Consider the following 72,089-nt stretch of genomic DNA (forward strand, 5'->3'; position numbering starts at 1 on the left):
TTTTAATTGGTTAATAATATTGAAACCAATTGAAGTAGCTTTCATTAGATGCATAGAAAACATAAAGGACGAATTGGACATTCAACTTTTAAAGCATAAAGCGGTAGAAATTTTACAGATGTCGGTTAAATATCAAAAATACTCCAAATTTTCTCTTATATGTCCCATGATTGGTGCCGTTAACATATAGGTTCTCCTTTTTTCATAATTTGCAAAACAAAAACATTTTTTTTCCTAAAAAGTGAAACCTATATACCTAGAATATATTAAAATTCATTTACTTACTGGAAAACGTTTTTTTCCGTTATTTCGTTAAAAAATACCGTTATTTCGATAGGACCGCACAGCTATTCTTCCCTCTTAAGCTGTTTTCTTAATAACTATACAGTACTTATTGTTAAACGTCAACTCAAACAGTTACCTCCTTTAGTCCGGTCGCCCAGTGCCTCAAACTAGTAAACAACAACCAATATCAAACGAAAATCTACCTAATTATCTACGTAACACTATAATTTATCCATTGACAAACTTTACCAACATAATTGCAACCAGTTACACCCTTATTTCCTAAGAAACATGGTTGAGTATAGTTTAAACAAGTGAATAGATAAAATGGTTCAATTGATAAACTTTACCAACATACTTGCATTCAATCACACTCTTATTGCTAACATTATAAAGTTGATTGTAGCTTGATGGAGAGGTTAGAGAAAGAAGTTTTGTGATAATAATAATGCGTGGTGCGTAGCGACAGCGAGCTGGCGACAGCGCGCAGCGCGATGGCATAGAATATGGACGTGAACATGACAAAGTTTTCTGCCTACGCCAGTGGTTATACTGAGGGCCTACCGCGAACAACGTTCGAAGTGTTGCCTCTCTGTCACACTTGTAAATTCGTACTTAAGTGTGATAGGTAGGGAGGCAACTCTGGTTATTTAGTTCTTCACATTGGATGCGGATCCACACCCTGGTGTGGGGCATTGCTCTATAGTTGCATAGCGCTGTCTCGTTCACACACAAGAGCGCTGTGTGATTCCGCATCTGTTAGATAACCAGCATAATATATCAATTTATAACTTAAGTAATATTTTAACTACTACCGAATATTACAAGTGTTGCAAAGAAAATATTGAAAAATAGTTGTTACAAGTAGTTTTTATTGATATAAACATATAGAAAGCATACTTTTTCAATTAAGAAAACTTGTTTTTTCCAGTTCTTATAACACTGCTTAACGAATTATCACATGAAATTAAAAAGTAGAGAAAACGCTAAAAAACATTTTGAAAAAAGAATTAACTAGAGTGCATAGGCTCTTTAGTTTTATTGATTAATTATTTAATTATTTTTCAGGTGTAAGTATCAGCATGGGAGTTAAGGATATACGGATCTTCTTAAAGGTAATAAAATTAAATATCGCATATCGGACACTCAAGTCACAGTCACAGTCACTCTTTCGTTCAATCACCAACTTTTCTGCATTTTACGCTCTAGTGTGTTCTTGTAATCATTCACTTCAATCTTCAATTCTCCTTTCGACACCCAATAATATTATAAATATAATATCATAGATAGGTGATATAAATAAGGCTTCTTATACAAAAAATACTCTTATTTTACCATAATGTAATTTGTAGTGTTTAGTTTTATACTCAAAATATATTTTACTCTATCATAGGTAATGAATGATATCATAGGTAATGATGATATATTTTGAGTATAGAGTAAAATATATTTTTATAATATGTATGCTAGTTTTAAGGTATTTTTCTATGGGCCACTAGTTGCCTGAAATAAAGATTTTCATGAATTAATTTATACAATCATTTCATTTCATTCATTATGTATGATAGAGTCACGCAACATAGGCACAGTGGTTGCCGATTTGCGGAAAAATGCCCAGCATAACTAACTACCTATGAATGAATCTGTTTTTGTTGATTACTTTTCGCATAACATTCACCTTTTTTACACTCGTTGTTACATCTACACCATTTCTACCTATTCCCACATCTGCGCGGCCCGCGCTCCGTGTTAGCCACGGCTCACACCGCGCGCGATGGCAACGTCGCTATATCTCGCATCGCGCAGTATCGCGCCGCCTTCGCTTTGGTTCGCTCGCCACCATGTCGAAGATCTACAGAGAAAAACTCATCGACGAAGTGAAAAAATATCCGGTTCTGTATGACACTAGGCATGAGAACCATAGAGATATTGATGTGAGAGATCGCTGTTGGGCAGAGATATCGGAACGGTTGGGAGAGAACAGTGAGTTTTAAACCTAATTTGCTTTACTTTAGAGTTCCTATTCGTATGTCCTTAAGTAAAAGTATCGGAGTGCTTGAGGATGAACAGTTGATTTTGAACGGTAATCACATAGTATTAAAGTTCAAGTTTAATTGTAGTGTTTAGACTCGCTTCGTTGCGCGTTAACTGTGCTCAGTGCGAATTTGTTAGCTCATTTAATTTTAAGTTTTATATAGTTCTAATTGAGTTGAGATTTGACTGAAGGGCTGTAGTGAACAAGCGTGGTTAGAACCAATGTGTTTTTGAGTTTCGAGTTTTATGGCGTTGATTGTAAGGTTGAAAGTTGTGTAACGAGTAAATACCGGTTTGATCGGAGCTATTATGCATCAGCTGTTCTAGTGCCAAGGTTATGATACAGATCGAATACGAAAACGAGAGATAGGTATAATATTGCTAATTCGAGATCTAAAAAACCTCGGCTACAATATCGGATTTCTAGGTACCTATTTGACATTCATTAGGAACAGCTAGGGAACAGTTTTGGGCGTAAGTAACTTTTGTTTCTTGTTGCACAATATCGGTACCTTCTACTACATATTATAAAGACAACATTGAAATGAAAAATGAAATGATTAGAATGTATCTAACCGTTAATTCAACAGTCATCAGATATATAATTGGTACTTTGCCAATTAATAAACATATTTGGGTCATTCTACTTTTTTTCTAGGTTTTTGCGATTTCAAAGAATCTTGAAATTTTAATATTCGTAACGTATCTAATGCGTTTTAACTTACGCTAGCAACTAAAACATGATAAACGCAGAATATTTGACCCTTGACTTTTTTTTTATAGCCTGGAGTATGCATACATACAACTACGTTACCGTCCCTGCCCTTTTACTTATAATGAATGAATGAATGAATGAATATTTATTGCATGTCACATGACAACTGTGTTACTTATAAAATAAATAGATAAAATATATTTTTTACCTTGGTTCCAAGGTTTCGTTAGTGCGGCATTAAAATGTGCTTTATATTGATATACAATTAAAAAAAATATAAATCAAAAACTTGCTACTGGGGACAAAAAAACCTGCAGAAAGTAGAATGACCCATTTTTATATAAAATTAATAAACATATTTTTGCCCTTTTATCTTGACTGTCAAATGTCACCTTCAAGAAAAGAGCGTACTCCCAACATAAATGCCGGTCACGCACTTACAACTCTGGCGTTGCGAGTGTCCATGGGCGGCGGTAATCGCTTACCATCAGGTGATCCGTCTGCTGGTTTGCCTCCTATATCCTTCCTTGACAAACTTTCATCTTCATCAACTTAATGATTCACACTTGGTATAATTATGTATGTATTAATATATATGTATGTTTATTTGTATTAAGTATATGTGTAAGTTTATCTATATATAGTTTATATTCATATATAGTCTCGGTTACAAATTCATTTACTATAAAAGACACTGCACCTACTTAATCTTTCTGGTTTAACCCATTGGTTGACTGGTAGAGAATGCCTTAAGGCATTAAGTCCGCCATTTGTACCTTCATGTATTGTGCAATAAAGATTAAATAAATAAATAAATATATCTTAACCCTTAATTTGACGGTGTCCGGTGTGGCGGTCAACTCATTTGAAAAAATATGACAGGTTTTCGTGAAAATATTTAGTATATTTTCACATGGCAATCGATTTTTGTATTTCTGCGAAAGGGTAGAAAAATATAGTTGAAGTACCCTCAATGTCATTATATTAGTTAATCTGTAAGATGGCATCGCCTCGTACGTCAGTTGTTTTTACCAAGGTATATATGCGTTTATCTCTGTTATTTTGCAAAAGTTTCAAGTCAATTTGAATCAAAATAATAATCTTTGTTATATAATTGAAAGGAACTACTGTTATAAAATTGCATTTTATTACTTTGTCATTCTCTAAACGGCCGCAAAACCATCAAGAAAGAAAAAAGTTGTGTTTAAGTTTCACATGACTTTAGTTAAACTTATGCTTGTTCAGTTTCAAATTGATGGTCGTTTACAGGCGAGATTCTAAAGCGAGAATGGAAAATCCTCCGCGACTCTCTTCGACAGTCCCTCAAGAAATGTAAACAAGGAGTCACTACCAAAGCGGGCACACCGTGCAAGAAGTGGCGGTTTCAGAACCGCATGTCCTTCGTGCTACCGTACATGACCATCCGAAGGTAATATGTAAATAATAAATAATAATAAGTATCTCAAGAAATGTAAACAAGGAGTTACTACCAAAGCGGGCACACCGTGCAAGAAGTGGCGGTTTCAGAACCGCATGTCCTTCGTGCTACCGTACATGAACCTCCGAAGGTAATATGTAAATAATAATAAGTATCTCAAGAAATGTAAACAAGGAGTTACTACTAAAGCGGGCACACCGTGCAAGGAGTGGCGGTTTCAGAACCGCATGTCCTTCGTGCTACCGTACATGACCATCCGAAGGTAATATGTAAATAATAATAAGTATCTCAAGAAATGTAAACAAGGAGTTACTACCAAAGCGGGCACACCGTGCAAGAAGTGGCGGTTTCAGAACCGCATGTCCTTCGTGCTACCGTACATGACCATCCGAAGGTAATATGTAAATAATAAATAATAATAAGTATCTCAAGAAATGTAAACAAGGAGTTACTACCAAAGCGGGCACACCGTGCAAGAAGTGGCAGTTTCAGAACCGCATGTCCTTCGTGCTACCGTACATGACCATCCGAAGGTAATACATGTAAAAACTTATATTACTTATTATGCGTATACGTAGCGTAAAAGATTGGCATGTTGGCTACGCACCCATGTTGCCTAGCCAAGATGCCAATCGTTTGCGTATATTAGTGCGATAGAGAGACATACTGTTTCGTTGTCGTAACGTAATCGATTGGCATGTTGGCTATGCACCCATGGTGCCTAGCCAAAATGCCAATCATTTGCGTATATTAGTGCGTTAGAGAGTCATATAGTATAAGTAAGTATCTCAAGAAATGTAAACAAGGACTCACTACTCAAGCGAGCACACCGTGTAAGAAGTGGAGGTTTCCGAACATCATCTTTTTCGTTTGGAAAGTTTCTGGATGAGATTGGCTCAGGACCGGGATAAGTGGCGTACTAGAAGAGAGGCCTATGCTCAGCAGTGGGCGATAAAATGCTGACATCAGCCCGCGTAGCCAAAGTGCCAATCGTTAACGCTCCGTAGCGTAGCGTAGTCATCTCTCTCTATTATTCTTCCATAATAGTGCGACAGTGACAGTTGCGTTTCGTTCGCTACGGAGGCATGTTGGCTACGCGGGCAGGAGTTAAAACGAAATTACATATTATATGCACTAAGCAGCATGACTAATGTGGCGAGTATTTAGAGCGAAGCGTTCGAAGACTGAGCGGGCAGCATATTAAACCTAAGGAATCTGCCCGACTACCAGCGAAATATCGACTAGCAATCGATTATTTCCTCGCGTGCACGTGTATGTTGATTCCGAATGAAATAGAGAAGACTTATTTTGTTCTTTGCTGGCTGTTCAGTGCTAAACATATTTTTTTTAAAGATAAAACACCCACAAAAATGCGCGTACACCGCTTTTTGCAGAAGACGCCTAAAGTTTTTGTAATAACAATTTCAGCCAACCAAATGTTAATGAGAAATCGCAGTATCTTTTGTATTTAATTTTATATTACTTTCTGCTCTGAAAAATAGCTTGATTCTTTCTCTATTTCCACCGACGCTTTTAATATCTGTAACATTTCAGAACGCAAAGACGAGTAAAAGACGTAAAGATCGACGAAACAGAAAAGGACATACAATCAGAAGCAGAGTCGGAAGCCTGGGACACTGGCTACGGCGACCAGGATTCCTTGGAGCTGTTCTTCGCCAGCGTCTGCCAGAGCACCAAGAGACTGCCTAAAACTTATCAGAATCAGGTTCGTTCTTATACCAATTGTCTATAAACGGCCACTTTGGATGAATAAGTACTAAAATTTCATTGTCTTTATTTGTCCTTTTCAAAATAGCTTATTCATAAATGCTTAAATATGAAATGGTTTCTTTCTTGAATTGGTCCAATACATTTACGGATTGTTGGATAATATTGGATTCATGTAGTTAACCCGAGTTTTAGGTACTAAGACGATACCACGTCTACTCGTATTTGAGGTTTAAGCACTTTGAAAATAAGGTGTTTTACGTAATAAAAATTAGGGATTCCATCTTGAGAACTAGAAGTTTTGGTAAATGGGCAATTTAATCGAAATTAAAGTGAAGAGTAACCAAAGCAAAGGGCCTTCTAGTCGGTATTAGAGCGTGAACCTGGAGCTGCTGGATATGGCGACTTCCTAGTCAAGGAATCCTTCCTTGGAACTGTTCTTTGCTACCAAGAGCCTACCTGAAACTTATCGATGCGTCCTTTTACTAATCATGTCTGTTTAAGCTAGAGTCAGACCAAGATAAGTTGGCAGTGGTTTCGACAGCCCAGGCAGTGGAAGTATTATTTTAAACGTCAAACTTCTATGGAATTATGATGTTTACTTAACCCTTTCATAGGCGGGGTTATCAAACTCGTTGCCAACTAAGCTTGGTCTGACTGTCTGACACTTTATTTTTGAGTATAATTACAGTGAGACACCTCACTCGGTTCTCGTATGTTTCTCTTATCTTATTGAATGGTTTAATTATACAGGATTTTGACTCTTGGAGACCCAAAACATCTCATAAATTTCGAAGGATAATTTATCAATCATCCTTGGGATCCGTTTTTTTTTTGTAGTCCGACATTTTTGCATTTTTATGCTTGTATATACCATGTTGAAGTGCCCTTGTGGCCTCTTTGCTGAATAAATGTTGAAGTTTGAAGTTTAGTGGAAAGGCATAAAAAGAACGATTATTAATTTATGACACTGTCACGCAGGTAAAACGGCAAGTCCTCGACGTACTGCTCAGGATAGAAGACGAAGCCGAAGGTTTGGACACCAAGACTGCTCTCAACAGGAACTTTTAACTGGTCAGCTTGGTTCTGACCAACTAGCGTCTATTGAGCGCCGGCGTGTAGTCAGTACTATGGAAAATGGCGTCGCTGCGCAGTTGCGCCAGAGTGGCGTCGAGCAGCAGTCATAGAGTTGACTAGATAGATCGCGAGCTAGGAAACGATTTCCATGACCAATCGCCTCCCGGGCGAAAACTCGTATAGTGGGAACGGCTATGTATGATGAACCCACGTGGACGTCAGTTGCCGCTCTGTTGGTGGGTTGAGGAATGGCAGCCACCGAAACACGTAAAAAGAAATTGTCATCGCCTCCCGTATGATACTTAGTCAGATGATAGTTCAGATGCTATTGTTAGTTAAAAATTTTATATCGCTGCGGTAATAACGTCAGCTGGTCGCATGAACATGTAAATAATAAGTGCTTTACCTTTTTATAATAGCAATAAAAAATCATGAAACTTTGCATGTAGCATTTCATCAGGTGAAACGCCCGAAACGTCATAACGGATTACGCAATTTACACATTACGCATACTTGGGGACATAAAGTAGTAAGGAGCGTATTTTTTACATGTTCATTTTACAGCTGACGGTCTTTCCACTGCGATACAACTGCTGACGGTTTTTCATTTAAAACAGCATCTAAACTATCTAAACATCTGACCTATCTAAGTATCAGCCGGGAGGCGATGACTGACGAAATAGACTCCTGGGCCGCGGTCTAAGACGCCGACGCTCGGCAGACGCTAGTGTGGGGTGGCTCCAAGTGACCAACTCTCTACGCGGCTATCACACTTATCGGGATTGGGGTTATTCCTACTAATTAGGTACCACCAATTTGTTGCAAGTGGTAACTACTGAGAAACAACATCCCACTTACCATTAAAGCAACTTGATGGCAACTACTGGGATTTTATTTTCTTCGTTGCTACCACTAGGTAACTAGAGGCAATATCAGTCATCGCCTCCCGGTTGATACTTTTTCATATGATGGTATAGATGCTATCATGAATTTAAAAAATAGTCAGCCGGTTCTATCGCGCTGGAAAATCAGTCAGCTGGTCACGTAAACATGTAAAAAAATTGTTTTACAGTCATCGCCTCCCAATAGGTACTTTGTCAGTTTAGATGATATTATGAATAAAAAAATTGTCAGCCGGTTGTATAGCGGTGGAAAGACCGTCAGCTGACGGTTTTTTAAATACAGATCTGTTCTTGGCTCGCGGTCTATTAGCGAAAGCGTTAAGACGAAAGTGGACCCGCGCAAAATAGGGGTGGGAGGGTAGGGTCGGCAACGCGCATGTAACTCCTCTGGAGTTGCAGGCGTACATAGGCTACGGATACTGCTTACCATCACGCGGGCCGTATGCTTGATTGCCACCGACGTACAACACAACTAGTTTTAAGTAATTTGTTATCACAATTATACATTTACTTATTTATTACACTTTTATTTCATTATTGCCCAGTAGCTTAAATTCCATATTTTACGACCAGGATAGACGTATAACAAGACATCTAACAGGAAATAATATGGAAGCCAGTAAGCACCGAGCGGCAGATGAGCCGTCTGGCCTTAAACCGGAGATCTTGATTTAATTCGAACTACCAGGTAAACCCTCGAATAAGAATTGTGTCATTGTCACATATTCAATACAAGTACATAAGAAACTATAACAAAGTTACATAACAGAAAAAAAATAAAAACAATAATAATTTATACAAATCAAACAAAGGATTCCAGTCTCAGCGTGTGCTGGGCCGAGATGCTCGGCGCTGGTTTTCAGACCGGTCCCCATTGACTTATTACTACGTAAAGAAGGGCCTTACAAGCATTACGAATGGGGCCAACACATTAGAGACAAATCGCGTTGTGCGACGAATGCGAGCCCATCGTGCAGTGATTGCAAAACTCATTCGCCTTTTGTACAACTTTTATTATGCAAAAAAGTTTAAATAAATAAATGTTTGAATAATATATGTAGTTTATTTCTCATTGTTTGTAGATTATATTTACCTAAATTAATTTATATACTTTACACTTGTGGTTTTGTACTGGCCTATAACTTTATTTCTAGCCACTGAATCGCTATCTGAAGGTTGTCTGGAAGTGATCGCTTTTTAGCGATAAGTCCGCCTGTTGTTACCTACCCACTTATCTCCTGTCTTTGTTTGTAACATGTATTTTTCGTTGTTGTGCACAATCAAGTATTTTATTATATTTATAATTCTGAGTATTCTGGGAATACTAGCTTAATGGGACGGGCCAAAGCCAAGTGCACCCTTTGTTACGTTTAGGATGTATGATAAATAAAAAAAAAATAAAAAAAGAAAAAAAAAAAAAAAAATGATAAATAATGAACTGGATAATTCCACGAGACTGTAACGCCAGTTACCAATTCTTTCGTCTGTTCTTACATTAATTAAGCAAATTTAAGTGTCTATATGTCTGGCGTAGCCCTACAGGATATCTGGATACTTAAATTTGCTTAATTTACACACGAAAGAATAGGGTTGTTTCCATCTACAAATCTCAGGGCAGAATTGTATCCCAATAAATTCTTTTGGATTATAAGAACATGTTAAACTACTTTTAGGGGACCTGTAATGACCATATTTTTGTAAATATTGGATTTAAAATATCTTTTGGCACACGTCACGTGACCAAACTCGAAACGTCTTTGAAGATTCTGATGACGTCACAACTCTCGGACTGACACTGTTGACAGTTACGCGATAAACAACAAATGACAAATGTCAGTTGACAGTTCGTATCTTCTACGTGTGTATGTAGTTGTGTCAAACCGTAAACGGTGACGTCACACAATTTTCAAAGAGCGTTTTGGGCGCGAAAGCATCTGCCAAAATATATTTTGTTAATTTAACATATTTAAAGCCGTATTAGTATAAAAGTTGAATTTTAGGGTAACTTTTAGTTAATATAGAACGTAATACAAGCGTTTCGAAAAACTGGAAACAACCCTATTGGTAATTGATGTTACAGTGTCATGGAATTACCCAACTAAGGTTTCGATTTTGAGGACATGCAGACGATTGAATGGGTACCTAATGGTAAGTTTGTATTAACTGTGACTGTTTGCAGTTGTGAATTAGGGAGTTGTATAATCACTGTGTAAGAATGTTCCGACTATCCTAAAGTATTTAGAATTGCAACCTTCTACATTACAACATAAGAAGAAATATTTTTATTTATATGAACGGGCCTATCTTTACTTTTGAAATCTTAGTCGGTCCTAGACTATGACGGCCGGAGGACTCACGTATTATGAAGTTGAATAAACGTTGGACATGTTTCGATCCGTTTTTAGAATCTTCAACTGGAGCATTTTGACTTGACGTCGCGGCTTGTATCTTTACATCTTATATTTTAAGAGAGGTATGGGCATTGTGAATGTCATCTCGCTTTGTGTGGTAGGGCACAGCACAGCGGATGTCATTCCAGATCTAGAGCAGAGCCCAACTGGGGAAGTACCTCCACCTTACAGAAAACCGCAGCCAAATAACACTAGACCCTACTCATAGTGTTGTGTTCCTGCCGGTGAGTAAGGTTGCCAGAGCTCAACGAGGGTGGGAGGGGGTTAGGGTCGGCAACGTGGAGTTGCAGGCGTACATAGGCTACGGATACTGCTTACCATCAGGCGGGCCGTATGCTTGTTTGCCACCGACGTAGTATTAAAAAAAAAAAAAAAACATCGTCGCACGCACACTTAAAAGCCCCGACTGACGCACTGAGAAACGGGTCGAGATTTTGTTTGAGTGTGCGTGCGGCGACGCGTAGATACTATGGCGCACACATACAAGCCGCGCGCGATGCGTTTGTATGAAGATAACCTACTTCCCCACTCTTTGTACTATGACTGGAGCACCAACTGCGCTCATTGTACTATGACTGGAGCACCAACTGCGCTCATTGTACTATGACTGGAGCACCAACTGCGCTCATTGTACTATGACTGGAGCACCAACTGCACTCATTGTACTATGACTGGAGCACCAACTGCGCTCATTGTACTATGACTGGAGCACCAACTGCGCTCATTGTACTATGACTGGAGCACCAACTGCGCTCAACACGTCGCGCGCTCGATCAGTAGAGACGGTGCAGACGCAGATCCTCAGTGGAGCGATGCCGTGGGTTTACCTGATAGTCCGAATCATACAAACCTTAGTTACGCTCTTATTTTAAAACGACTAGCTAGATTGTTCTGAAACTTTGTACTTACAATAGGCTAAGGTATATCTAGGGCTGTAATTAGTTTATGTAGCCTCAGATACCATAGTTAAGAAACTACAGCGAATTTAATTTTTCATGCATAACTTGTTTTTGGTCTATTTCGTTTGTTATAAAGGATCTATATAAACTAATTACAGGTATAGATATACCTTATGACATTGTACGTGCAAAGTTTTATTTCAGTCCAACACGTAGTTTTAAAATGAGAACGAAACTCCGTCTTGTAATTCGGCCGACCTTGCTGCGGACTCTTAAAGCCACCGCCTGTCTTTCGGTGCTTACTGACTAGTTAACTTTCATATTATTATCCTGTTTGTGCAACTTGCCACTCATGGGCTGATATTTTCAAATCGAAATCGAAAGTGCTCTTCTCTCTGTTCCCCATCTTCTGATTGTTGTTGTTGGAGTTTGTTGTCGGACTGCCCATCTTCCGATTGTTGTTGTTGAAGTTCGTTGTCGGACCGCCCATCTTCCGATTGTTATTGTTGGAGTTTGTTGTCGGACCGCCCATCTTCCGATTGTTGTTGTTGGAGTTTGTTATCGGACCGCCCATCTTCCGATTGTTGTTGGTGTTCGTCGTCTGAATGTCCATCTTCCGATGGTTGTTGTTAGAGTTCGTTGTCGGACCGCCCATCTTCCGATTGTTTTTGTTGGAGTTTGTTATCGAACCGCCCATCTTCCGATTGTTGTTGGTGTTCATTGTCGGACTGCTCATCTTCCGATTGTTGTTGATGGAGTTTGTTATCGGACTGCCCATCTTCCGATTGTTGCTGTTGGAGCTCGTTGTCGGACTCCTCATCCACCAGTTGCGTCTCTTCTGCGCCCCGGACTCTGGCTCTATATTTGAACTCGTAGCAGTTTGTTCATCAGTACTCTTACTCAAATCTGGAGCTGGGGTTTCTAGTCCTTCAGTTCCTAGTGGGACTCGTTCTCGTATGTAGTCTATCTGTTACGTCATATCAATAATGTTAAAAAAATAGTTTCACTGTAAACAGAAATGAATGCAATATATATTGAAAAAGTCACTAAGCCATCCGGTACCGAGTTTCCGAGGCTGAATTCGAACCTGTCTACTTTCGCAGCTGAGGCCATAACTTCTATGCCACCCGGTCGTGATAAGATAAAGATGAAGAAAAGCGAACTGCGTCCACCTTGTACTCATCTAGCTAATTAAAAAAAGTGTATCCGCTCAATAGGTCCTAAGATATACCATGTGATGTGCATAGAGATCAAAGTGCGACTAGTAACAAATGTCTCATGAATAAACTTAAGGCTAAGCTTATGTCTGAGGCGTGCACTCCTGAACTGGTTCACAATCCCAAACTAAAAATATTATTATTATTTTAAGTAGGTACTGTAAACAGCGAAAGCTATAAATACCAATTAAAAGAAATTGGAATAATAATTGTATACGTTTTACCTAATTATAATAGACTGATGTTATATTATGTAAAGCTATAAATATGAAATTGTGATTGACATGTAAAACTATGTTTTATAAAGGAATAAATGAATGAATTATTCAAGTAGGCATATTACAATGCGCTTATGAACGTCAAATAAAGCTACACCGGCTCTAACCCTACACCTCTGACCCGAGTAGATTTAAATCCCCCCCTCAATTGGAGGACGGTATCCCAATATGGACCGGCAAGAAACTCGGCGGGAAACATTTTTTCAAAACATTACAGCTTATAATTAACATGCATTAAATAAGAAAAAATACAATTTTGATTACTATGTGGCGACATTTGTTCCAATTCGATGACTAAGTGGATGTGGAGAAGATCGTCTGTCAGATAAGACCGTCTATAAGTTACTTTCATTACTTGTAACTCTTGCGTTTGTAAACACTCTGCGTTTGTTATACACATACGAGAGTTCTTGAACTGTATTGATTTCCCCAACCAAAAAGTCTGCCGGTCTTCTCCACATTGACCTGTAATACATATGTCGGCGGCCGATTGTAAAATCAGGCAGATCGTAATGTTCCTGTTCCCGTTTTGATGGCAGCAACAGATGCTGAGAAATGGTGCATCTAGATTGCCTAGTTTTATTTATATATTTTGTAATTTATGAGCTGTTTGTGTTGTTATTTTCTATCTTACCATGTGTGTTTTGAATTATAATTTTTGAAGATAAGATTAGATATCATTTATTGCATAATTATAGGTGTAAATGTTATAATTGATATTTTGGTACTATCGATATAATTTGCCTGTCAGGCGTATAATATAATTTTACTTAAATCTAACTATTTGCAATGATTGTATTTGCCATATTTTTTCTTTTTAGCTATGTTTTACATCAAAAAAATATATTATTAAGCTGTAGAGAAATCTATATTGAAAGAGTCATTTATATTGTAAGGCATTTTCTTTTTCAGTACTTGTATTAAAGATTTTTTAAACGCCTTTACATCCTGATCTTTAATTGAGTCAGGCAATCTATTAAATAATTCAGCAGCCATTACATATAAGCTTTTATTATAATAGACGGTTTTTACAGGAATTTTTGGGAGTATCTCATATTTATTTTGATTATTTCGGGGCATGTTTTTTTCTATTTTTTTTTAAATTTCTTTTACAAATATGCACGTTCCAATATAAACATAGAGGGGAGTGTTGAGATATCAAGTTTATTGAATAAAGGCTTGCAACTATCAGTATGTCTTGCTCTTGCAATAGATCGAACACATTTCTTTTGTAGAATATACACATCATTTTTATTACATGAATTTCCCCAGTGCAGTAAACCATATCTCAAGATAGATGATACTTGGCCATGATACGCACAGAGCGCAGTATTTTGGGAAGACATAGTAGAGATTTTCCTAAGAGTATAAACATATTAACTTAGTTTTTACAAAGATTATTTGTATGTGATTTCCAGCTTCCATGACAGTCTAACGTCAGTCCAAGAAAGTTGATTTCTGTTACTTCTTGTAATGGGAGATCCTCATATGTTAGTACAATCTCTTTTTGCTTTGACTGTGGCAGGTAGAACTACATACATTTTGTTTTACTTAAGTTAAATATTAGGCTCCGGCTTACGTGAGCGAATAACTCGCGAACGCGAAGCGGCGCGGGTGAATTCAATCTTTTGATACCTATGGAAGTGTCCTACGTGGGCGATCCCGTTGTGAACGCGAATGCCGTTGGGCCGTCGCGCCGCGCCGCATCGCGAGTTATTCGCTCACGTAAGCCGCTGCGTTGGTTGATTCATATTAAACCATTTCATAACATTTGTTTAACGCCAAGTTTAGTATATCTTGATAGGTATCGCTGTCGTTTCCTGTAACTAAGACAGCAGTATCATCAGCAAATAGAACAGTACGATTGTTAGTTACTTTAGGCAAGTCATCGATAAATAATAAAAACAATAGAGGCCCCAATATACATATTTCCATACATTTAACTCACATGGGTATAAAAACAAAGTGGTTAAACTGAGATGATTTTAACCATTTATTCTATAGCGGTATGGGACGCATGGCAGCCTTACGAATAGATAGGTAGAAGAGGTTCGTTAGGCTGCTTCAGATGCCTGATATCCAAAGGGCAAATTTTACAGAAATAGAACCGACTCAGGGAACTAGACAAAGATTTTGACGTTCCACAATATGCCTAGGAATTTCACGATCTGTCTGATCTTATAATCGGCCACCGACACAGGCAATCCTTTAAAGTCTGTGACCATACTCTAAAGAAAAATTATGTGATAAAATAATTTGAATTGTCCCCTAGTGTTTAATTAACTTTGCCACATTCACAACTTGTCCGAACTTCCCCTTACGAACCAGGTAAGTGATGTCTATGTTCCTCTTGACCAGTTGCCAGTAAAATTGAAGGCGCTGGGAGCGAGTCAACATCGTCTTTTCTAATTCTGGATTGGTTCGCCTGTAAAACGAGTAGTGTTGAAGTGTGAAAGCAAAAAAACCGGGCAAGTTTGAGTCGGACTCGCCCACCGAGGGTTCCGTACTTTTTAGTATTTGTTGTTATAGCGGCAACAGAAATACATCATCTGTGAAAATTTCAACTATCACGGTCCATGAGATACGGCCTGGTGACAGACGGACGGACGAACGGACAGCGGAATCTTAGTAATAGGGTCCCGTTTTACCCTTTGGGTACGGAACCCTAAAAAGGTGACCAAGGCGTCTAGTGCCAAAGATATGACATAAAATTCATAGGAAAATCTAGAAATAAAAGGTGGTACATTTAGAGAAATGCTCACCTGCGTTCTATTGTTTTTATAATGGCCCTATTGGACCCAGTCTGTTCCATCTTCTGAAAGATAACCTCTAAATAACACGTTCTATCTATAGAATTATGTAAGCCGCCATATGTCACGCTTACCTGCGTTCTATCGTCTTTATGATGGCGCTGCCATCTACCACCTTCTGTTCCATCTATAGAATGATGTAACCCGCCATATGTCACGCTTACCTGCGTTCTATCGTCTTTATGATGGCGCTGCCATCTACCACCTTCTGTTCCATCTATAGAATGATGTAAGCCGCCATATGGCACGTTTACCTGCGTTCTATCATTATGATGTTGCTGCCATCGGGCCCCGTCCGTCTGTTCTATCTAAAGAAAGATCTAAGTCACCAAATGTTTTACCTGCGTTCTATTGTTTTTATAATGGCCCTATTGGACCCAGTCTGTTCTATCTTCTGAAAGATAACCTCTAAATAACACGTTCTATCTATAGAATTATGTAAGCCGCCATATGTCACGCTTACCTGCGTTCTATCGTCTTTATGATGGCGCTGCCATCTACCACATTCTGTTCCATCTATAGAATGATGTAAGCCGCCATATGGCACGTTTACCTGCGTTCTATCATTATGATGTTGCTGCCATCGGCCACTGTCCGTCTGTTCTATCTAAAGAATGATCTAAGTCGCCAAATGTTATACCTGCGTTTTATCTCGTTCTATCTGATAGAACTGCCATGGACCGTCTGTTCCATCTTCTGAACGATGTCACGCTGACCTTTGTGGTGCTTCTTCTCGCATGGTTACTCTAAACTAGTACTACTACAACAACCGAGGCACTTGCAGGTACTCTGACCTAACCAGTCCTTTACGATGCGTCCTCTTTGACGGCCTCAACCCAAGTGAACGAGCCTGTCCAACATTTACCGTGTCCCCACCACTTACTAAAACTACCGTGTTGCAGTATAATGTTATTTTCCCAACTACCCCTGTATTAATCGGGGTAACATAATAATGTTGTCACGGTATAATTATTATTTAACTGCTATCTTAAATGTAAACATAAATAAATCATGAGACCTGTAATGTATCATTTTTAAAATAGACCTTGCTTCTGACACTGCTTGCTCCATCTGGAGAAAGATGAACGCCATACGGTACTGGGGCTTTGTTTCAAACGCCTTAAACACTGGTTCCACTGGCCAGATCAACTCCTAGAAATAAATATATATGTTTTGATGAGCGAAGGTCTCCGATTCAGCTTGGACAGAAATGCTTTCGTACGTCCGGTTGTCCATATCACTTTTTTTTTATACCACGCCGGTGGCAAACAAGCATACGGCCCGCCTTATGGTAAGCAGTCACCGTAGCCTATGGACGCCTGTAAATCATGAGGGGTTACATGTGCGTTGCCGACCCTTTAAAAACCTGTACACTCGATTTTTGAAGAACCCCATGCTGTATACCCTCGGGAAAACCTCGGCAGGGAGCTCATTCCACAGCCGGAGCGTACGCGGGAGGAAATTCCTCTTAAACCGCACATTGCGCGACCATTTAGGCTCAAGTGTATGAGGATGAACACCCTACCGACGGCGAGCGGTGCGGTGATAGAAAGTGGCCGTTGGCATCATGCCAAACAATTCTTCAGAGAAGCGGTAGAACACACACAAGGAGGCATAGTCTCTCCTTAGACTTAAAGGTTCAATGCCGCTTGTGAGTTTTGAATCGTCGACTATTCGTACAGCGCGCCTTTGGACTGAGTCGAAGGGTCCTAGCTGGCATGCAGGTGCTCCTGTGACAGTAATACTCCATATGAGATCTGACTTGCGATTTATATAGCAGCAGTCTTTGCCCCGGAGTAAAGTATCGCCTCGCTTTAACACTCCGAGTTTTTTTGGATGATATGATAGCGCCAAGGCTCGGAACCAGTTTATTCTTCATACAAAAAATACCGGTATTATTAAGTTCTTTTTCGTTCTTTGGTTTATTATTTCATTTTTAATGGGACTATCTAATAATGCGAAGTTGTTGCCTAAATACATGATCCAGTCCTACGTAAAGAGTATAAAATAATTAAAAATATTGGGCTATTTTGGGATTTAAAAATAAACCGGTTCCGAGCCCTGGATAGCGCAGCCTTCCCTTCCAGGTGGCTACGGAATTGGACGCCACTGGAGATGTCGTCACTGATGAATTTTGTTGGTAAAATGTACATGTTATTAAATTTACTAATACCCCCAGCTTATATTGTGACAGAAGGGCAACTATGAAACCCTACATTGATGATGATGGCCCGATATGCGGTTAGCCGGTTTTTTATTACCTGTGTTGCGTACATAGATTGTTCCATTAAAGCACATGCTTTGGATTTTATATTGTCATTCCGTATTTCTATTGGTGACTTTTCCACTTTTATCTTTGCTTTTGTTTTCTGGAAACTCAAAAATCTATTTTAAATGCGTTTGTTCACGACATACAAATGTTAAGAATAGCTTTGCGATCCTAACGAAATAACGGTACTTTTCTATGAAATTCCATTTCGAGAGAAAACAGTTTCCATTAACTAAATCTTAACAAATGCCATTGATTTTGATGATCGCTTCAGCATAATATATATGTATACAAGTTTCACTTTGTTGATTTTTTTTTGTTTTGCAAATTTTGAATAGAATCAGGCGTTACTTTGCGGAAATCCATACTAATTATAATAAAAAATATTACTCTGCTAATCCGCGAAGAGATAACGTGCTAGTCAATCAATGCTAACCCGTTATACTTACTTGCGTATTTTTTCATGCAAACTAAATACGCAAATACATATAACAACCCAACACCAAAAGTACAAAATGTATGCATGCAGTTGTCGGACGTCAGACCGTCAACATCTCCAGCATCTCCTGAGAATGCCTCGTAGAGAGGCGAAACACGTGTCGAGTTTTGTACTTTTGGTGGTGGGTTGTTATATTTATTTGCGTACCTATCTATTTTTGCGGTGGGAGGGTGGGAAAATTAATTGCAAGTAAGTATGTATAACGGGTTAGCACTGATTGACTAGCACGTTAACTTTTCGCGGATTAGCAAAGTAATATTTTTTGTTTTAATTTGCAAATTTTGAAAAAAAAGCAAGTTCACTTTTTTCATTGTATCAATAACATTTAAAAAAATCATGGAAAATGGAAAATATTTTTCATCACACTTACTAGAAAAAGATCTTATTTCATGCAGGTGTACTGAAGGACAAAGACCTATTTTGTTCCCACGGGAGTTATGGATTGTGTTATAATTCCCTAGGGAGTTAAAGCTTTTTTTTAAATTATGTAACTTATTCACACAAACCAAGTAGCATAAATCTAATATAATGACGCCTTCAGGATGCTGTTGGGACTGCCTCATTGCTGCAGCGCTCCAGGGATGTTCGCCGCGGAACGAACTGATGACTTCTATGCCATCAGGCGTAAGCAATGGCGTCTCTGTTGTGCCGGGTGCGGGGCAGCCACAACAGCATACTCAAGGTGACAGGGTGGATTATACCTTCCTAAAATGTTGGGTTCAATTAGTTGTAAATAAGTAATGTAGTAGTTAAGTTACTAACGTAGCCATAAGCCATACAATAGGGTTGTATCCATCTACAAATCTTAGGGCAGAATTGTATCCCAATAAATTCTTTTGGATTATAAGAACATGTTAAACTACTTTTAGGGGACCTGTAATGACCATATTTTTGTAAATATTGGATTTAAAATATCTTTTGGCACACGTCACGTGACCAAACTCGAAACGTCTTTGAAGATTAGGATGACGTCACAACTCGCGGATTGACACTGTTGACAGTTAGGCGATAAACAACAAATAACAAATGTCAGTTGACAGTTCGTATCTTCTACGTGTGTATGTAGTTATGTGTCAAACCGTAAACTGTGACGTCACACAATTTTCAAAGAGCGTTTTGGGCGCGAAAGCATCTGTCAAAATATATTTTGTTAATTTAACATATTTAAAGCCGTTTTTAGTATAAAAGTTGAATTTTAGGGCACCTTTTAGTTAATATAAAACGTAATACAAGCGTTTCAAAAAATTGGAAACAACCCTATTATATGGATAAAAATTTATCTGAAATGAAGAATTCATAATAAATGAGTTATACTTTTAAATACTGACGTTTATAATTTAATATTTTCGGTTATGTTTAAAATTATGCTATTTGATTAATTTAACAGCAGTTTAAAATATTTTTACACAATTTAAAATTGTGGCTGAATGCCGAATAGGTCTGTGCCTTCGATGCCTTACTTGTCAAGAATTACAAAATGGCGGACGAATGTTTGATATGTCACCGTATTTAAGAATTATTTCGTTTAAAATTTAGTTTTTTCTTCGTAAGTGTGATGAAAAACATTGTGTGTAACTCCGGGGGTAAGAATATTGCAAATTAGGGTCTTTAATTTCCTTCAGTCTGCGGCTGTCGGGAATTACCACCCTCGTATCCAAAATTTCACTTACCCCACCTCGTTGCACAATGTACTATTACAGTACATATGGTGCTACTTAACCGCATTAGTGGGAAAATTAGCATATTACGTTACTGTGTCGAACATTTAAAGGGCCATATGTACTGTAAAACGTTGTACGATACATGTGCGAATAGGTAATTCGCAACTCGTGTCGATTTAAAACACTCCCTTCAGTCGTGTTTAAATTTATCATCACTCGTTTCGAATTTCCTATTTTTCGCACTTGTATCGTAATGTACTATTGTTTTACAAGGGCGCAAAGTTGTTGTTTAACCGCTCGTGCTAATATTTATTGGTTTCAAGGCACAGAGGTTACACAAACTTTGCCTCCGTGTGAAATACAAAAAATTTCACCTCACCAACCCAAGGAAAATAATAAACTACGAAATACCAAAAAAATCAAATCCAAATGAACGTAATAAAAATGAATATAATCATCATTTAAAAGTCAATTCTACCAGCTAACACAAGGAAACAACTTAAAATTTGCATTTGATTACTTTGCCCCACGTGTGGATAAAATGCAACTTTCTCATTAGTCTTTGAACAATCAGGACGGCCTTTACCAGTTGGTGTGGCGAAAAAACATTTTCTCTCTTTGTATTAACTATCATGTGTTATAATTCCCTCTTAAATACGGTTTTGTTTGAATCAAAGGTTTCCTTTGGCATAATCAATCTTTGTATTCCTATAATAGGCGGAGAGCTGGTAGACATTTTAGAGTAGGTATTTGAGGCAAGCTGAAAAATTACCTGTTACATCTCACACCCAGAGTTTTGAGGTGTGAGATGGGAGGTTGAATCAAACTACTTGCTCGGAGTAAAGACATAAGTAACAGCTTATAATAATATAATAGGGTAGTATACACTCAAGTATACATGTGAAAAGGTAAGGCGTAGCTCACACTAGGGGAGAGGGATCGCCTCGGCTACGTCTGAAGTTAACTGTTTAAGTATAGGTACTAAATTAAGTTTGGTATTATTTTCGACTAAATCAGATATATAGACCATGCCAATTTTGCCAAATTTCACCTTCAGCTGTCATTAATCCCCCATACAAACTTCCACCCCCATGTTTACCCCTTGAGGGAAGATTTCTGGGATAAAAACTACTCATATCTTATGTTCTCCCCCGGGATTCAAAATATATATATACCTATCATCAACTAAATCGTTGGGTTAGTATCACGGGGTCTAATTAGCAACTCGTCTATAGGGCTACTCGTCTAAGTCGCAGCTGGTCTACATCACCTTCGTCTAAATATCAATTGGTCTAAAAAGCAGCTGGTCTACAATTTTCTAAGTAGCATCTCGTCTAAATAGCAATTGGTCTAAAAAGCAGCTGGTCTACTCTTTCTAAGTAGCAAGCATCTCGTCTGAGTTGCAATATTATTAGTCTTTCTGATCAACTTTTATTAAAGGAGCAAACCTGCCAACCCTGAAATCTCATTAAAAAAATTACCTGCTTCATACATTTCGTCCGATCAGAAGTCGACATTTTGTATGGGGGGTCCAATATTTTTTTCAGATTTCAGGTAGGCCATACTGATCAACTTTTGTTATGGCACTAAGCCTGAAATCTGAAAAAAATATTGGACCCCCCCATACAAAATGCGACAAAGAGATGATGATGTTATTTTCAAGGCGATAAAGATGATGTTGCGATATTTGTCACCCACCTCCACAGCTCCGAAATATCTGATGGCGACTGTACCAGGTGATCAGGTAGGTACTGATCAACTTTTGTTATGGCACTAAGCCTGAAATCTGAAAAAAATATTGGACCCCCCATACAAAATGTCGACTTCTGATCGGACGAAATGTATGAAGCAGGTAATTTTTTTAATGAGATTTCAGGGTTGGCAGGTTTGCTCCTTTAATAAAAGTTGATCAGAAAGACTAATAATATTGCAACTCAGACGAGATGCTTGCTACTTAGAAAGAGTAGACCAGCTGCTTTTTAGACCAATTGCTATTTAGACGAGATGCTACTTAGAAAATTGTAGACCAGCTGCTTTTTAGACCAATTGATATTTAGACGAAGGTGATGTAGACCAGCTGCGACTTAGACGAGTAGCCCTATAGACGAGTTGCTAATTAGACCCCGTGATACTAACCCAATCGTTGGGTTTGTGTGGTTTAAGCGTGAAGCGTGTTTTTTTTATATAATTAAATTAAATTATCATTTTTTTCGACCATCTGGGATCATACAACAAATACAACAACATAATACATAATAACAAAATGTATGCAAAATGTACAGGTGCTTGTTTTTTTTCATTGATTATGTGTGTATAAATATATAATGTGACGAGATTCCCTGTATTAAAAAAAAGGTAACAAAATGTGTTAGTTAATTAATATAATTGATTAAATCAAAATTAGATATAACAAATTGCCAAAATTACATGTTCATGTTAGTACCTACTAACGTACTGTTTTTTTACCTGCTCCTCGAGAAACATAACATTGCTTCCTTGGCGCTAGCTAGCCGTGCGCTCGCATTACCAGTGCAAGCGAGGTCTTCGAGATCTTTGTTTCGGATCGCAGTGTCACAAGTTAAGCTGGTTTGAGAGCGTTTAGTCGCCTATTTTAGACGCACCAATAGAGATCAGACAGCTATTCTGTTAGAATTCTGTATTAGTTCATAATGAATCTTATTCCGTGCTCAATAGAGTAGTAATTCAATAAACGCTACCTATGCGGCTTGACCATTTTTTCATAGTGGCACGCGCCTTTGCGGTTTTTAAACAATAGATAAGACGATAATCCGTAGAAGCTCACGGAGGAAAATAGAAACTATACCGAACTATTTGGCCACTTTGACTGCTACGAAGTATTTGACGCTGATTGTACATAGGTGCAATGTTCCTATTTTACTTCGGAACGGTGTCAATTAATATGTTGAATTCGGCATCCCCGATTTATACGAAAACAATACCAAACTTGACCTAGTATTATTTATTTATTCATTAATAATATTATAATTCTGTCTGAATATTTACTATATCTAATACTTAATCTAACATGCGTTAATTCTACTAGAGTAAAATATAAATTACGCAATGTCATACAAAATATTAACGAATTAATTAAAATTGACACTTTTCAGTAAAATGTTTGTTAATATTTGTTTTTGTTGGGCGACCAACCGGCCGTCGACCGATCGGGCGCCCCAGGTACCGCTGGTGTGATCGTCGAGGCGGACTTGCGTCGGCTCAATGCCAATTCATGGCAGGAAACCGTGCTGGATCGGGACAGGTGGCAAGCCAAAGCAGTTAGTTAGTTCAGTAAAATATTTAACAAACAAAAAAACAATCAAATCAATCAATTTTCTTCAATGGAATAAAAGCACCCCCGCAACAATAGGGCTCTTAATCTGTTTTTATAAATATTCAGGCTAGTAATGTTCTTCCACTCACCAGGATGTTTGTTGTACAGTTGTACACCCTGGTAGTGTGCGCAATGACGCACTACTTCTAAGTTCGACTGTAATTTACAATGTAGGAATTTCCTTCTGGTATTCTCCCTCATTTGTCTGACTTCAGAGGTCTCGTATTCGCCTAGACTTTTAACCAGGCCAGTTAGGAGCAACAGGATGTACAAACACGGACCTGTTAGTATTCCCGTCTTTTTGAAATGCTCTTTGCAAGCCTCAGGTTGTGAAATTCGGACTATGGTCCTTATCGCTGGCTATTGAATTACAAAGGCTTTATATATATTATAGTGATATCTCCCTATGTCTCCCCATAATTCCCCAAAATAATTATAAGTCATATTTCCCCAAAATTTTACACTGTAGCGAAGCTTTGATTCAACTAATGCGTGATAAACCATCTTTAGATGCTTACGATCAACTACGTCCCGTAAATTACTAGTAACTTATGTTGATATCAAGATATAGTTGATAGCTAAGGACCAATCCGACCAAAGGAAATCTTTTGTTCTCAAAACCATGTATTTTATGTGGTACAATGTACCTACTTCAGAAGTTCGTTTATTTCTTAAGTAAGAACTTTGTTTTTTTTTATTACTAGGAATGTAGGTACAGTCAGCGTCAAATACTTCGTAGCAGTCAAAGTCTCCAAATAGTTCGGTACACCATATATTTAGTATGGTGTACCGAACTATTTGGCCACTTTGACTGCTACGAAGTATTTGACGCTGACTGTACATATCTGGTAGGTGCGTATAGATATACCTAGTCTCTTAATCTTGATCTACACTGAATTATACTAAAAACATTATAAAAAAAACTTACCTTGTTCTGCCTTAGGTTTTTCTTACTTTTTTCAGTTGTAAGGTGTGTCTCCTCAATACCTAAATCTAGAGTTGATAATGCCAAGGGAACATCTGCAAAAAAACATTTTATATGACTATTAAATAAAAAAATAGAAAAAAAACTCCTACGCTATATGTTAACGGCACCAATCATGGGACATTTAAGAGAACATTTTGAGTATTTTTGATATTTCACCGACACCTGTAAAATTTCTACCGCTTTACGCTTAGTTGAATGTCGTCCTTTATGTTATCTATGTATTTAATGAAAGTTACTGCAATTGGTTTCAATATTATTAACCAATTAAAACTGTGGTTTTTTGTTCCAGTCATGTGATGTATTGCGCCATTAATTTTCAAACGAACAAATATCAATGAAAAATTAAACTTAAGCAGGTCTTTGGCTCTTGTTTATGGTAAAATGTTGCCAGCGATTAAAAATTTATGGTAAATGTAAATACTTGTTCTACAGGATTTGTCTATACCATCCCATTACTGGTGCTTGTTCCATTATAGGGGTGTTTATTATATGCCAAAAAAAAAGAATTCTGAGAACCACCGCAAGGATACTCGCTTCCACCTAAAAAAAACCGGATAAGTGCGAGTCGGACTCGACCACTGAGGGTCCCGTACAATTTTTTTTTTTTTTCATTTTAACATTGTTTATTTACAATAGCAACCGAACCGAAGACGCTATTTAAATGTAATGTTCTTGTTTAAAATTCTTAAAGGAGCGATAAAATGCCCGAATCTATTAGAATTAGTCACTTTCAGTTGTCCGCACCACCCCCTACGTCCTAGATCTCTATTTTATATCAGCTTTGCCCGCAAGAATTACTCTCGGCATACTTTTTTCAGACGAGTCCCTAGTTATTATAAATATAATGTTTGTGGAGACCGGTCTGTTTAAGCTTACACGGGGTACAGGTTATGTTAAAGTATGTAACTTTACTTTTGAGTGACATTAACGTGAGACACTTCATTCGGTTCTTGTCTATTTTAATTTTTTTGTCTTTTAATTATTTATATAAGAATTCAAGCCTTGGCGACCCTCTACATCTCTAAGGATAATTTAATATATATTTTTATATTTTATCTCTGACACTTAGAGACTTATACATCTCTAAAGAATTTTAGTATTTTATGGTTTTATTTTTTTATCATAGTTTTTTTTGTGTAATTTGACATTTAGAGACAGTATACATCTCTAATAAAGTATTTATTATTTCATAGATTCGATATTTGTAATTGTTTTTTTATTTTATTTATTATTTGTAAAAATGGACATGTAAAAGTGCCCCTGTGGCCTGTTTGCTGAATAAATGTTTGATATTTGATATTTGATATAAATAAATATTATAGGACATTATTACACAAATTGACTAAGTCCCACAGTAAGCTCAATAAGGCTTGTGTTGAGAGTACTTAGACAACGATATATATAATATATAAATATTTATAAATACTTAAATACATAGAAAACACCCATGACTCAGGAACAAATATCCATGCTCATCACACGAATAAATGCCCTTACCAAGATTTGAACCCGGGACCGTCAGCTTCGTAGGTAGGGTCACTACCCACTCGGCCAAAACCGGTCGTCAAGATTCATTTCATTATAATAAGTACCTACTTGATATTGATCCTTTTCACACTTCATTGTCTAGTCTCAAAATGATACTTAAACGTAAATAATTTTAGTTCAAGTATTTCAAATAATTAAATATAATACAATGTATAAATGTAACTTTCCGGTTGTCATAATAACTACCGGATATTAGTAATAAAAAAAAATACAACCTATCCGATAATTAATGAAACAGACATAGTAGTAATAAATAACTATACAATAACGAACAATGAAAACGGTCCACTCTAATTGCCATACAAAGAGAACCAGCTGCAATGTCCCTGAGTGGACATTAATATGTCGAAATGTATTGTTATAATAAGTAGTAACTAAAGGAGTTAACGTTTAACTAACATATATTTTTAGACTTTTTTTTTATGTCAAGTTTTCGAAAAAATTATATTATGACATCACTGTCGACTGCAATACACCCTAGTTTCCTTTTTGGGTCATAAGGTCATATGGCAGTCGCTTCCGCAAAAACTAGTGCCTTCCCCAAGCGGACCGCAAGCTCTCATAAGCCCTGGAAAATAACCAGGACAACGCGAGGAAGATGATGATGATGTCTGAACAAACCCTCAAAATTTCTTGATTTTCAATTTATTTTTATGAGGTAATAAAAATAAAATTAAACTTACAAATAAGGAGTAAGATGATCATGTTCATGTTGAAACTCTATAAAACTGCAAGAAACCGCTTAAACAGCTAATATTAAATCCAATCAATGTAATTTTCAGCAGGATGTAGTTATCAATGTACACTTACTGAAATAGCTAATAAAATACCTTTATCACTAAACTCGTGTTGAAAATATTATAATATACAATTTGACAAGCAAATAGGCCACGGGGCACTTATACAGGTCAAATTTTACAACCATAAAAAGAACAAAATACAATTACAAATATGGAGTCAATAAAATATTAGATACTTTATTAGAGATGTATACAGTCTCTAAATGTCGAATTACACAAAAAAAACTACGTTAAAAAAACTAAAATTCTAAAAATCTTTAGAGATGTTAAAATCTCTAAGTGTCAGAGATAAAATATAATATAAAATAAAACCGTGTGTCGGGCCATGCTCAGAGTAGGGTTCCGTAGTTACTCTTCCGTCACAATAAGCTAACCTGGAGCTTAAGTATAGTAGATATATATAGTATAGAGTTTCTATTCCTATTTATATAGATTGTTAACCAAGGGATGAAACGGTACCTTTCACCTGAGTTAAACAAATAGGCTGCATAATCAGCACCTAATTAAAGTTACAGACTTACTTGCAATCGGAGACTTTGCATGTCGAAAGATAAATATCGCATAGCGAAAAACATTTAGATTGCTATATAGATGAATTAAACACATATTTTAGCAAACTGCAGTAATTTTAAAATGATTTGGTTCATTAAAGCATGAAAAAGTAAAGCATAACAATAAGTCCTAGACATAATGCATCGTACATGAGTGCAATAAACGAATATGAATATAAAATTAGCAGGATTGCCTCTTACTTTTTACTCTTTCGTTCTAAAACTGCCTGTAGTCAACGGCTTTACTCATACAGCCAATGAAACTGTTATAGACAAATTAAATAAAAATGGAATGAGTAAAATAAGCAAATTTTTATCTTAAATTTTAGCTTATTTACATGAATAATGCCAAATAACTTTAACAGCCCATTTAATGTCGTAATAACCTTTAACTGTGGATGTACGTCTTTTTACTATGAAGGGGAAACTTTTTTCGATAACTCAAAAACAACTAAGCTGATCATGTCCGCTATAGTTTTCATTTAATGTTTTTCTTAAGCTCTACTTCCACGATTTTTTTCATATTTTTTGGATCTATGGTTCTAAAGTTAGAGGGAGGGGACACATTTTTTTTTCTTTCGGAGCGAGTATCTCCGAATATATTCACTTTATCAAAAATGTTTGTTGAAGATCTATTCATTTTGAAAGACCTTTCCAACGATACCCCACATTGTAGGGTTGAAGCAAAAAAAAATTCACGCCCACTTTACGTGTACGGGAGGTACCCTAAAAAAAAAAATTTTTAGATTTTATTACACGACTTTGTTAGCTTTATTGATTTACTAACGACCACGGAGCTAAGCTTCGGACAGACAGACAGACAGATAGACGGACATGGCGAAACTATAAGGGTTCCTAGGTTCCTAGTTGACTACGGAACCCTAAAAACGATCAAACAATCGCTTGAGACAAAACTGCATACTTACTGCATTTACTCAGTCTACAATTACAAGTTCGAAAATATTATAAATTTGAAAAAGCTTTATCTCGGAAACTATTAGATATACAGAGACAATTCTAGTTTCGTATCATAGGAAATTTAGTCTACTTTATTTAGCCCGAGGAGGTACTATTAAAACCTAGTCCTTTAGGGTGTTATTTTGAAAAGATATAGACGGCGGGATATAGACGTTTTTAATAGCAACATCACAACTATAAGACGGATTCTAACAGACAAATTACTTGAGTGAGCGAGTCGAATGTGTTGGTATATTATTGTATCGATTAACGTATTAAGTTTACTAATAAGTTTTGATTTCTTTGTTTAGTATATAATATAATAAGTATTAATATTTAAAAATATTAGTGGTAACGTTGTAAAAAAAAAAATCTAGTGCTAACCACCAATTATCTGTTAACCTGTTGCTACAGGTGGGAACCTATAATTGGCTCTTTGTTATTTATATATATAACTATTGTACAATTTATAGCTGTTGGTTCTCCGAACAATAAATAAATAAATAAATAAATAAAAGATTTATCTCAAACAATATATTTCTTAGTGCCTATGCTAACACCCGTTTAAATATTCTCCCGTATTCAATTTACAATTTTACACACTGTATTTTACCAAAAATACTTACGCGTAATCCTACGTTCAGCCAATATCAAAGACAATTTCTAAACTCCTTTAGATGTTATTAGGTAATTAATAATATCCTGTCACATCGCAATTAAGGCCCGAAACTATCCTCTGAACTGTCATACCTCCGTCAAACCTCCTCGAGCTGTCAGGGATGGTTCCAGCATTCCTCATACAGGTCATTAATTATTGATGTGAGATATTGGACGACAATAATAGGGTACCCGGAAAACCATGGCCTTACGAGCGCTCAGTTTGAGAGGCCGTGGGCATAGGACGATCTTAAATTGGACATCTGGGGCATTACCCATCGTACGGATATGATATTCGTCTTTAAGTGTTTTTTTTTTTAAATGCCACTTATAATAAATTTAAAAGTGGACTCTCAGTACTTTTGCCACTTTTAAATTTATTCTAAGCTTAATAGCATCATTCGAAGACGTTTTTGCTTGTTAAAATTTAATTTAAAATGCTACTTTCATACATTTTGTATTTTTTCATAAATTTTGCGTTATATCTACTCAAAACCATGAGCTCTTTCGATCGTAATGGAAGAAACAAATGTCTCAGAGTTTTTTCCTATTGCGTTACCATTTCCCCATATACTTTGTATGACGGAAAGAAAAAGGAAATTTTGGGACATTTTTTTTCTATAAGGATGAAAAATACTCGCCATTCTGCCTAGAAATAACACAAAAAAGATCATACAAAAATGGCAAAAAAGGAAACGCTCATTTGTCTACGTGACAGCATGATAACGATAGTTTCTGTCTCTTCCAATTCTTCTCTGTCGTTTCACAGAATACACCTGTAAAAGAATTTTACATCATGCTAAATAGTCGATATTCGCTTTACCAGAAGTATTCTAAATATAGCGTCACGTAACAACATGTAAACACTAACTGCCAACAAGACTAATAATTATATAGTTAGTTAAGGCTAAACTTAGTTAACATAATCTCCAAATATAGAGATTGTAACTGAGTGCAGACTGTACCTCAACAAAAACAAACGCTAAAATAAACAGTTTTTTTTTTACGTAATCGACACTATTTTGATTTTGCTCCTACTACGGGTAACTCTGTTTAAGTCTTACCTATGGCCTTATAATTTGGGGCAACACAGTAACATAACTGATGAAGAGGAAGCACAATATTACTTCATTTGGAGAATTGCCCATAGACGTTGGCATAGTACCATTTTTTTTAAATACCAGCAACCTAATCGCGAAATTATTGGACGTCAATATTAGGTTCAGAGTAAAATAATCTACCGGAGTTGACCATAGCAAATATAATGTTTTTTCAGCATCATCGATTGATTAAACTCTTCGTCTACAAATAACTTATATTTTAATACTTGCTTGGACATTGAGTAAAATTGGATAAAATAAACTTCCTAGCGAGAAACTTACGTTAAATTTTGTCGTATTAGCCAAAAGTTTAAGTTAAGAATAATGCATCTATAAAATGAAAACCATATTTAATATCAAATACACAGATTGTTTGGTTATTAAATAAAATTATCAAAAAAACGACGAAGCACTTCTAGAAAGGCTCTTGGCTCGACTTGGCGCCGGATCTCAATGCTTCATTTTTGTTTCTACCTACACAATTATGCAGATTACCGAATCTAGTCTGTATGTGTACACACTCTTTATATTATTGTAGGCCGTTTTATACTCGACACCTGATATAATAAGGTACTATACACCAACACGCACCTCACTTTTACATAATCCATACTACGACACTTATTATTTTATAGGCATGCTACTAACTATTTACGTATATATGTTTTTTTTGTTACATCGTTAATCTGTTCGTGATCTGGATTCTAGCAGAATTATCAGTGTTTCACCCGAAAGAGTGGAGCGTATTACTGAGCCAGAACCCTTTTGTTTTGCTGCAACGCACACATCAGACATTACCTATTATTGATGCTTTTTGTTATTTATTTAATTTTTATTTTGCTGTTGCTATTGTTTGTATTTTTTTTTTGTATAGTTGTGTGTATTGTGGCAAGCGAATAAATGGTTTATCTATCTATCTATCTAATTATATAATCATCAGAAAAATAGCCATGAATAAATATGACAGCGATCTGACAGATGGAGGTGAGAGCAAAGGGTCCGATAATTGGCGGTCCTCAGGGAAGACATACAGAACCCCAATCATATCAATAACATTATCACCTTCAGCTGTTATGAACCGATTTCAATATATCAAATTAAATATTTAGAAAGGATTATTCAGTAAATCCGAGGTGAAAACACATTATTTTCAATTACTGATAAATGAACAATTTTAAACTGAGTGCCCTTTCAAAACTCATACAACACACAAATAACACAAAGTTGGTAGATAAACGTTTTTTTTTTAAATACACTAGGTTAGTTAAGGATTGAACTAGGGATTGCAATCTATCGCCGTTTTCAATTAAGCTTGATTTTGCCTGGATTAAAAGGAATCCAGTTGGAGCCAGCGCGGGCCCTGCATTCACCTCGTCGTAGTTTTTATTAAGAAATAATATTAATAATTTATCAAAATAGCGGATCTTTGGGGATTCGCGAGGTCTCCAGCTCACAGAGCCAGTAGTCGATAGATCTTAACGACAAACTGATCATCATCAATGATGATGATGACTAAAATTTTATGCTTAGCTACATTTTTGCAGCTCACCATGGACCCGTTAGCGGCTTAAAATTGTTGTATATCAGCATTGTATCCGCATATAATGCTGATATAACTCCAATTTGGACTTAAATTACGTGGCGAAATACTATACCAATTAATTATATTAGCATTAAGTGCTACTTCAAGTGCTGAACATTGCCTGAATAACAAGGCACGTGGTTATTTTAGCTAAAAAGTAAGCAGCCAAAATCATATTGGTATAGTATAAGTGTTGTCATCTTAAATGCGTTAACTGAGCTAAAAGTAACTTATCCGGGAAATTGTGGCTGTGGTATGCAGAAACGCGTTTTTAATTAGTATTCAGTACGAGATAGGCTTTGAAGTGCAAATTGCCATTTTGCTAATTAGTAAAAAATTCCAGAAATGCAAAACTGAGGGTTACTTTATTGTAAAATGCCATACTTATTTAGGTAAATATTTACCATATATGTGAAAATGTATAGTCTTAGTTTGCAAGAAATAAAAAGTTTTATTTTTATATAACGCAGCTGTGTGCTACGCCAAAGGTCTTCCCAATAGTTTAGTGGTGGTCTTGCCGTAACTGACGTGGTCTTTCATAAGCTTCTCCTGCTCGTGCCGGATGAGCCACTGCCGGATCCTGACCACCTGGTCTTTAGGCACTCTCTCCATTATGTAGTCCACCTGTAAACAAATTCGATGGCCTACTTGTAAACTTCAATATTTAGGGCAACTTGCTCGTTCTAGGGTTTAACTGTACTGCATTAATTTTTAACTCCGAGTTAGTCCTAACCTAACCCTGGAAGGTCTTTAATGTCATACCTAGATACTAGTTACGTTATTCTAAGTAAAATGTAATTAATGGCTGTTATAGGCCCAATACTCAATAGTATTTTATTACAAATTCAAAAAGTAGTTGTACAGGTGGTAAAGTTATAGGCTAGGTCTTTGTGAACCTTGTTGGGCACTGCAATATTATTATTTACAATTCAAAGGAGAGGATAATTTGTGATTAAGTATCTTATAAACAATAATACCTATGATAAAATGTCAAAAATACAGACTTCATGTCAAAAGTTTTGATTTCAATGTCATTTGTCATTTATTATTCAGAACATGAACTTATTATAATAACAAAGACGATTAACCTATAGGTATTATTGAATTATAATCTGTCATTTAAAAAATCGCGTAGAGTATAATATAGGTATGTCTTATCTAATAACAATTTTTTTTTTATAACAATAATTTAATTTTATTTCCATATAATTAAATTTAATTTTCTTCTTTTATAGAGTCCGGGAGTTTATTATATATTTTAATGGACATTACTAGAGGTCCCGAGGACAGTAGTTTAAGTTTACAAGGTGGTGGGTTCAGTCTATTCTTGTTACAGACCGATCGTGTTGAAGGTAGGTCCTCTCGTTTAATATAGAATTCGCTATGCTTTCGAACGAACTTACATATTTCTAATATGTATATAGATGTAAGGGTCAGTAGTCCAAGTTCAGAATAATAAGGTTTGTGGCTTTCGATTTCATCAAATGTTTGATGCGAATAAGCTTTTTCTGGAGGGTAAAGAGTAATGGAGCGTTGGTACTATTACCCCACAAAATAATACCATAATTTAGCCAGGCATATACGCGTAATATGTTTTTTAGGGCTGTGTCCAAATTTGTCGTTATTTTAACCGTCTGTTATGTAGCCACTCATATGTAAAACTTTTATTTACGGCTATTGTTGTCCTAAATATAAATAAATAAATAAATAATATATATATATATATATATATATATTATAGGACATTATTACACAAATTGACTAAGTCCCATAGTAAGTTCAATAAATATTTATAAATACTTAAATACATAGAAATAACCCATGACTCAGGAACAAATATCCGTACTCATCACATGAATAAATGCCCTTACCAGGATTTGAACCCGGGACCATCAGCTTCATAGGCGCGGGGTCACTACCCACTAGGCCAGACCGGTCGTCAAAAAGAAAAAAAAATACGCAAAAGACTAACTTTTCTGTCGAAAAAAATCATTTTGATACCAGCTTTTATAGCTGTTTAAATATTTCTTTCAACATGCAACTAATCAAGATAATTCTAACAAACCCGAACACAATTATGTTGCGTCGTTTTACCACAGAGCTACTCTGGCCACATTTTACCACAGAGTTACTCTGGCCACATTTTACCACAGAGTTACACTTGCCACATTTCACCACAGAGTTAATCTGGCCACATTTTACCACAGAGCTCTCTGGCCACATTTTACCACAGAGTTACTCTGGCCACATTTTTATTTACCAGGTAAGTGACGTCCACATTCCTCCGCACGAGCTGCGCGTACAGCTGCAGGCGTTTCGTTATTGTCATGTCGTTGTTTTTATACCTGAAATACACATTTTTAATATCATTTTATTGTGATGTATATTAACAACAGCTACATATATTATATCCTTCGTTTATATTTTCAATTTTTACAAGCCTTTTATTTAACTTGCCCTGTCAGTTATTTTGTTAATGTGATCCCAATTCCCGATTTAACTGAAATTTTACATGCATATGTAAATCGGACGACAATGCAATACAAGTATTATAATGACGTGGAGCTGATCTGATGATGGAGACAGAAGATGGCCATGGGAACTCTGTGATAAAACAACGCAAACTTGTGTTTAGGGTTGTTAGAATTATCTCGATGACTATTTGATGCCTATGGAAAGAAAAGTACAGTCAGCGATAAAAGCTTGTAGGTACCAAAAATTTAATATTTGCTAGAAACTTATTTATTTGTACTGTTTTTATATTGAGGTGTGCAATAAAGAATATTCGTATTGTATTGTAAAGAAATAAATAATTAATATGTGGCTGCCCACTATGCTGTTGAGTCTGGCTTCTAAAGAGGGTAGTATCCCACCCCACGTGATCGACCATACAAAAAGTGAAAACGTTTTTCCACTTCTAAACATTTTCCATCCTCCATGATTTTTTAGTATGTTATTGACACGATAAAAAACTAGGTTAATAGGTCTTCCTTTTTTTTCAAAATTGGCCAAACAAAGAAATAAATAAAGCGAAACCTCGGATATATTTTGCTGAAGGGATCAACATCTAAATCAAAGTGATTTAGTTAGTAGAAAACATGTTCTCCCGAAATGCAATTTAAAACAAATTACCGTTACTTCATTAGATCCAAAAAGCTATTCTACCCTCTTAAGGATATTAGTACTCACTGTCTATCCAGGTACATCAAGATAGAATGGCCCTCATGAACCAGCTGATCCAGCTTCAAGAAGATGAAGGCCATGCGGTAGGGGGTCAGGCTATCGTACTTGGCCACGATTGGCCCTAGGGGCCAGAGACGTTCCTGGTTCAGGACAAACAGACTGAGGAGACAGAACATTTGTGCCATAAGAGGACGAGAGATTACATCAACAGCATTTTCAAATTCTTCAAGTCCTTTTTTTGTTGTTAAGACAACCTTCTTTTGAACAACAAACGTGTAATAATAAATAATAATAATTTAGCCTATATACATCCCACTGCTGAGCACAGGCCTCTCAAGCGCGAGAGAGCTTGGGCTATAGTCCCCACGCTAGCCCAAAGCGGATTGGGGACTTCATGGCTCCTCTACACGATGGACCATCATAGTGGCCCACTAAGCTAGGCTAGCGTGTAGAGAGGGTAGAGGTGTCGGATGGCTTATGGCGCGGCGGGATGGCGATGGGATGGCCGCGGTGTCGGTTTTTCGTCCGCACATCAAAGGTAGTGGGCCAGCGATGGCTGTACGTATCTACACGTGGCCCATCCTACACTGCGTGGACGGGACGTTGGTATGGACGTTCGTGCTGTGTATTATTTTGATTAAAAATGACGAGTACGTGGCCGCATCGCGAAACGATAAAGTTTTTAGAATTATATCGGGGAGAAAGCGTAACATGGAACCCAAAACATAAAGACCAGAACTATAAAAATAAGATCTACATACATAATTACATATATGCAAAATATATACCTACACAGCGGCACATTAAGAAAGAGACAAGTAATTATTTTTCAGTAGCGTTTTAAAGCTTTAATACAAATACTTAAATACATAGAAAACACCCATGACTCAAGAACAAATATCCATGCTCATCACACGAATAAATGCCCTTACCAGGATTTGAACCCGGGCCACCAGCTTCGTAGGCAGGGTCACTACCCGAGGGCCGAACCGGTCGTCTTTACTATTACTTTATTATTGTGCAGATTAAGAGAATGTCGGTAAGTGGCGTATAATGCTGCAGCGGCTAATACTTCCACGTCCATCTTGGAAAACGAATAGATCGCAACTGAATGTCGCCATCGTGTAGTGGTGTTTCATCTCGCTGGGCCAACGCTGGGCCATCATGTAGAGGAGACATCATATACACCTTTGAATTTCTTTGCAGACGTATGCAGGTTTCCTCACGATGTTTTCCATCACCGGAAAGCTAGTGGTAAATATCAAATAATATTTCGTATATAAGTTCCGAGAAACTCAATGGTACGAGCCGGAGTTTGAACACTTTGAACCCGCGACCTTCGAATTGAAAGTTGGACGTCATATCCACTCGGCCATTAGGGACATAACAATACATTTTAAATTATTACTTTTTTGTGGTTGGTATATCGGATAGGACGATGTGAAAACGCTCTTACATACAGCAAAATTATCAATATAATTATGTATCAATCTAGATGCGGATCTTCCTAAGGACTTACTTCTTGACGGCTGCTAAAAAGTCGAACTCTGTGATTTTACCTCTACGAATTCGTTTATCTTTGGTTTAACTGTTCACCTGGTTAATCCAATTTTGAAGAAAACATAACATGTATATTTAAGCCTTGACAGTAAGACTGCCTTTCCACTGAGGTGGAGATGAACGGAGATAAGAGGAGACGTGCAGCAATTTTATACCTGCGCAGAGTACAAAGATTGCATCATCATACTCATGATCTTCCTTTTGACAAAGCTGGTGTTGTGGGCTTGGCGGAGCGCGCCCGCGCCCGGCATCTCGGTCGGCATCCCAGGCCATCGGGGGAGCTCCCTAAATTCCGCTGAGTCTGCTTGTCTCTTTAATCGTTTTAAAGAGCCATGTTTAGAACCCGTTCTTTTGGGTCTCTTCAACGAGGGATCTAAAGAACTAGAGTCATACATCCAACGCAACTCTGGAATTATTTTTTCCAATCGCGTTGGACTGGGTACTCGAGCTGACTTTTTTCCTTGTTTTAGTTCCTTATGGGGGATCGAATGTGAAGGAAGATTCTTGTTAAAGTTTAAATGGTTAACAATTTTCTTTTCTTGCAGTCGAGGGGATTTCGATGCCTTTCTCTTCAGACTCCTGGGATTTGAGGCCTGCCTTCTGAATCTCTTGAGACGAGCCAAGGAATCAGAAGGGCCAGGGTCGATGTCCAACCAGCGCAAAAACTCTTTATCCTCTTTATCTAAATTTTGCTGTAATTTTTCTTGTAAGGCCTCATCGAAATGAGCAATGATTTCAGAGAGATCGAAGTCATTTTCTTGTTTCTTGTTGATTCTAAAGATTTTGTCAGAGCTTGAGGCTTCACTAATATTTGTAAAATTTTTGGAAATTTCTTTGGTTCTGAAGACATTTGTGGCATTTGATGTGTTGAAGTTTCTGGTAGATGTTGAAACCGAGTTAATATCTAAGTTAAAAACACAAGCATTAATAAAAGAAGGAAAACGACAATACAAAATGTAAATATTAGAAACAAAAGGATATCTTACAAAAAATAAGCACCAGGAATTCTATTGGCATGTAATACTTTCTAAAACAATATCGATCTAAACACATGAGTCCTGCATGCATAGTTGGTTTTTCAACAAATGCTTGCTACTAGCATAATAAACCAAAACCCACCTAATTTTTTAATCTATTGCAATTATTAATAGTTCCGCTAATCAAAATTAATAGCTATTAAACAGCTTTTCAAATATTAAATACATAACTCAACCCAACCTTCATAAAAACAAACTTTAAACAACGCAATTACCAACCAACATAAATTTTCAATTATGATTCGTAAGATTATACAGGTATTTGCTCAGCTTCCCCTTTTAGGCTTGAGAATCTACCGCGAAAACCGATATGCATATTTTCTTTATCTGTCTCTCTATCACTAGAATATGCAAGAGCGATAGAGAGGCAGATAGCGAAATTTCAAGTTCCATCTTTCGAGGTAAGCCCCCAGTGATACGAGTGTCCCTCCCTTCCCCCTCTTTCAACCCCCCGTTATCCGTGGCCCCGCTCACTGCCAAGGTCGTGCGGATCGATACGAGGGGCGGACGTGGGTCGGGACTATTCGGCAACCCTTTTAAAATATCATGCACAGTTATTAGGAGTTTCTTCTTACCGATAACACCTCAGTGTTATCGGTGAAGTCCTAATTAGGATGGAAGTAGACATTTCTAGACTTTAGCTTATATTTCCGCTTATAATTAAATTTCCTTGTCACACTGTATACCTCAGAGACCCGGATGCATACAACCGAACCCGATCTTTTGCTCATAGCAATAGCAATTATCCATTCATCCAGCAATTTTAACTTGCCGACCCAAGAGTAATTTTCTAAGCCCATTAGCGCCTTTACCCACTTTTTGCAAGCACTATTTTTCTAATGATGTTAAATAGAGTTTATAGTAGAAAAACTAGTGCCTACGCCAATTCTTGGGATTAGTTGCCAAGCGGACCCCAGGTTCCCATGAGCCGTGGAAAATTCCGGGACAAGTGCGAGGAGGAAGATACATTGTTAAATATCGCTATTTTAATTGGTATAGGTTATGATGACGGTATCATCCAGTATGTTATCATTGATGCTATGCTCCTTAAATAAAATAAAATAAAATATTTTTATTTCAGAACCTTCATAATTCCATAAAAAATTGTTAGTACTGTCGTTATAGCTAGGGGTTAATAAATAATTTAAAAGTCTTTATGGTGATAGTTGCTTTTTCAGCTTCTTTTTATTAGGGTTCCGTAGGCAAACTAGGATCTTTTATAGTTTCACCATATCCGTCTGTCTGTCCGTCCGCGGCTTTATTCCGTGGCCGTGGTCGTGCTAAAAAGCTACCATTTGACATGAATACATTAATGAATCATAGCGACAAAATGGTAAAATAGAAATTACGAAACAATATTTTTTTAGGTACCTCCCTCGTCTAAAAAAAATATTTGTCACGTCAATCCTATCGTGTGGGGTAGGTATCGTTGGATAGGTATTTCAACAAACACTTTTGATGAAGTGAATATTTTCGGAAATAATCGCTCGAACTTATGAACCATGGGCCCAAAAATATAGAAAAAAGTGGCTGTGACATAATCGGACAGACAGACGGATATGACGAATCTATAAGGGTTCCGTTTTTTGCCATTTGGCTACGGAACCCTAAAAAGTGAAAATAGAGACTAATAATGACATCCAAGAAAAACTATAGCGAACATAATCATGTTCGCAATTAATTAATCAATTAATCGCAAAAACTCTTCCCTTCATATTAAAAAGACGTTCCTACCTACAGCTATATGTTCAACGTTATTACGACATTCAATGAGAATTTAAAGTTTTTATTTGGTTGAATGTGAATAAAGTAAAATATAAGATAAAAATTGCTTATTTTACTTATTCAATTTTAATTTAATGTATTAGTAATGCCGTTGACTATTGGCAGTTTTAGAACAAAAAACTAAAAAGTAACAGTCCATGGTTGATGATGATGATTAAAATTACTGTAGTTTGCTAAAATATGTGTTTTTACATAAATATTGTCTAATGGTTTTCGTTAATCTTTATAGGTTATTTATTTCTTAGTCTATAGGATACATTTCGGGGAGTGTGCGATGGGATTACATAATCTAATCCCCCCATCTCCGTTCTGCCACCGTGGGACTAGACGCGGACTTGCGTTTCACCCTTACGTCGTTACTTTACCACTGATTCGCACTAAACGCTACGCGTCCAGCTTTATCATGCGAACGGCTAAGGAGTGGAATTCACTTCCTGCAAATCTATTCCCAGTCCACTATAACTTGGACCTTTTTAAATCGAGAGTGAATAGACATCTTTTTTTAGACTGCATCGGCACTTTCCATTGAGATTGTGGTCAAATGCTTACCTTTTCGTAATAAAAAAAAATCCAAATACGCGAGGTCTCTGATTGCAAGTAGTCCTAAACAACGAATCATGGGCATACACATATTACTTTAATAGTTTTTTATACCACGACGGTTGCAAACAAGCGTACGGCCCGCCTGATGGTAAGCAGTGACCGCAGCCTATGGATGCCTGCAACTCCAGAGGTGTTGACATGCGCGTTGTCGACCCTATTGTTGTCTTGTCTTAATTTGTTTCCTCGCATTTTATACGTTGAAAAGAATGCATTTGAAAAGTAGTGTTTAGCTCGGGTGAAAAGCACCATTTCATCCCTTGGTTATCAATCTACTATACTAATAGCTCCAGTTTAGCTTATTATGACAGAAGAGTAACTACGGAACCCTACACTGTGTTGGTGTTTATCAGTTAAAATTGATACCTACTCCATTTTGAAGATAACGGTAATGACGTTTGATTTAATCCGCAAAACGTTTGATATAAACCTATTTATATTTTACTTTCAATCGACCACTCCTTTTCAAGTAAAATTTACTTGAGTTCCTAACGAGTTTGGTTCTTAATTGGTGACTTTGAAGATGTATTCAGCATTATTATGGTTGAGCGCTAAGTTTACCGATAAAAGGTTTTTTAATTTATAATTATTGTATAAGGGGAAGTTTGAAAGTAGCACCGGTAGCGGAGAAGATAAGGAGCGGTAGGTTATCGTGATATGGGCTTTTAATGAAAAGGGATGAATGCCATGTAGGAAAAAGAATGTTAGGAATGAATGTTGATGGACGGAGAGCGGATGGTAGACCCAAAAAACGATGGATGGATTGTGATGAGAAAGAAAGGAGTGAGTGCTGAGGTGACGAAAGATAGAGGAGAATGGAAGAGAAGAACATGTTATGCCGACCCCACATAACGTGGGATAAGGGCAGGAGGAAGAAGGAAGAAGAAGTATCAGTGGGACGCAGAAACCAGGTCCGTGTAAGTTTTATATTTCTGAAGAAAACCCTTATTCGGACAACGGGTCTTTTGTCCTTTCTTTATTAACGAATGTGATAAAATCGCCACTCATATGCACACAAACCTTTCAGAGGAAATACCACCGCCTTCTCAGATTTGAGAATATTCGGTGAATATCTCCGTCGCGCTGGCTGTAGCTCCTAGAATTAGTGTGTAAGCGAAAAATCCTGAGTAAAAATTTCAGATATCGAGGTTTCGTTCTCAAAATTTTCCTCCTCCAAAACTTAACCAATGGTAATGAGATTTTGGTAACGGAATTAGAAAGAAATTATCTGTGTCTGGCTATTTTGATATTTGCGTTATATTTTGCCGATTTTGTATGCTAGGCGTCTGTTGACAGCGCCTTTCTTTGGCCGTTTTTGAAGTTGCTAACCTATAAGTTGTAATGTAAGGTATTCTACTTTAATCATCACTATCATCTGCTTAAAAAAGTTAACTGTAATGTCCAGATTATCGCTAACAACTCCAACTTTTAATACTTTAGAAAATACTAGGAAGCCGATTTTTGATATGATCATAGTCCAAGACTTGGCTTCGTACAAACCAATCAAAACATAACTTTCCATTCCATCTACCCTGCCTTTAAACGTATAATAATTGAATGAAAACCTTTCCTCATTACATTTAAATATCAAGTAGCTCCAGCTGGTTCCTTCATTAAAATGTGTTAAAATACAGACTATATTTGGGCATCTTCCACGTGCTGTATTTAGTTAGATTCCTCTCCAAGCCATTGAGGTGTACTTAAGAAACCCTCCGGTACTTAAAAATAACCCCTGAGCAAAATCCACCCAACGATCAGCTGTTGCCAAGGGCGCTGCGATAATCTTCACATCACTTAACCAGCTTATCAAAACAATAACTAGTATAAACTAGAACTCTAATCAAGTATAGTTAGTACAGAGCTCAAGATATAGCTTATACTGGTTTTTAAAAGCGAAGCGCTTTAGAGCCGCTTGTGTTAACAGTTCGCAATCGACCCGAACCTTTCCTAATGCGCATGCTCGAAAGCCGCCATCACTCCTTGCTGTTTCATTTCAAAATAAACTATATTTGTTAAGAGGTAAGGTTGATTTTGGATTGTTAAAACGAAATCGATTCCCGTTGGGTACTAACGAAAATAGACAATAAAATTATGTGCCTGATTCAGTAGGTACGTAATGACTCAATTTCGGGAGCTTTGGAGCAAAGCTACACTGATCTCTTTAAGTAGAAGGTGATGCAACTAACATAAGGGTTTTTCGTTAAGTTTCTATTTTTTGAATGGTCTTGGCAACAAGATATTTTTAGATCAGTACCTGGGACCGGATGAGTTTCTTAGAACTCATTTATGGAAAATCTTGGAATATTTTCTGGTAAATATTCTAAGAAAACCGATGTAATCCCGACAAGTTATACTTTCCAAGGATACAACTGAAACAAGTTAGATGAGATGGTGATAAGGGATCACTTGTGAACTTATAGTATATTGATTTGGTCCTGTAGTCTTGTTAAAAAAAAAAACAACGGGTTGCACTCCGGGAGTGCCTGCAGAAGTGAAAACTTGAATATTAACGTTGTGCATTTTTGATATTTTGGAGAAATAGAGTAGCAGTTTTATAAAAAGAGATAATTCTCTATTATACCTACTAGAGTAAATAAATTTGAGTGTGGAAGATATTTTGAAATGCGAATCTTAGTGTTAATATATAACATATACATGAGACGTGAGCAGGACTACAGCCTACACACTCAGTAAATGTTAATGAATCGTTTACGATCATATTAAGTAAAACAATCACACTTCTTTTCTGTTATTTAACTTTTTGGTAAGAAAAAAATTGAGTTCTTATCTACAATAATAAAATAATAGTACATTGTGCAACGAGGGTGGTAAGTGAAATTTCGGAAGCGAGTTTACAATATTCTTACCTCTGGAGTTATATACACACAATGTTTTTCATCACACTTGCGAAAAAAACGGAATAATTCTTAATTACGGTGACATATGAAACATTCGTCCGCCATATTGACATTTCTTGACAGGTTAGACAACGTAGGCACAGACCTATTCGGCATTCAGCCACGATTGAAAATTATGTAAAGATATTTTAAATACTTTAATCATATACAAAAATATTAAATTATAAACGTCAGTTGTTTAGAAGTAAAACTCATTTACGCTACCTAGTTTGTATGAATTAGTGACATAATAATACATTTTTCATTACACTTGCTCGAAAAAGTTCTTATTTCATGCAGGTGTACTGAAGGACAAAGGCCTATTTTGTTCCCGCGGGAGTTATGGATTGTGAAAAAAAAAGCTTTAACGCCCTAGGGAGTTATAGCTTTTTTTTAAATTATGACACTTTCTTACAAACCAAGTAGCATAAATGAGTTTTACTTTTAAAATACTGACACATATCATTTAATATTTTTGTATGTTTAAAATTAAATAATTTGATTAATTTAACAGCCGTTTAAAATATTTTTACATGATTATTAATCGTGGCTGAACGCCGAATAGGTCTGTGCCCTCGATGAACCTGTCTGAATGTTTGATATGTCACCGTATTTAAGAATTATTTCGCTTAAAATTTAGTTTTTTCTTCGCATGTGTCATGAAAAACATTGATTGCAACTCCGGGGGTAAGAATATTGCAAACTCGGATCTTTAATTCCCTCCTGCCTGGTGGCTGTCGGGAATAATCACCCTCGTATCCACAATTTCACTTACCCCCCTCGTTGCACAGTGTACTATAAAAAATCTATAACTCCCTAGGGAGTTTCAGTATTTTAGAAGTAAAACTCATTTATGCTGCCTAGTTTGTATGAATTAGTGACATAATAAATTTAAAAATGCTAATACTCCCTAGGGAGTTCCTTTTTTTTAAATCTATAACTACCACAGGAACAATATAGGTCTATGTCCTTCAGTACACCCGTATGAAATAAGATCTTTTTCGAACAAGTGTGATGAAAAATACATATACTCATACCTAGTTGATTTTGTTCGCAGACATATTTACAAGCCAACATTCCAAAAATATATTTACACGACCTTATTGTCACTTTTTTTATACTACGTCGGTGGCAAACAAACATACGGCCCGCCTGATCGTAATCAGTCTCCGTAACCTATGTACGCCTGCAACTCCAGAGTAGTTACATGCACCCTCGTTGAGCTCTAGCAACCTTACACACCGGCAGGAACACAACACTATGAGTGGGGTCTAATGTTAGTCTAAGAGGCGTGTGAATATATTTAAATACGTTGCCTTGTACATATGTTTGTGAACTCGAGTGTACCTCTACTGAGCGGCAGCCTATTTGGTGTATTTAAGTAGGTATATATGTAATACAATTCACGTTGGACAGCTTTAATAATAAACAATAACATATTAAAATATTAATAACATATAGACAAAATTGAAACTAAAAAAAGAATGACTTATATAATAAATTACAAATAAAAAAAAACTAACTTAAAACTAACAAAAAAAGTCCCCCAAATCTATTCCCTGCGGAAGGGTGCCCATAATGCTGGCTACATTCCCCCGTTGAATCGCAATGCCGATTCTTTGGCCAAGGAATGAGAAAAAAGAAAAAAAGAAATTCTAGGGTCTCAAGTGGTGTCGAGGAGCATCTTTTTATATTGTGTCATGTTTTACGCCAACTATGTGTATGTATTTTCTATTTCTGTTTCAAATGTCCAGTAGGCAGTAAGATGCCTGTCTGTAGTGATGATGATTACTACATGCCACAATCTTGAAAAAGTTCTCAGATATATTGGCGAATAAAGGAAGTTCCCAAAATTTACGATAAATTTTCCAAGTTAAAAAAAAAAAATTTTAGACTTCATGTAGACGAAGTTTATTGAATGAAATGTACAAATCGAATCCAAGTAATATTTGTAAAAGTCTGTTTTAAATCATTAAATCATTTAAATATAAATGCAATATAATTTATTGCCTATCTCAAACACACTACGCAACCCTTCACAGGAAGCTCGGACACAAATCATTACGACTCCGACTAAACATTATAATTTATTACATCCATACAGTTATAGGTATAGAATATACATGCAAAGTTAAGCGTTATAGAATATTTATGTAAACATTTAATTTATAAAATGAACAGAGCAACGAAATTTTTTTAAGCTAACGATAGAAACTAAACTAAAACTAGAATATAAATCAAAAACCTTAATCTAAAAAAAGGTCTTGGCCTTCGAAACAAGATTACGCCATTTTTTGCGATCCTGCGCTGTTAGTCAATTAGTCTAAAGATACCTAAATAAAAGTAACCTTCATTATTAAAATTTATATCTTAAAACTATTTAAACTAATATTAAAATAAATAAATAAATACAAATTGTCCCCCGTGGCATGATACCGTAGATGCTGGCAACCGTAGTGAAATAGCGTGTGTGATTTTATTTTAATGAATAAAAAACTGACATTTAATCCGAAGTATTTCATACCGTCTAAAGAACAATGTAGTCTAACATAACATTTATTTTTAACCAAGCCAAGAAGATTTGTGTAACTTATGACACACACAGGAACGTAATAATTCAAAGATTGGACACAGACACAAAGGATCAGCTTTCCTTAAATCGAACGTCTTTTTGGAATCTTGCAACTCACGGACTTTAATTGTAACCTTAATAAGTTACAACGAGGAAATGCCGCCAGCATCCTTGATACAATGCCTCAGGGGCCTATTTTAGATATAAGCTAGTTATAGTAATCATCTGTATATATCCATTATGTATATTGTTATTGTCAATAAATAGATTAAATACCATAAGTTACAAGTACCTACATAAACATAATAAAAACACGTAAATTAAAAACTTATATAAAAAACTGGTCATTCGTTAGAATGAGCAGAAGGCTGACCGCACTGAATAGAGCAATGCTGATCCTCTGAGCGAAATATTGGCCGGCCCTATGGTCACCAGAAGCCCCTATCAGGAGCTTTGATGCTCCCATATACAGATAGGCGACGCGCGCTAGGCCCCCTACCCCTAATTTAAGTTTAAAGACGGATATCAATTAGTAATCAGATTGTTTATTGTTTTCATAAGTAATACAAGTTAGGATACATCCACATACCTTATGGCTGGGCTACCAAAGTAGGAAATTAGTCACATTGTAATGTATATGAATTTCTTGCCTTTTGGGGTCTTGTGTGTATAAAATGAATCTGTTTTCGTAACCCTTCTACGGGAAATCGCACGCAAATCACGGACGATATTGCTCCCGCGTAGGTTTGCCATCCGTCCGGGTTTCCCCGGATTTGTCCTAGTTTAGAGGGCATCCGGGGAGCGTCCGGGGGGGGGGGGGGGCTTTATTTGTAGTCCGGGTTTAAAAATTTAAAGTCTTAGGCCGCCCGCGACACACGCACAACACGTTTAAAAAACCTGTTGACATGTCCGGGTTCTGGCCTCTAAAATCCGGAGTTTTCCCGCGTCTTGTCCTAGTTTCTAAATTTTAGAGATGGCAACCCTACTCCAGCGTCTAAATCTTAATTATTTATTTCAACAGCCATTGTTAGCGCCTGGTTAAGGGGATGTTTGCGCTACAAGCTATTGGATGTAGAAAAATCTCGTGTAATAAAAGTAAGTTATGTGTCCATGCAGTTTTGCAGCTTGCTGTACACACTAACCTTGGCTTATGCTGTAGGTAGGCACTTGTGTGTGTAATTGAATTGTAATTATATTATTTGATCTTTGTTATATTTAATTTTTTATAAGTGAGAGCCTTTAATTGGCTCTGTATTTCTATTATATCTTATAGAAATGTTTAAAGCTGTGTGGGTTTCCATGTATGTAATAAGAATAAATAAATAAACAAGCTCAGTTTTATAGCAAAGCTGTGTGCTGATGCTGATGTAATAAGATTGTCTTAAATAATACATTTTATAAATTTAAAAGTGGAAAAATTACTGTCCTGGGTAAGACTTGAACTCACGGCCTCTGGATCGATACCCCAGCGCTCTGCCATCAGAATAACATCGTTCGCAGACGTTTCTGCTTGTTAAAAATTAATTTAGTATGGGTAGCACATCGTTACTGGTGAATTTCCAAAATGACTTGGAACTCCGGTAGCCGTCTAAGAAGTGTTACGTTCTTACGGTAGATGTCGCTAGGGTCCCCTAGACCCATATGGTGGAAAAATTTGCTGCCTAGGGATGAGGTCTTGGTGGCTCAGATGGCAGAGCGCTGGAGTATCGATCCAGAGGCCGTGAGTTCAAGTCTCACCCAGGACAGTAATTTTTCCTCTTTTTAATTTATTCTAAGCTTAATAGCATCGTTCGCAGACGTTTCTGCGTGTTAAAAATTAAAAATAATAATAATTTAATACATTGATTCTCAATATACTTTGAAACATCAGTGTTCCTAAGGTATTCTATTACTTTGACGGTAGTTTTATTTAAGTTCTCGCTCAGTAAAACAATAAAAATAATGATGGAAATATTAATCGCTATCGGGTAAGCTTCGGTATCTCTGGGTAGTTTAATGAAAAAGACTTTATTTATATAGATAAGAAAATAACAAACACACTGGCTGGTAGAGTAAAGGATCGCTGTTCTAGAGATGAGAGCTCAGATCTGGCCCAATGAAATGATTTCATTGTCACTTTTATTCCAAACAATTAAAAAACAAAACTTTTCTGGTCCCCATCCAAAAGCTCTACGCAGTTTTATTGCAGTTTAAAAATCGCTGACTCCAATGCCCCCTTAACTGCAGCCAAATTGAATTACTTGTGCGAGCGGGTACGATGACGATGGGGGGAGGGGGGGAGTATTGGCTGGCTGTTCATCACGCGACCCTTGCCATTATTCCTTTTATGAAATTCACTGATTAAATGGTTCGGATACTTAATGTTTTGGAATATTTCAATATTTCGTGACCAGTGAATATTATTGGAATTAGAACAATAGAGTTAACGATGTTGTTGTCGATTAATTAAATTGTAATTCGAGGGAAATGAAATTTCGTAACCGATGAAAGCGAGTGGATGAACGGAGTTCGCGGGTTTATTCTGTGGCTCGTAGAGGTACTCATAGTTTTTCGGGACTTACGTACGAAATATTAGGTATTTAATATTAACATAATTGGCTTTTCGTTTTGTGCACACGTTTTTCGTTTTGTGTTATATTGATTTACCACCAACAAGGCAACTATCAGGGCCGACTCATTTTTCGTTAAATTTAGATAAAATTGCCTAAATATATAGGCAGTTACCCTATTGTGGGCAATATTAGCGCAATAACATGGTATTTGCTAAAAGTCTTCCTTGTGTTACGAATCGATGTTTTTTTTTTTAACTTAACGGAAAAAAAAAATCTAGATAAGTTGTGATTTCGTATTTATTCCACCTAGAATTGTTAGTTCTTCTTACTAAATTGCTTCCAAATCTTACGAAAAAAAATCCGCCAAACAATAAAAATGGGCCAATCAATGGGTAGACTTGTGATTCCGGGCACCACTTCACCAATAAGATGCAGAACCGATCCTGGCAGTTATCGGTGGTTATAGTTAACCGTGACCCATTTCTTGATCGAATCAGCCTCGCAGCAAGGCCAGCTATCAATGCATTTATGGCCTGTCATTCACAATTGTCAGTTCAAATCTGGCATGATAACGGTGGTGCGTTTGTCTGGAAGAGACCGATTTTTAGCGATAAGACCACCCGTTGTTTTCCTCTACTTCAAACACGAACTAAAATGTACCAAACAAATTTATTCATTCATTTATTCCTTTATAAAACTATTTATAGCTAAGTTACATAATATAACATCAGTCTATTATAATATTAGGTATAACATCTGTCAGGTGGGTAGAATTATTCTTCAGCCTTTTTTTATTGTTATTTATAGCTTTCGCTGTTTCTGTTTACAAATGAATATCCTCATGTGTAAACAGAAATTTAAGATCACATCGTCGAATAATAAACAAATAAATAAATGTTATAGGATATTCTTACACAAATTGACTAAGCACCACAGCACAAAATAAAAAATAAACAAAAGGTCCGTTCCCGCCGTTCTTGAACATACATACCTAAACTTGCCCGACTCACTGGGGTTGCTTCTATATTAATTTCGAATTAGGTAATATTTTAAGTTTACAGACATACATACATCGATTCGTTTATACATACATCATATAATGTTTACATTCCTTAGAGACTGCATTTCGACGTACATGACAGTAGGTACCTACGTAGCGGCGGGGACGTCAAGTGAGCAACGCGCGCACAGCCCGACTAACAAGGAAAGGTACCCAACTGTCCGGTTCCGATTTGATGTATATTTATATATGTTATAGAGCAGTCTAAAATAACGGACACGTATTTGTTTTTAGCTGCCCAAACTCAACCTATTGGGAGAAATTGTCCTCCAAAATACTAAAAAGTTTCTAAATCTTCTAACTCCTATAGAAAGTGATGCTCAAGCAACTTGCTAGTTAATGGCTTGTTTGAGTATATGTTTCAGAACAGGAAAAAATAATGTACACTTGTTTTGTTATATCTGCTTAAACTCAAGTTTTCCTAAAAAAACACCCGTCCTTATGTGTAACTTTACTTACTTACTTACTCCTCTGGCGCAGCGACCCAAAGTGTGTCTTGGCCTCCAACACTACTGCTCGCCACTGATCCCGGTCCTGTGCAGTTTCTCGCCAGTCTTCAACCTGGAGCTCGCGTATATCCGTGTCCACCACATCCGCCCATCGATACCTAGGTCGACCGGCCGGGCGGCGTGCTGTCGGTTTTCCCTCAAACGCTCTTTTCACCGCCCGATCGGATGACCGAGCCACCGCAGCCTTTGCGCCTTTGTGACACCCATGATATTTGGCTCAGCTACTATCTGTTCGACTTCGACGTTTTTGCGGATTCTCCAGCTGCCATCGGGTCGCTGCGTTGGGCCGAGGATTTTGCGAAGAATCTTCCTCTCAGCCACCACAAGCTTGCTTTCCTCCTTCAAAGTTAGTGTCCGTAGTGTAACTTTAGCGATAAGATATTATAAAACTTCGAATGTCGATTGTGTCGACAGTGTCAACATTGACATACGCTCACGTTTACGTAATATACTTCCTATACATCTGGCTCGCAGTAATATCACATAATAAATGATGGTACTATCGTACAGAAATGACACTTCCTTACAAAATCGAAGTTTGTCGCCGATTCAGGGTCAAATTATGCTGTCCCTTTCTTTAATACAGTCCAACCTGGATAAGATAGAACTGGATAAACGAGAAACCTCTTTTAGCGAGAGTAATTGTAAGATCCCGTAATTTTTGCCTTAAATTACCTCTATTAGCGAAAGATACAAACCTCTTCAAGAGAGAGTCGTTTCTCCGCTTCGAACCTCTGTACCTGAGAGTGTCTCTCCTTTGACCTCTATAAGCGAGAGTCCTTAGTATACTTATTAAACGTTCTTTTTGGTACTTTCTAATTTTCGTGGAACTAACGCGCACGTGGTGCACCAGGTCTAACATTTGTTTTAATTGTTTATAAAAAAAAGTGTTTGTCTCTAATAGGTCATTGTTCATGATCCGTATCCTGTTTGGAAAACCAAATGTGCGTCGTGAACCGATTGTAAGCGACGCGATTTTCTTTTGTAATTTATTTTATATTTTTTATTAAAAAGTGGGTGCCTGGAAGTCTGAGTGGAATGTGCCGGTTCAGGGCGACCGAGGGGAGCGGGAGAGGAGGGGGACAATCGGAGATTTGTCATTGGCTCTCAGCGGTCAGTCGATGTATAGAATCACGCGCTAAGGTACTTACATGCTTCTCGCTGTCCAAACACCCTTACGTTTTGTTACTTTAAAACTGCATATCATTTCACCACGTCCCCTACACGCTGGTCCTTCGAACCGGATCCTGAACTCTGAATGTACCGGACTCCGATACGAAAAATGAACACACGGAGCAGTGTTAAGAAACAAGAAGAAAAGCAAAAGGAGCTTAAGGCCGAAAAGGAAATACCTACGCAGAAGCAGAAACCAGTTTGCCAAGCGACTCAAAACGACGAACCTGCAAAAATAAAATCGATAGATAAGAAAAAGGAGCTACTCGATAAAACAATTACTGTAGATGTGGGTAGTGCAAGTGAAAAGTGCAGAATGGAGGAAATTCCTAAATCGAAATCTATAAAATCTACTCGAAAGTCAAAAGCATCAGGTTCTGCGCGTTCTTCAGTCGTGGCCAGAAAGAAGTTGCTAGAATTAGAAGCGGCAGAAGCAAAAGCGCGTATACAAATGGAATTAATCGACAAAAAGCTAGCGGCGGACCTAGCACAATTGGATGAAGAAGAAGAAGAAGAATACAGTTCACAATCGGAAGCTAGTGAAATTCACACAAACAAAGAAGTGGAGAAATGGTTAGAACGCAGTCAACTGGAACTGAAAGAGCAGCCTGTGCCACCAACGGAAAACACATTGGACAAGCTGTACCCGCCGCCCGCGCCGGCTGCACCAGCGCGCGACGGCACCGAAGATACAGTTCACCTACTGGCAACGGCACTCAAAGACATAGCCGCAGTCTCCTCTACGAATGGACCTAACGCTCGAATGTTGAGCCGCCTCTGCACGCCGCGAGATTTACCCTCTTTTTCCGGTGACCCAATGGAGTGGCTCCAATTCAAGCAGGCGTATGACGAATCAACTGAAGTGTGCAATTTCAACGACAAAGAAAACCTATGGAGGCTACGAAAATGCCTTCAGGGACCAGCTAAAGAAGCAGTAACTTCTCTGTTAATTGGAGCTACTGCGCCAGATCTAGTGATGTCCACTCTAGAGTTACAGTTTGGGAATCCCGATATTATTATTTCAAAAATTGTACAGAGCATCAACAAACTGCCGGTGATGTCTCAAGAATATCATAAGGACATAGTGTCTTTCTCCGTGAAGGTTAAGAATTACGTTGCAGCAGTAACAGCTATTGGTCATGATGAGTACCTAAGGGGGATGAAAATCATATCTGTAATTCTGTCAAAATTGCCAACTGTGTTAATATCGAAATGGGTCGACTATAGCTACCCGCTTATCAACGACGGCAAGAAACCCCGGCTCGTCATTCTGTCGGAATTTTTAAATGACGAAGCTCTCAAAATATCAAAAACAGCTGTAATCCTCGCGAACACTTACAGTGATAGTAAACGTAAACAAAGTGATTGTTACCGCTCTCAAACCGTGCTAGTGCAGAATGAACTAAGTGACGATAAGTGTAAATTTTGTCGTACCTCTAAACACGACATAACAGACTGTAAAATGTTTAAAAAATCGCTTCGCAAAGACAGGTGGGCCTATGTGAAACGTCATGGATTATGCTATAAATGTTTAGTGTCGCGCCATAACAAAGAAACCTGTCCTGCGCCCTGTTGCGATAAGGAAAACTGTGGACAATCCCATCACCGCTTGTTACATTACATTTCGCACGCTAATAATTCAAATCTTCAATCTAGTGTGAATATTACGGAAATAACAGACACTGATGTGAGTGAAACGCGATCTGAGACTGTTACAAACATAAACTCGACAAGCTGCAAAGTTTTGTTACAAGCTGTACCTATTTACATACACGGACCTAACGGTATAATTAGTGCCACTGCATTATTGGACAATTGCTCGACGGTATCACTGATAAGCGCCGACCTCGCCGCCCGCGCCGGATTGCATGGTACCAAACAAAAAATGTGCGTTAGTGGGGCATGGAGTAACACCGAACTTAAGTGCGAAAGTGAGGTAGTGGACTTTGATGTGTCGAACAAAGATGGACAGATGTTTACGCTACGTGCTCGCAGTGTTACAGACTTAAACTTGCCTTCGCAAAATGCATCTAAAGTGAACCTTACGCATTATGACCTTAAGGTTGAAATTAAAAATCAATTATGTAACACTCGTTATGAGAAGCCTCAGCTGTTAATAGGGCAGGATCACTATCATCTTATGATGCCACTGCAAATAATAAAGGACAAGTCCGAAGGATCTTACATAACTCAGACTGTCTTAGGCTGGTGTGTTCACGGCCGTATCACAGCACCGCGCGACAAGGGCCAGCGGCTAGATTCAACCTTATTTATAACTGAGGACCTGCAGGACCAAAATGAGCGTGCACTACGAGAAATACACGAAGAAGTACGCCGCTCTTTTACCATTGAATCCATGGGCGTTTCATGTAATCCACGCCAGAACTCCGAGGACCTGCGCGCACAGGAGCGATTGGAACAAACGGCTAGATTGTTAGAAGGCAGGTGGCACGTTGGGCTTCCATGGAAAGATCTTAATTGCAACATGACTGAATCCTATGGTAATGCACTTTCTAGACTTAAGGGAGTGGAAAGAAAAATGAAACGGGATGTTGGCTATGCATCAAGGTACACTGAAAGAATAAATCACCTGTTCGATAACGATTACGCAATGGAGGTCAGCAACCCGAAGCTCACGCCAAAAACATGGTTTCTGCCGCATTTCGGGGTTGACAACCCTAACAAACAAAAATTAAGGCTCGTATTCGATTGCGCATCCAAAAATAATGGCGTTTGTTTAAATGATTACCTGTATAAAGGACCTGATCTGCTCGTATCGTTATATGGAATAATGCTTCGATTTCGCGAAAATAAAATCGGAATAACTGGAGATATCCAAGATATGTTCCTAAGAGTGAAAATCATCCCTGAAGATCAAGATGCATTTCGTTTCTTGTGGAGAAACACGTCTGAAGGCTCCGCTGCTCCTGACGACCCTATAAAAACGTATAAGATGACATGTTTAATATTTGGAGCAAATTGTGCACCATTTATTTCGCAGTTCATAAAAAACAAGAACGCCGTGCGCTATGAGTCATCGATGCCGGCCGCCGTATCTGCAATATGTAAACAACATTATGTAGATGATTACATTGATAGTTTTGAGGACGAAGAAACTGCAATAAAAGTGGTACAAGAAGTGGCGTATATACATAAACAAGGCGGTTTTAACATTCGTAACTGGACGAGCAACAGTGAAACATTAATAAACAGTTTACCAAAAGAGAACTTAGGTTCAACGGCCATAAGGTTCAAAATCGATCAACAAGATAATGGCGAACGTACGCTCGGATTAGTTTGGTTTCCAAAGGAGGACTTACTTGGTTTTGATGTCTCTTTCAAACGCATACCGGAGGCAATCATATCTGGAGAGAAGATACCTACAAAGCGAGAAATGCTGAGTGTTGTTATGTCGATATTCGATGTGTATGGGTTCCTATCACCGATAACAATAAGAGGAAAAATAATAATCCGTGATACATGGGCACAAGGATTACTTTGGGACGACATGATTCCGGAAGAATTATTTAAAAAATGGATCGAATTCCTCGAGCTATTGAAACGGGTAAGTTCAGTGCGCCTGCCCCGATACTATCAAGCCGCCACGCGTGCGAGTGAGACAGACGATGCACCGAATGCACCGGATAGTGCAGGCCGCCGGCCGGCTATGTATACAAACCTACAACTTCATTTGTTGTGTGACGCGTCATCGCAAGCCTTATGCGCCGTAGCGTACTGGCGCTGGTTAGATAACAATAACCGGTGGCAATTAGCATTTATTTCGAGTAAATGCCGAATTTCACCTACTAAACATAGAAGTATTCCAAAATTAGAATTAGAAAGTGCATGTCTAGCAGCGAGACTAGCACATAGTATAATCAAGGAACACAAAATGAGCACGGAGAAAATTTATTACTGGACTGATTCGACCTGTGTGCTTCACTGGATATATAACGATGCACGTACCTATAAAGCGTTCGTGGCGCATCGGCTCGGGGAATTAGATGAATTAACTCAATCTGCTCAATGGAGATACGTACCTACGAAAATGAACGTAGCTGATATTGCTACACGAGACACCTGTGAACTCAGAATGCTGGAAAATGAATGGTTTCACGGTCCCGACTTTTTGTATGGCAATGAGGAAACTTGGCCTTCAAATAAACAGCTGACGAAGCCTAACCCTTTGGATTTAGAGTATACAATGATTGTAAATGTATCTCCTGAAAACTTACCAGCTGTTCCTGAACCTGAAAGGTTTTCATCGTGGTTAAGATTACTTGGAGCTACCTGCGCTATACTTATATTTATAAATAAATGTAAAAAACTTACTTGCGAGATTAATGGAGACCTGAAGGAAAAGGCGGAGCGCTTGCTAATCAAATATTCTCAAGCGCAGTCCTTTCCTGAAGACCTGGATAACCTGAAAAATAAAAGAAATTTAGACCGGAAAAGCAGATTACTTACCTTGACCCCATTTCTCGATGAACACGGTATTCTGCGCGTCGACGGACGAATTGGGGCGGCCCAGGAGGTACTACCGGAGACAAAACAACCCGTGATCCTCGATGGAAGTAATTACGTTACTAAGCTTATTGTAAAACATTATCACGTGACGGCCGCACATGGAAATCAAGAAGCAGTGGTAAACAACCTGAAACAGAAATACTGGGTTATTCGAATTCGTCCAACTGTGAAACATGTAAGCAGTAAGTGCATGTTCTGTAGAATAAAAAAAGCGCAACCGCAACCACCTAGAATGGGTGACTTACCTCCCCAACAAGCAAAATAATCCTGGCATGTGATTTTATAGTCCTGTTTGGACTTATATGGCTACTATAATGGTTTCAGAATATGCCACCGCACTTATATCAGCATATATTAATCTTGTTTTTACTCAAGTACGCTTACTCTTACAATTTGGACTTATATCGGTATATAGGATCACAATTCATGGCTACTACTGGACTTAACCTCCTATAAGAGCATGTATTAAGATTAATTACTCTCAAGAGGAACTACTCCGACAACCCAGACTTATATGCGCATATAGGATATCGCTTTAAGCGCATTTTAATCTCCAGGCTCCTATATGAGCATATTCGAGGAAAATATGCACTGAGGAACAATCACTCTTTTTAGTCTTACTTATAGTCTCATATAAGCATTTTTTCTGTGACCAATATAAGTCAATTCAATTTAGACTACTAAAGAGCACTTAGGTTTAAAGTTTGTAATTCATATTAACATCAAATGGATTTTATTCCATAGAAAAGATATAATCGAATAAATCTAAAAAACCCTCGTCGGAAATCTTTAAAGGCTACTTTTGATCGAAATAACCTATATAAGCAAAAGCGAGCTTATGACGGTTTCACAAATCCGGAAAAACTTATATCACGACTCTGTAGGCAAAAACACACTTTATATGGGTTTATCATATGCCGATATAAGCCAAGGTCGATTTACAGAGGCATTCCACAGTAGCATTATAATCTAAAAAATCCAGAATAATCCTGGTTAGAACCCTAATAAGGCCAATTTTGCTTTAAATCACCAATATAAGAAAAAATGAGCTTTAAACGGTTTTACGAATCCAGAAAAGCTTATATCAGGACTCGTTAGGCAAAAATGCACTTAATAGGGGTTTGTCATATGCCGATATAAGCCTGGGTAGATTTAAATGGGTATTTCATAGTAGTGCTATCGTCTTAGAAACCTTAAATCAATCCTGGCTAGAACTCTTCAAATGCCACTTTTTCTGGAAACAACCGATATAGTCGAAAACACGATTTGAATGGTTTTCCAAATCTTACTGTAGGATTTGTGGCCAGCCATTATTGATCACTCATAATTCACGATTTGTTCTTTGTTGTTCTGAATGATATAAAAATGGATTTAGATCAGTGGAAGCGGTTTAAAAAGAGTGGTTCTTATAAACGAAAGGTTAAGAAAACCTACCAGGAAATGTTAACCGGAGTGAGCACTGACTTTTTAAATTTATCGGGTAAAGACTGCATCGCAAATTCAGGTGAGGGTTCCGGACAAAATAACTTTAGTAGTACTTCGGATGGAAGGGGTTCGGACTATGAAAGCAATAATGAAAAATCATCAAGCGATTATGAAAGCGATGAAAAGGAGGAAAATCTTTCTGATTACAACAAAAATTTCGAATTGCGTTATTCTATGAAAAACTGGGCTTTAAATTACAATATTTCTCATGCTGCTTTGAACTCTTTACTTCAAATTGTAAATATCAGATTAAACGACGTTTTACCTCGAGATGCGCGAACACTTCTAGGCACAAACAGAGAAAACCTACAAATTACCATTTCAGCCCCAGGACACTACTGGCACAATGGCCTGATCAAATGTTTGAAAAGAATTTTCGAAAATGTTTCGTGTCTACCGAATGAAATTTCTCTAAACATAAATATTGATGGACTACCAGTTTTCAATAGTTCGCGATACCAATTTTGGCCCATATTGTGTACCGTCTTCGAGATACCAAATTTGGCTCCGTTTGTTGTTGGTAAGTAACAAAACATCTTTATTAACTTAAAGTAGGTACTTAAAAAGTAGTAGTAGTGTTTTTCTTATGATACTTACTTATACTTACCTATTTATTTTTAACAGGTATCTATGCCGGAGATGGAAAACCATCGGACCTAGACTCATTTTTGAAGCCTTTCGTGACAGAAATGAAGCAACTTGAAGAAGGATTAATACTTGACGCTGCTCATGACTCAAACGAAGAAAAAATTATCCACGTAAAACTGAGAGCTTTTATCTGTGATTCACCAGCTAGAGCAATGATAAAAGGTAGGATAATTTTTTTTAGTTTACAGACAATATTATTATATTGCTTCACCTCCCATCAAACTCTATGTACTAAAAGGATTTTAGAATTATCAGGCCAAGCTATCAGTAAAGGTACTTACACATTAATTCAGAAAAATCTTTAAGTACCGTCTTCTTTTTCGTACGAGTTACTTACTTCTGCTTACTAAGATGAACACCACAATATGAAGGTATTTAACCAATTTATACTATTTTTTTACAGGTGTTTCAAATTTCAACAGCAAACATGGCTGTCTAAAATGTACAGTCGTCGGAGAATATTCCCATAAATCGAATACTGTGACATTTATTGAGTGTCACAGTTCTAAAAGAAACAACGGTGACTTTCGTGCGAAGAAGTATGGACAACATCACAAGAAAGACTCACCGCTACTTAGCTTAAACATCGACATGATTGAAGATTTTCCAGTATCGGACTCGCTGCACTTGATAGATCTTGGGTTGATGAAGAGGCTTCTGATAGGTTGGAGGGATGGAAATTTCGGGAAATATTTAACAAAATGGAATGCGCAAAATATTGAGAAGGTTAACAGCTTTTTAAAAAGTTGTATTATGCCTAAAGAGATACACCGGTCAGTAAGAACCGTCGATGTTTTAGCTCACTGGAAAGGGTCTGAGTACCGTTGTTTTTTTTACTATCTCAGTTTTATAATACTTCAAGAAGTCCAAAGAGCGGAACCTTATAATCATTTCATGCATTTATTTTGTGCAATCACTATTTGCTCCAATGATAGTTATTTCCATTTACTTCGTATCGCTGAGGAAATGTTAAAACACTTTGTTGAACAATTCAAAACCATTTATGGGAAAGACTATATAACAAGCAACATACATAATCTCTTACATTTGGTTGATGAAGTAAAAAAATTTGGGATTCTCCAAAATTTCAATGCATATTGCTTTGAAAATAAACTTTACTCCATAAAAAAAATGGTAAGGCAAGGAAATAAAGCACTTCAACAAGTCGCAAACAGAATTAATGAAATGTCGTTAATGGATATAGAAAAGCTAAATGAAAACAAGAAATATCCGGCACTAAAGAAAGGAAAATGCAGAAAATCTGGCTTAATATTAGAATTAGGGACGTTTATATTGTCAGCAAAGAAACAAGATAAATGGTTTCTAACTAAATCAAACCACGTGGTGGAGTTTGTATCGGTTAATTTTAAAAATAATGGGAATCAAGAGCAGGAAATAGAAATACATGGCTATCATATAATAAACACCCAAAATGCCTTTGAAGAACCCTTAAGCTCATCGTTTTTCAACATTTGTAAATGTGATTGCAGAGAAATGATTAAAATAAAAACTGTGTATAAAGTTGCAGACATAAAGTGTAAGTTTGTAAGTGTGTTATTCAATAATTTTATATATTTAGTGCCATTACTTCATACTCTGTAGTTTATGGATTTAATAAATAAGACAAATTTACAAAAATTTAACAGGTATTTTTATTTATCATTCAATCAACAACTTATCAAAGTTTAGTACAATAACATTCAAAAAACGGGAGTAACTAATTTGTACTTTAAATTACATTAACAGAATAGTTACTTTAATCAGTCTGGGTTTATGAGGTATTTATTATCTTTATCTAACACTAAAAGTAAAAACTTTATATAAAACTATTGTTAGAGACATAATACACTCTTTAGCTACATACTATTTAACCAATCTTTAAATTCACATGCATCTTCACTCGGAATAATACTTAAAAAATACATAAACATTTTTATGTAGGTAATATTAAGGTCAAAAAAATTGCGGCACAATAACATACTTAACTTATTCAGGTATTTGTAGCCTATGATACACAGGAGCGGGAATGCAGGATAGTTACGATGTAGGTCCGTTCCGGGGCGAGACATAGACAGTTACCACACGGACTGTGTGTGAGTCCGGAGCGGTCCCCATTCCTGATCCAGTGTAGCATGAGCCTTACTCTAAAAACAAATCAACTTATATACTTACCTATAGTAGGTAGGTACCTAGATTTAAAACTTGTTGTCAAATAAACCACAACGTAGATAATCAATACTCGTGCGTACTTGAAAAAACGAATAATAATTTCAACATAATTTCTTCTTCTTCAAGAACATAATTTTTAGGGCTTCGTAAGAGCCAAAAATTCAAATAAAAAAATAAACACTAGATAAATAAAAAAGGACTACAAAGATATGTTATCCAAACAGCAAATAAAATTATTGCATGAACTTTCAGTAGCTGTTGACATTAAATTTCTGAAGTTTCTAGAGTGTAGTAGAAATTTTTATGTAGAATACCTAACTGTTTTTTCTTTTTTAACTGGAGAACTATTTCAGTTTCATAGGTACAGCAACTCTAGAAAGTTAACACATTTTTTTGTTACTTAAGTAATTAATTTTCCGGCAGCACAGCAGCAGCACTGGGCAGGTTTATCACCTCTACATTCTCAAGTTGATTTTGTTCTGAGGATTCAGGTATTGCTGGAACTGGCTGATCTAGCAAAGGTTCGGGTGGAGGACGAACATTATCTTCTTGAGCTGGCTGTTCTATAGCGCACACAGAAGATGTTGTAGCAGTATCATTTTTAGTTTTTTTCCCCTTAGTACGTTGTCTTGCTGAAGATGCTCTCTTATTGCTCTCACAGCGCTGGTGAGCATTTTTGAGTATAATTTTGAAAAATTTTTCGCAATCTGCTTTGCTGAATGTTTCGTCTGATTCCTTCACAATATCATGGAAAAAATTAATTGTTCTTTCTCGGGCTTTGAAACAAATCTTTACCGGGTCTTTCTTTGATGAACCAGTCCATGTACAACTTTTCAAAAACTCTCTGTCAAATAAATGATCAATGAGGTAGTATGCATTTGAAGTACCCTTTCCAGATCCTCTGCTACATAACCCACGTAATTTTTTTTTATGATCTTCTTTAAATACTGCATCTAACAGGTTTCTTTCAAAGTCATCAAAATCATTTGAAGTTTTTATGGTATTTATACCATCATCCCGATCCTGAGCTGGTAGCTTAGAAGACAGCTTTATGTATTCCTCGAATTGGGTGAAATTCTGAATGTTTTAAAAGTAATTTGTTTTGAAGTTCAAACAAAGCATTTTGATTAGTAAGAATTGTTTTGAGATCATGTTTAAGAGCCTGTATATCCTCTTGAATTTGCTGTAGTGGTACATCTTGATTTAATATCAAAATGTTTTGACTTTGGTTGTCTGTGTTTTCACAGCCTAGGTCAATTGTTTCTGGTAAAGAGTTTGGTTCCAGAGTTTGAACAATATTAACGGCAGCATCATAGTTTTCACCCGGTGGTATGTTTTCCTTTTCTAGCATAGCAGCAGCAATATTTTCTTGATCATTCTGTAAAAGTTAACTCTTTATTAAAAATTTCAGAAACCCAAGATACAACTCAGGTGCACGTCATCACAAATACGCATATTCCTTTCATTGTGTCCATTACAACAAACACATTATAAGGTTTAATTTGATGAAAAGTTATGTTGACAAATCAAAAATACTCAATTTAAATCGGCTTTTTTCGTCGTAAGATAAAATTGTAATTACCTAGTACGATATTTTACAATAACCGATTTCTAATGATATATGCACAGAATATAAATTTTGTTGTATTGAAGAATATGTTATTATTATTATGCGATGACCGGCTTGTATATATACCTACTTCTATAACAATATGTAAGTAAATAAACATACTATTTATAAGACTTTAAAAAAAATAGGCTGCACCACTAAAAACTACAATATTTTGTGCATTACTCTCGCATAAGTAGTACCTATCTAAAATAACTTTAAAAAGTTGGTAAAAATCATCTATTGGAGCAAATAAAAGAAACAGCTGATCCATAGTAATTTTCAATAGGTACCTACAGGATCAATGAATATGGAACAACTAATTTTTATTAAGCTGGAAAGTTGCTTCCTTTGTGTGCGGGCGAACCTGTGATACGGAATCTAATATCTAAACAAACTGTAAATAATTTTCTTCCATTAAACTTACCTCTACCAACTCCTGCGCCATTTTATTAAAAGAATGAGCCAACGGTTCTCTTTGGGTGGTTACAGATAGCGAATTGTTCCGATACTCATTCTCCGTCTCGGTATCGGACCTATCACTCATTGCATCTATTTGATTTTCTGCGTCTTTAAATGTTGGTAAATGGCTTCTTTTCAAAATACAATTAAAAGTTCTCCAAGTAGGATCTGGATAACAATTCTCGCGCCTTCTAAGTTTTTCCGCGTTAGTTTTGGGCCAGAACAAAGTACCATTTTTTTCCCACTGCTCTGGGACAGTCGTCAATCGCAGACAGCCTCGTTCCATAGTTTGAATCACTTTGAATGGCATCGTGTTTGTTCATAAACCTGCAAGTAGGTTAAGATAGTGTTAGTCTAGTCTAGTAGGTACGCTTTGACTTAAGATTATTCAAAATTACTCAAACATACGATACAAATATTCTACTACTAAACTCTCAGCCTAAAATCTATATATGTATACCTTGAAACTTTCACATTGAAAAACTAATAATATAATTCAACTAAGCGCGAGATAACGTTATCCGTGTACAACTAATTCATTCGAACTGTTCGCTCGCTTGTGCTATCGCGCGAGTCCAGTCGGGGCCTGAAGAGACGCGCGGGGGAGCGCCGGACACGGAGTAGGTACGACGGGAGCGAAGTGCCGAAACGCTGACGCCGCCGCTTATATATGAGTAACTAGAGGCCACCTGCGACTTCGTCTGCGTAGAAACAGATCCCGCGGGAATTACGGGATAAAAAGTAGCTACCTACATACCAAATTTCATTGTAATCGGTTCAGTTCAGTAGCTTTTGCGTGAAAGAGTAACAAACATCTATACATGCATACTCACAAAGTATGACAATGTTAATATTAGTATAACATAATTATTCTTAGTTAGATTAGTAAACAAAAATACACAGTTCTACTGAATTTCTTTGAAAGTAAATGAACTTGCGCGTGTGGTGTTGGTATAACGCTTTGAGTCAAACAAATAATTTCTCATTCATTCAAGTTGTAAATCTAAGTCCCTTTATATCCGATACCTACCTAATAATAAAGTTTTATTATACCTAAGTAAATAAATAAAATTTAGTAAACATATGCCAGGGTACTTATTCAATAAATTACGTTACATAGTCGTATGCGTGTATATTAGGTAAGACCTCATTTTACTCACATGAAACTATGTTAATAAATATTGTGTGGTGCTAGGTACTTAAGTAGTAAGTAGGTATGTATTTAGTTACATACTAGTACTAGCTACAAATTTCACACTCGTCTCTTGGAAAGTGATCATAAACTGCGTAGTTACAATTCTCACACCAAAACCAATCTTGATATAGCAATGATCTGATGTCTTCGTAAATCTTAATAAAATGTAAATCTCTATTGTTAAGTGACACAATGGTGTGACACCCGGGACATGTTTCTGATAGTAAGAAATGTGTAATACTCCAAGGCCATTGCAAGTCCCTTAGACTTCGGAAATCATTTTTTGTTAAAAATCGATCTATATCCAGGAACATCACCATACTATTATTTGGAATGCTGGAATTCTGCTTTGCTTGGAATTCTGGTAACCTGAATAAAAAAATTAAATTACTTACACACTATTCGTCCAACAAAATCATTTTCAAACTAATGCTTAACTTATTAATACAGTACCCACAGTAAACTGATATGATTTTTCTTTGAAAACTTTCCTAATCTAATCTTTAATCTAAATATTATTGTAAGTACCCGTTTGTTGATAATAATTTTCTAATTTTTGTACAGTTGGCCAAGGCGTTAGCTGAGCCACCTAAACCGCTTGTTTCTCTAAAAACGCGCGGTTAAGGCGGGTCAGCTAACGCCTTGGTCCGCTGTACCCGTAAAACTGAACAACTTTGCTTAATAGTATAAGGTAAATTGGACCGCCTATTCATAATTTTTAGCTATGAAAATATCCTCACTACATCCTCACTACCTACTAAATATTTATCATAACAGAATCTACGATTTTCAGTCCCCTGATACGACAGTATGTAGGTAAGAATTGCAGAACCCTAATTGTGGAACCCTAATTGGTAACAACATGGCGAATTTGTTTTGGTTTTGACACTTACCATTGTAGAACTAAATTAACTTTTATCAGTTCTATAGCATACTTGGATAATGTCACCCAAAAATGGCGACGTTTCCTAACATTTTGTTGATAAATAAATGAATACACAAAGTGTTAATAAGCCATTTTAAAATGGCGCTTTAAAATTTCAATCGAAACCAAGATAAGGTTCACAGAAAATTCACATTCCCCAGCAAACAGTCATCACAAATACTAAGAACAATAGGATATATTTTTCTACTATGGTTGACAATATTTTCTAGTTATCATATTAATAAATACCACTTACCTTTGCACAAACTATTTAATATTTTTCTACACTGCACAAAACCACACATCACAGTTTGACATTTCACTGAAACACTAGCTGCGTACTTAGTAGAGGCCTAGCTAGGCCCGAGTTAATCTCACTTTTTACTATAGTGCATTTATATTGGCATTCCCAGGTAATAGTACACTTGCGTAATCCCGATATACGAGCCATATAATCAAAAGTGGGATGGCTGGGGCCTGATATAATCGCGCTGTAAGCAAAGATAGACTTATAAAATGGGCCCTTTTCCGGGTTTATATGCAGATATAAGTCTCATATAATCCTCAAGAAATCATGGTTCTAGGATAGTTGAAGAACCACTTTTTGCTGGTTGGGTCCTGCTCGCATGGCCCACCATCAGCGCCCGTTTACGTTCTGTGGCATTGATTTGTACGGACCAATGGAAGTAACAGTATTGAGACGTCGAGAAAAGCGGTATGGAGTTTTATTTACGTGTCTTACCATGCGAGCTGTTCACATAGAAATAGTCACGAGGCTCACAGCTGACGCACTAATAATGGCTCTGCGAAGGATGGCGGCGCGTCGTGGTTGGCCTCAGCAAATTTTCTCGGATAATGGCACAAACTTGAGAGGGGCTGATAATGAACTTAAGAAGTCTATTAGTGAATTAAATCACACCGCATTAAAAGATTTGGCCTTGAAATATGGCACCACTTGGAATTTTTTGCCACCAGTTAGCCCCCACTGGGCTGGCGCGTGGGAGCGACTTATTCGATCAATAAAGGCATCACTCAAGGTGGTATTAAAAGAACAGGCTCCGCGAGATGAAGTTTTGAGCACGTTCATGGCAGAGGTCGAACAGATGGTAAACAGTCGCCCGCTTACACACGTCACAGTTGAACCGAAAAGTGATGAAGCCCTCACGCCAAATCATTTTTACTTGGTAGTTCTTCCAACTTACCGACTCTCGGTTTATTTGATCACTCCGACATGTACCTTCGTAAACAATGGCGAACCTCTCAACGACTTGCAGACCTATTTTGGAAGCGGTGGGTACGAGAAGTACTGCCACAGATGATCCCTCGCCAGAAGTGGCACCAAGACCAACGACCCTTACAAGTGGGAGATCTGGTATTGGTTGTGGATCCTGCGTCACCCCGTAACGTTTGGCCTAAAGGAAGGATACAGGAAGTGATTCCGGGAAGAGACGGCCGCATAAGAGTGGTGCAGATAAAAACCAAATCCGGAACACTACGTCGATCAGCTGCACGCGTCGCATATGTACCTACTGAAGTTGAGTAAGTGCTGATGCAGCACTGGGGTGGGGTATGTAAGCGACGCGATTTTCTTTTGTAATTTATTTTATATTTTTTATTAAAAAGTGGGTGCCTGGAAGTCTGAGTGGAATGTGCCGGTTCAGGGCGACCGAGGGGAGCGGGAGAGGAGGGGGACAATCGGAGATTTGTCATTGGCTCTCAGCGGTCAGTCGATGTATAGAATCACGCGCTAAGGTACTTACATGCTTCTCGCTGTCCAAACACCCTTACGTTTTGTTACTTTAAAACTGCATATCATTTCACCACGTCCCCTACACCGATATTTTCGATCAAACATGCTCAGTTCTACATACATTCTAGGAATCTCTAAACAAGAAATGCAAACTGTTTCGAGAGCGGGAAATCACAAAAACAAAATTCACTGTGATTTGTTTTCATAAATATTAGTTAAGTGGAATAAGTAATTTTAGTAATATAACATATCATAATGTCCGACCTCTTACCTCTAAAAGTGAGAAACTCGGATTAGAGAAAAACCTCTATGAGGGAGAAAAATATTCTGGTCCCTTGAGCTCTCGCTTATTCAAGTTTGACTGTATATGACACTATCCCTTTCGGCCATTTAGGGTTGTCAAAATTCAAGTCATTATCTTATCTTTGATCGTGCACGCATAGGGACGTCAAGTTGTGCCAACCCTAATAATTGCTCGGAGCAATGCTGAACCGAGCGGAGCCGGAAAAAGCCGAAAGTAGGAGTGTCACCCCACTGGTAATAATTATGTCAGTACCAGCGAGATGCACAGAAAGTAAGTCACGTAGACGTTAGCATATATGTCAGTGTTGACACGGGCAGTTATTCGTGGTAAGGGTACAAGTATGGAGTGTGGAATTAAAAGGAGTGAAATCTCTTATAGTAGAACTGTTGCAAAAGTGTCCAGCTGTCAGCTACAAATAAAAGTTCCATAACTCTCCAGAGTAACGCTGGAGTAGCTAAGAACCTAGGCGTTATTGACGGAGTGAAGTGCGCTGTCTTCACTCCATAGTATGCTAGGTATTGTAGCGCCACCTATTTAAGGTTTTTCGATGACACTTTTTGGTACATGGAGATTTCATTCCTTACCTCCACCTTCCATATGTAGGTACAAGTGTAAACTTGGCGCTAATCTCGTTGTTTTGCGATACACGCACGTCAGCCGTCAGAAATGAAAATAAATGCTCACACGAGGCAGATTAATGTTGTTCGGTAATTCGCTTTGACAGTTCCCGAACGGGACGGATTAGTAAAATCAGGGAATTTATGACATGACGCGGGATTAAGACGTGTTTTTACACAGTTCCCTTTAATATCTAAACACGACCGGTTTGGCCTAGTGGGTAGTGACCCTGCGTACGAAGCTGATGGTTCCGGGTTCAAATCCTGGTAAGGGCATTTATTCGCGTGATGAGCATGGATATTTGTTCCTGGGTCATGGGTGTTTTCTATGTATTTAAGTATTTATAAATATTTATATATTATATATATCATTGTCTAAGTACCCACAATACAAGCCTTTTGAGCTTACTGTGGGACTTAGTCAATTTGTGTAATAATGTCCTATAATATTTATTTATTTATTTATTTATGGCACGCTCTTTGGTCTATTCAATGACAACTTACCTACGTACAACGTAGTTATACAGTCGCAATCAGATATATAGGAGTGGTCAAGGCGACTCTAAAGTGCATGTTCAGATATTTTTGTTCATCTTGGCCGCTCCATATTTTTGATGGCGACTATACAATCAGTCCTATTTTCTGTACTTCAGGCGTTGTGTCAGTGCCACAAGCGCCACACCTCCGACCTCTACGACTACACCGGTCACCTCCAGAGCGTGACACTTACCATCGTCACCGACGCCCGCGCATGATGAAGGCGAACATCTGTCCTCGCTGTCACCAACGCGAACATTTCACTTGCGTAGTTATAGTTCTTAAAATTTGATCTATTTGTTCTATTTTTTTTTTTCATTTATTTTTCAAAGGCACATATACATAATCAATTTTAAAGTTACTCGCCAAACTGCTTATGCGGTTTGTTGGCGAGACAGCGCTCATTTTTTACATTTTTATGTACCTAAAAAGGTACCGTACTTAACCCCTTACCGCATATGCAACCTATATACTCGTATATGGCTGATATAATCTTCTACTCTATTGACAGCTATTTATTAAACGTCTATGCTGTTTCCTTAAATTATACTTAAATTTAAATTGTGTGTATCAAAAACTAATATTATCTTCGGTTTACGTAGTGATAAATGGGCTCGAAACGTCGGGAATTTTTTATTAAATATTTTGATTAGTATTTTTTTTACTTCTCACATTAACTCAATCCTCCTTCAAGTATGACTATAGTTTTTTTTTTATTGATTAAAAAAATGTACACAGCATTACAGCGAAATAATACACTGAAATTTATAATAGACAGTATTTATACCATTGAGGTATAGTACTAGAGTCGGCATCTCCAACAAAATGATTCCACACCTCATTGAAGTGCCGGCATTTCATTGCGTTTAGTACGTCTCAGACTACTGGCGAGATGCCACACATGTAACTAATTTTTTTTACAAATAATAAATATTGAAAATGCCTTTGTGCGTTATAAAAAATGTATTCTAATAATATCTATAAACATAATAGAAGCAATATAATAACAATCCACTTCGATAAATGTTTTGTTTTTACCTTATTTAGATAATTTTGAAACGTCACTTTAAACACCCGCGGTGACGCCATTTTCATTGGCGCATAGATTACATTTCGCAGATGTAACACGCAGGTTCTAATGATAATCTACCTTATTGTTTGTAGAATATATACACAAAAATGATATATTAATTGTTATCTTGTAATTTTTGGAGTGTTTTTATTATATTTAAAGAATATATTATGTTATAAGCGCGATTAGATCAAAATTGCTACGAGTTCGAGAGTCAAACAGGTTTAAGATTATTTTTATAAATTTTAATATCGGCAGTGTCATAAAAGAAACAAAAATCATTACACTTTAATGGAAATAAATAAATTTGATCTACATTCTTTACAGTACGTATTTAGGCAGAAAATGAACACTTGTTATAACAGTTTCGCCTCTGAATAGATATTATTCTTAAGCTTGTGACAGACGTCAAACGCCGAAAATGGCGGAAACAAGTTGTTCTCGATAGCGTGTCTAGTACATAGTACATTTATGTCAATGATTTAAATAAACTAGGTACATGATAGTCTACTTCATGAATCGAATACATGATACTACTCTACTATAACATAACAGAAACAGTATGATATATCTTGTTGCGTATGCAGCTGTAATGTTCAGCCAAGGTATGGTTGGACCGGACCGATACAGTGTTATGTTTACGATGCTTGATACAAAAATAATCTTTACTTAATTTAGTAGTTATCTTTTATCTATTTTTCAATTTGTTCACTCTATATTATTTTGTCTTTTTCCTTCTTGTCTGTTACCTTTCGTGATTTTTCTCACTTGATGGTCTCATCGGAAGATCAGCGCTGGAAGCCACCAGCAACATGCTGAGATGAGGCCATTTCGTGGCACTTTATACTTACTTTGTTTTTGTTATATCATGTAATTTAATGTGTCTTGTTTGTGTCTACGAATAAAATTATTCTATTCTATTCTATATATATATATACCTTTCTCTCCCATAAACACGGATACATGTCGTACCTAGACAATGCCTTAAATCACTCAAGCTCAAACAATCATCCTTTCAACCCATTACTTACTCCATCGATGCCCATATCCTGTCCATACATTCCCAAAATACAATCCCACTATAAAATGAGCTCTAAATTCCTTCCAACAATATCTGCTACTATCACAGTTAAACTGGCTTCTATCAAGCTTTCGACCTATTTGAATCACATGAATACATATGTAATTGACTACTGATATGTCTTATTGCGTCACGATAAGGTTCACACTTGGTCTCGGTACGCTTTCTTCGAATGAGGGACGACTTCCGCGGGGTTCTCTTCTCGGACCGCTTCTCTTTAATGACTCGAGCTATTCAATGGCGCGCGACATTATGGCGGGACCATTCGTTACTGCAATTTTATCTTCGATTGTGTATTTTATGCGATAGATCCATTTCCTATTAATTATCTCTGGGTGATTGGGGTAATGGTTCGGTTGTACATAACATTTGGTCGATGTAAGGTCAATGTGGGGAAGCATATAAAATGTATTCCAGAGAAGAAGACCGTCCGTATATATGTATCTTATATTTATTTATTTATTTGAATATAGGTATGCATTGTTATATTTATATGTCTATTTAAATTGTGAATGTACTCTATGTACTGTCTGCTTAATGTTTGTGTAATTTTCCTATTCCTCTAATTAATTCGTGCATTACCTGTTCTAAAAACTTACTGTTCTTATATCCTGCTAAGTTTGTCTGGAAGAGGTCGCTTACAGCGATGAGACCGCCGGTTGCTAACTTTCTTTACATTGTAAATCTGTTATTAAATTTGTTTTCTTTGTGGTGCAATAAGGAATATTTACTTACTTACTTACCGTCAAAGGGCAAGAACTCATATTTGTATACGTACGTCGCTCAAGAAATATATACTAGGAAAGGAGAAGTTTTTCTCCTTCTGCTCTACCGTCTTCCTGTAAGTGGAGTTTGTCTACAGACGCAAGAATTAAAAGCGACAAAAGAGTTAGTAGACTGTCTTCCCTTATAGACGGTCTTATCCACATTGACCTTAGTAGGTTTTTCTATAAGGTCGAGGTATCAGGGGCATAACATCTCAAACATTGAAACTACGGTTTTAGAAAGACTTAAATCAAACGGGATATAAACCGTGATTACCTTTTATCTACCCTCATTCGTAACAATAAAAAACCATATAAAAGGTAATCACGGTTTATATCCCGGTCGATTTAAATCTAGTGAAACTAACCGTGAATCATTCAAAATTGTTACGGTTTTAGCGTCTGATATAATTTGGTTTTTGGTTATTTGGTTTTTGTTTTTATTTTATGTGTTTGCTCAAACTAACATAGTTATTAGGTCTAGAGTATAAGTACTAACATAATATGGATCTACGATCTGAAATAAATAATTTTTATTTTATTTTATTTTATTTTATTTTATTTTATTTTATTTTATTTTATTTTATTTTATTTTATTTTATTTTATTTTATTTTATTTTATTTTATTTTATTTTATTTTATTTTATTTTATTTTATTTTATTTTATTTTATTTTATTTTATTTTATTTTATTTTATTTTATTTTATTTTATTTTATTTTATTTTATTTTATTTTATTTTATTTTATTTTATTTTATTTTATTTTATTTTATTTTATTTTATTTTATTTTATTTTATTTTATTTTATTTTATTTTATTTTATTTTATTTTATTTTATTTTATTTTATTTTATAATAATGGAAATATATCGCGGAACAAAACTTTTCTAATTCAGTATTATATTTCAAACACGGGTTCGGAAGCAGATGCCATTTCCACACTATTTATAATTATTATATTGTTTAATACACTAGAGCTGAAAGCTGATGCGTGTATATCACTGCACTTGTTTTTTTGTACGATTAATGTTGATTTTGGTAATTTTAAATGTTTGTCAAGTCTGTTTTTAAAACTATTCACTGAAGGAGCATTTATTACTGTTTGTGGTAGTTTATTCCACTCGCGCAGGACGAGGTTCGATAGAAAGTGCTTTCTAGGATTGCTTGTGCTGGGAACGCGAGTAATCTTTAAGCTGTGGCCTCTTAGACGATGATTCTTGCTCATAACAAACAGGTCCTTTAGTTCGGGTAAGTTGTAATAATCATGTATGATCTTGAAAGTCTCAATGAGGTCACCCCGCTGTCTTCTTCGCTCCAGGGTTGTCAAACCACGACTGGCAAGCCTTTGGTCGTATGGTTTGTTACGTAGTCCATATACCATCTTGGTTGCCCTGCGTTGCACCTTTCCAAGTAAAGTGATATCCTTCTGAAAGTATGGACTCCGATAAGCATATTCAAGAATAGGCCTTATTGTATGTCTAATATAGTTTTAGGAACAGTGCTTTATCAACTAATAAAGATACTATTTATAAGTTTAAAACGCTAAGTCTCCCAAAATTGTGTTGAGAAGACCCTTATCACCTTACCATTCGCATTTGAAAAATACAATTATTATGTACTTCATTTGATATAAAAAGTTAGCCTCTGATAATGTTTAATGACGCGCTATCTTGTTCCTTTATATTTTCCTAGCCGATATTAAATAACTTTTTACTGTGCTTGTCACTACAAAAAGTATACAAGTCAATTATTCAAAAAGCGGCCAAGTGCGAGTCGGACTCGCCCATGAAGGGTTCCGTACCATTTATGACGTATTAAAAAAACTACTTACTAGATCTGGTTCAAACCAATTTTCGTTGGAAGTTGGCATGGTAATGGATATCATATATTTTTTTTAGATTTTTCATTCCGTTATTTTAGTTATTTAAGTTATTTAAGTTACAGGGGGGGGGGGGACACACTTTTTTTCACTTTGGAAGTGTCTCTCGCGCAAACTATTCAGTTTAGAAAAAAATGATATTAGAAACCTAAATATCATTTTTGAAGACCTATCCTTAGATACCCCACACGTATGGGTTTGATGAAAAAAAATTTTTTTTTTCATTTTTATGACGTATTAAAAAAAACTACTTACTAGATCTCGTTCGAACCAATTTTCGGTGGAAGTTTGCATGGCAATGTATATCATGTATTTTTTTTAGATTTTTCATTCTGTTATTTTAGAAGTTACGGGGGGGGGGGACACACTTTTTACCACTTT

At 36.9% G+C, this 72,089-nt stretch overlaps 4 protein-coding genes across 4 annotated transcripts; 2 read left to right on the plus strand and 2 right to left on the minus strand.

The window, feature by feature from the left end:
• The first annotated feature begins 1,746 nt into the window (after positions 1–1,746).
• On the plus strand, positions 1,747–8,700 carry LOC133526180 (uncharacterized). The gene is made up of 4 exons (XM_061862672.1): positions 1,747–2,268; positions 4,304–4,463; positions 6,027–6,198; positions 7,182–8,700. The coding sequence occupies exons 1-4, from the start codon at positions 1,923–1,925 to the stop codon at positions 7,269–7,271; spliced, it is 768 nt and encodes a 255-aa protein (XP_061718656.1). The 5' UTR covers positions 1,747–1,922; the 3' UTR covers positions 7,272–8,700.
• Positions 8,701–11,814: 3,114 nt separating this feature from the next.
• On the minus strand, positions 11,815–28,192 carry LOC133526604 (putative uncharacterized protein DDB_G0286901). The gene is made up of 6 exons (XM_061863294.1): positions 26,795–28,192; positions 24,504–24,595; positions 18,056–18,163; positions 16,813–16,946; positions 15,310–15,409; positions 11,815–12,456 (listed from the first exon to the last, which is right to left on the minus strand). Exons 1-6 carry the CDS (start codon positions 26,820–26,822, stop codon positions 11,815–11,817), a joined length of 1,104 nt encoding a protein of 367 aa, XP_061719278.1. The 5' UTR covers positions 26,823–28,192.
• Positions 28,193–32,104: 3,912 nt separating this feature from the next.
• On the minus strand, positions 32,105–39,818 carry LOC133526494 (uncharacterized). The gene is made up of 5 exons (XM_061863149.1): positions 37,488–39,818; positions 36,657–37,405; positions 34,948–35,081; positions 34,019–34,103; positions 32,105–32,382 (listed from the first exon to the last, which is right to left on the minus strand). The coding sequence occupies exons 1-5, from the start codon at positions 37,567–37,569 to the stop codon at positions 32,236–32,238; spliced, it is 1,197 nt and encodes a 398-aa protein (XP_061719133.1). The 5' UTR covers positions 37,570–39,818; the 3' UTR covers positions 32,105–32,235.
• A 16,760-nt stretch (positions 39,819–56,578) lies between these two features.
• Positions 56,579–57,651, plus strand: LOC133526275 (uncharacterized). The gene is made up of 2 exons (XM_061862825.1): positions 56,579–57,218; positions 57,323–57,651. Exons 1-2 carry the CDS (start codon positions 56,579–56,581, stop codon positions 57,649–57,651), a joined length of 969 nt encoding a protein of 322 aa, XP_061718809.1.
• Positions 57,652–72,089: the final 14,438 nt, after the last annotated feature.

This window comes from Cydia pomonella, chromosome 16 (genome assembly GCF_033807575.1).
Source record: "Cydia pomonella isolate Wapato2018A chromosome 16, ilCydPomo1, whole genome shotgun sequence".
Classification (NCBI taxonomy): Eukaryota; Metazoa; Arthropoda; class Insecta; order Lepidoptera; family Tortricidae; genus Cydia; species Cydia pomonella.

Excerpts from the sequence above, each read along its gene's own strand:
- LOC133526494 (XM_061863149.1), bottom strand. The coding sequence starts at position 37,569 with ATGCATGCAGGACTCATGTGTTTAGATCGATATTGTTTTAGAAAGTAT. Across the intron at positions 37,406-37,487 it reads ATTCCTGGTGCTTATTTTTT|ATATTAACTCGGTTTCAACA; the intron begins GTAAGATATCCT and ends TTTTTAACTTAG. Across the intron at positions 32,383-34,018 it reads ATGTGGACGTCACTTACCTG|GTGGACTACATAATGGAGAG; the intron begins GTAAATAAAAAT and ends ATTTGTTTACAG.
- LOC133526275 (XM_061862825.1), top strand. The coding sequence starts at position 56,579 with ATGGATTTAGATCAGTGGAAGCGGTTTAAAAAGAGTGGTTCTTATAAA. Across the intron at positions 57,219-57,322 it reads TTTGGCTCCGTTTGTTGTTG|GTATCTATGCCGGAGATGGA; the intron begins GTAAGTAACAAA and ends TATTTTTAACAG.
- LOC133526604 (XM_061863294.1), bottom strand. The coding sequence starts at position 26,822 with ATGAACATGATCATCTTACTCCTTATTT. Across the intron at positions 24,596-26,794 it reads GATCATCTTACTCCTTATTT|ATGTTCCCTTGGCATTATCA; the intron begins GTAAGTTTAATT and ends GTTTTTTTGCAG. Across the intron at positions 18,164-24,503 it reads AAAACCTAAGGCAGAACAAG|AAAACAAAAGCAAAGATAAA; the intron begins GTAAGTTTTTTT and ends TTGAGTTTCCAG.
- LOC133526180 (XM_061862672.1), top strand. The coding sequence starts at position 1,923 with ATGAATCTGTTTTTGTTGATTACTTTTCGCATAACATTCACCTTTTTT. Across the intron at positions 4,464-6,026 it reads CCGTACATGACCATCCGAAG|AACGCAAAGACGAGTAAAAG; the intron begins GTAATATGTAAA and ends GTAACATTTCAG. Across the intron at positions 6,199-7,181 it reads CTAAAACTTATCAGAATCAG|GTAAAACGGCAAGTCCTCGA; the intron begins GTTCGTTCTTAT and ends ACTGTCACGCAG.